The sequence below is a fragment of the Furipterus horrens genome, unplaced genomic scaffold (genome assembly GCF_987537825.1).
Source record: "Furipterus horrens unplaced genomic scaffold, mFurHor1.1.pri manual_scaffold_3, whole genome shotgun sequence".
Lineage (NCBI taxonomy): Eukaryota > Metazoa > Chordata > Mammalia > Chiroptera > Furipteridae > Furipterus > Furipterus horrens.
In genome coordinates, this window is record NW_028327173.1 from 155,721,984 (window position 1) to 155,794,072 (window position 72,089).

Sequence of the window (72,089 nt, forward strand, 5' to 3'; positions counted from 1 at the left end):
AATAGCAATTTATTAAGATTGTTAACATTATAAGATTTTCTAATGAAGGTCCTAAAGTACAAGTTAAGTGTCATTAAAATGAAGTCACTATAAGCATATATGTGTTTATATATATATACTTGCCTCACTATTCTTAAGAGATTTTTCACTTTGTTTCATGAAAATCTCAAAGGGATAACATTCAGGTAGCTAATCTTAACCTAATATGCTTCAAGATCAGAAGAGTCAATTACAGTATACATACATAACACTCTAAGTGAAACTAAAACGTGCAAACATAAAATAACCAAGCAACCAACTATTAATTTGCTCTGTGCTTTGAATATCATTTAAATACAATACAGGTACTTACTATTAAATGATTATAAATGTAAAGCTGAAGAAAAGGGTAAAAACATAAGGAGAGATGAAGATGAAAGGCGATGAGTTAAACACACAGAATTTTGCACACTTGTGAAATACCATGAAACAACAGTTTTCAAAGATATTTAATAAAAAATTTCATACATATACAAAAGTAGAAACAAACACCTGTCACCTATATTTAATGATTATCAAGATTTTACTGCATTTACTTTATCTGCTTTCTTTTTTCTTATTTTCTTAGCTGAAGCTGGTTTATTTAATTTAATTAATTAATTTAAATCCTCACCTGAGGATACATTTATTGATTTGAGAGCGCGAGAGAGAGACATCGATTGGCTGCCTTCCATACATGGCCCTTACCGAGGATCAGACTTGCAATCTAGGTATGTGCCCTGACTGGGAACCAAACCCACGACCTTTTTGGTGAATGGGACAACGTTCCAACCAACTGAGCCACCTGGCCAGGGTAAGCTGATGTATTTTAAAGTAAATCATAAACACCATGTCATTTTGCTCTTCTATATTTCAACATACATATAATGGAGCTGAAAAATACCCATCACCTTGTGACATTACAGCCATCATAAGGGTGGTAATGCAAAGCATTCCTCGGGTGTTCATGATCACGCTGGTGTAAACAAACATACCTACTGCACTGCCAGCCATATAAAACTATAGGACACACAATTATGTGTAGTACATAATACCCGATGATGATGAAACTACAATGTTGCTGGTTTAAAGCTTGTATTCTTTCTACTTCTAAAAAACCCAAGCTTACTGTAAAACATGCAATGTTATGGTGACATTAGCCTCATACATCTCATGTTTACTGGGTCTCTTTATTGCACCATTTTCTTTTGTGCTTGATTTAACCTCATGTTGTTTGGTATACCGATATGCTTTACAGACGTGTAGCCGAGGAGCAATAGGCAATATCATAGAACCTAGGTGTGTAGTAGGCTGTACCATCTAGCTTTGTGTAAGTGCACTCTTTGATGTTCACATTTCCACAAAATGGCTTAACAGCAAATTTATCAGAATTTATTCCATTCTTAAGCAGTGCATGATTGTACATCTGTTTTTTAAAAACAGGCATGATGCCATTATCATATGTAAAAAACCAAACAATAATTATTTGGCATTATCTTAAATCTGGTTCATAACTGAATTTTCTAACAGTTGGCTCACAAATGTCTTGTTTAGTTCATTTGTTGAATTGGGATCCAATGTCCACACAAGGGGTTCGAGTGTCGTACCAAAGAAGTTTCTTTTAATTTAGAGCAGCCCCTCCTTCTTCACTTTCCCCCTATGCTATTGATTTGTTACAAGAACCAATTCAGCTGTACTTTATAATATTGCATATTCTGTATTTCTAAGTTTTCTCCCTTGAAAGTCACTAAACTTGATCCTTCATCCTCCATATATCCCATAGTTAGAAGTTTGTGCTCATGATTTGATTAGATTCAAGGTTATCTTTTTTTTTTTCAAAAACACTTCATGTTAAAAGTGCTTCCACACTGCATCATGTTGAAAGGTCTACAATATTTTGTCCCACTTTTAGTATGCTAAAATTTATCAGGGATTTCAGGGGCTGACAGCTTAAGTCCTCCTGTCATCTAATGGTTTCATATGCCAATGATCATTGCCTAAACCAGTTCTTTCATTTACGATTACAAAATGGTTGTTTTCTTTTTTATTGTATTATTTTCCATTACCATTTATACCCCTTATACAATCTTCCACCTCCATCCACCCAACCCCCACTATCACCACACTATTGCCTATGTCCATGAGTCCTTTTTCTTTTACCTTGATGCCTCCACCCCTCAAAACCCCCAGAGCTGTCCCTCTGCTCTCTATCTATGCATCTGTCTATATTATGCTTGTTAGTTAAGTTTGTTCATTAGATCCATGAAGGAGTGAAATCATATGGTATTTGTCTTTCTCTGACTGGCTTATTTCACTCAGCATAATTTTCTCCAGGTCCATCCATACTGTCACAAAAGGTAAAATTTTCTTCTTTTTTATGGCTAAGTATTGTAGTATCCCATTCTGTAAATGTCCCATAGTTATTTTATCCACTCATCTACTGATGGACACTTGGGTTGCTTCCAAATCTTGGCGATTGTAAATAAATGCTGCAGTGAACATAAGGGTGGTTATATCTTTCAAAATAGTGTTTCAAGTTTCTTTGGATAAATTCCCAAAAATGGAATTGGTGGATCATAGGGAAGTTCCATTTTTAATTTTTGGAGGTAACTCCATACTGCTTTCCACAGTGGCTGCACCAATCGCCATTCCCACCAACAGTGCAAAAGGGTTCCCCTCTCTCCACATTCTCACCAGCACTGTTTGTTGATTTATTTATGATAGACAGCCATTCTGACAGGTGTGAAGTGATATCTCATTGTGATTTTAATTTTCATTTATCTAATGATTAGTGATGTTGAGCAGCTTTTCATATGTCAATTGGCCATCTGTATGTCCTCTTTGGAGAAGTGTCTATTCAGGTCTTTTTTCCATTTTTAAAATTGGATTGTTTATTGGTGTTAAGTTTTAAAAGTTCTTTATAAATTTTGGATATTAACCCCTTATCAGGTGTCAGTGAAATGTTGTCTCATTCAGTGGGTTGTCTTTTTATTTTGCTGATGACTTCCTTTGCTGTGCAAAAACTTTTCAGTTTGATGTAGTCTAACATTTTAAAATATTGCTACAAGCAATGTCTGAGACTTTACTGTCTGTGTTTCCTTCTATGATTTTTATGGTTTGGGTCTTACATTTAAGTCTTTACTCTATTTTGAATTTATTCTTGTGTGTGTTGTAAGAAAGTGGTCTACTTTCATTTTTCTGCATGTATCGGTCCAATTTTCCCAACACCACTTATTGAATAAACTACCTTTAGCCCATTGTATGTGCTTGCTTCCTCTGTCAAATATTAATTAACTATAAAGGTGTAGGTTTATTTCTGGGCTCTCTATTCTGTTCCATTTATCTATATGTTTGTTTTTATGCCAGTATATACTGTTTTGATTATAATGACCTTATAGTATAGTGTCATATTAAATAGCATGATGCCTCCAACTTTGTCTTCTTTCTCAATATTGCTGTTGCTACGTGGGGCCTTTTGTTGTTCCACATAAACGTTTGAAATATTTGTTCTAGTTCTGTGAAATACGTCATTGGTATCTTGATAGGAATTGTGTTGGATCTGTAGATTGCTTTGGGTAGTATGGACATTTTAATCATGAACACGGTATGTGCTTCTACTTATTTGCATCTTCTTCTATTTATTTCTCAGTGTCTTACAATTTTCCAAGTATACGTCTTTTACATCCTTGATTAGGTATATTCCTAGGTATTCTATTCTTTTTGTAGTAGTTGTGAATGGACTGTTTTCTTCATTTTCCTTACTGATAGTTCATTATTTGCATATAAAATGCAACTGATTTATGGATATTAATTTTGTATCCTGCTACTTTGCTGAATTCATCAGTCAGTTCTAGTATTTTCTGGGTGGAATCTTTAAGGTTCTCTATGTACAGTATCATGTCATGTTCAAATAATGACAGTTTTATTTTATTTTTTCCAATTTGGATGTCTTTTATTTCTTCTTCTTGTCTGATTGCTGTGGCTAGGACTTCCAGTACTATGTTGAATCAGAGAGGTTAAAGTGGACATCCCTATCTTGTTCACAATCTTAAGGGGAACACTTGTAGTTTTTGCTTGTTGAGTATGATGCTGGCAGTGGGTTTATCATATATAGCCTTTATTATGTGTAGGTATATTCCTTCTATTCCCACTTTGCTGAGAGTTCTGATCATAAATAGGTGCTGAATTTTATCAAATGCTTTTTCTGCATCTGTTAATATGATCATGTAGCTTTTATCCTTCATTTTGTTTATGTGGTGTATCACATTCATTGGTTTGCAAATGTACCAATTTTGCATCTCCAGAATAAATCCCATTTGATCATGGTGTATGATCTTTTTAATGCATTGCTGTATTCGGTTTGCTAGTATTTTATTAAGGGTTTTAGCATCGATGTTCATCAGAAATATTGGCCTATAATTGTTTGTTTTGTTGTGTCTTTATCTGGTTTTAGAATTAGGATAATGCTGATCTCCTAAAATGAGCTTGGGAGTCTTTCCTCCTCTTGAGTTTTTTGGAATAGTTTGAGAAGGAGAAGTATTAGTTCTTCTCAGAATGTTTGGTAAAATTCGCCTGTGATGCCATTTGGTCCAGGGCTTTTGTTTGTTGGGATCTTTTTGATTACTGCTTCAATTTCATTAGGTGTAATATGTCTATTCAGATGTTCTGATTTTTCCTGATTTAATTTTGGTAGATTGTATGTTTCTAGGAATTTATCCATTTTGTCCAGGTTATCCAGTTTGTTGGCATATAGTTGTTCATAATTCTTTCTTATAATCCTTTGTAATTCTTTGGTGTCAGTTGTTATTTCTCCTCTTTCATTTCTGATTTTATTTATTTGGATTCTCTCTCTCACTCTCTCTTTCTGTTTGATGAGTCTGGTTAAATGTTTGTCAATATTCTTTATATTTTCAGAGAACCAGCTCTTGGACACTTTGATCCTTTGTATTGCTTTTTTAGACTTTATTTTATTTCTGTTCTGATCTTTATTATTTCTTTCTTTTTACTTACTTTGGGTTTCGTTTGTTGTTCTTTTTCAAGTTCCTTTAACTGTAAAGTTGGATTGTGTTTTTGAGCTTTTTCTGGTTTTTTGTTTGTTTGTTTGTTTTTTAGATAGGCCTGTATTGCTATGAATTTCCCTCTTAGGATTGCTTTCCCAGTGTCCCACAAATATGGGGTTGTTGTGTCCTCATTTTCATTTGTTTCAAGGTATCTTCTGAGTTCTTCCTTGATCTCATTGTTGACCCATTCATTGTTTAATAACATGTTATTTAGCTTCCATGTCTCTGTGTATTTTTCAGTATTCTTATTGTGCTTGATTTCTAGTTTTATACCATTATGATCAGAGAAGGTGTTTGATATGATTTCAATCTTCTTAAATTTTCTGAGACTTGCTTGGTGTTCTAAATAATGGTCTATCCTCAAAAACATTGCATGTGCACTTGAAAAGAATGCATATTCTGCTGTTTCAGGATGAAATGCTCTGAAGATATCAATTAAATCTGCTTAATCGAGTGTGTCATTTAAGGCTGCTGCCTCATTGATTTTCTGTCTGGAAGATCCATCCATTGATGTCAATGGGGTGTTAAAATCCCCTTTTATGACTGCATTACTGTCAATCTCTCCCTTTATGACCATCAGAATTTGCTTTACATATTTAGATGCTTTTATATTGGGTACATAATTGTTTATTAGGGTTATATCCTCATGTTGAATTGTTCCCTTTTTCACTCTGTAGTGTCCTTCTGTGTCTCTTACTATAGCCTTGGTTTGAAAGCCTATTTTGTTGCGTAAGTATTGCTATCCCAGCTCTTTTTTTCCTTTCCGTTTGCATGAAATATCTTTTTCTATCCCTTTATATTCAATTTATTGTTTCTTTTGTTCTGAGGTGGATTTCTTGGAAACAGCACACATATGGGTCTTGTTTTCTTATCCATTCAGCTACCCTATGTCTTCTTTTTTTTTAATCATTTAAGCCATTTACATTTAAAGTGATTATGAATAGATACATATTTATTGCCATCTTTTAAACTATTTTCCTCTGTTTTTTTTTCTTTCTTTTTCTTCTATTTCTTAAAACAAGCCATTCACCTTTTAAATATAGGCTTGTTGAGTAAAGTAGCCTTGGTTGTAGATCCTTGCTTTTCATCACCTTGAATATTTCATGCTAATCGCTTTTGGCCTGAAATGTTCTGTTGAGATATCAGATATCAGATGATAGTCTAATGGGAGCTCCCTTGCGGCTTTCAAGATTCTGTCCTTATCTTTAAGTTTTGCCACTTTAATTATGATGTGCCTTGGTGTGGGCCTCTTTGGGTCCATCTTGTTTTGGACTCTGTGCTTCCTGGACTTTTGTGTCTTTTTCCTTCATCAGGTGAGGGAAGTTTTTGGTCATTATTTCTTCAAATAAGTTCTCAGATTTTTGCTCACCCTCTTCTCCTTCTGGTATCCCCATGATGCAGATGTTGTTAAAGAGTTTGTCCCAAACTCTTTAAATGTCCTCATGTCTTTTTGCTGCTCTGCTTGGATGTTTATTCTACCTTGTCTTCCAAATTGCTGATTCAATCCTCTGCTTCATCTAACCTACTGTTTATTTCTCCCAGTGTATTATTTCACATATTACATTCTTTATTTTGACTGGTCTTTTTTTATTGTTTCTATGTCTTTTTTTCATGCCGCTGAGCATCCTTATAACAATTACTTTAAACTCTATATCTGATCAATTGTTTGCCTCCATTTTTCTTAGCTCTTATTCTGGAGAATTCTCTTGTTCATTCATGTGAGGCCTGTTTCTCTGTCTTCACATTTTGACTGCCTCTTTGTGTTTGTTGCCTGTGACTGGCCCTGGGTATCTTGTTCATGAAATGGGAAAAAATCAGCATTTTTTCAGCCTGTCACTACCCGAACCAATAGAGATAAAGATTGAATCTTTACGGGCACTTCATTCAGATCTGGTGATCTGAGAAAATGGTGGGATATGTACCCTCAAAAACTGTCTTAACATCCATCTAATCTTAAGGCAACCTTTTTATAAGGAGAAGAACGGATATGTAAGGGGTTTGGAAAAATAGGTTAATCAGATAAGAGTTTCAGTCTCACAGTGATTTTTCTAGTACTTACTTATCTGTTGATCAACAATTTTGTTATCTGTGTTCCTTCATGGGAACACAATGGCTCAGATGCCATCTCCAATGCTTGTAGATCCCCTGGGGCACAAAGGCTGAATTGTTCGTCCACTTCCTGTCACATAGGTCAAGCCTTCCAGTTCCTAGAATAACAGCTTTCCACATGCATTAATCACTTAAGCCTATCAACTATAGCTAAGTTTAAAATCTTTAACTCTTGATTTTCCCTATCATTTGGAGCTATCAGTGATCACAGCTTGGGGCTCCTTCTGCTGTGCCTAGGTATGTGCAGAAAGAACTAAGGTGCGCATGAAGACTGGCTTTTAACTAGCACTAAGCCTTGGGGAGGGTCAGCTAAATTCAAGCTCCAAAAGATCAGCTCTGCCTGCCCGCCAGCCGCCACCCCACAGGCTTTCTTTTAGTCTTAATCACTGAAAGTGCCTCAAGCTGTACTCAGTAGCTGGTTTAAGCTTCACAGGGTAGGGTGAGAAGGATTTCTGTAGGTGGGGCTACTGCTTGCTGATGCTGCAAGGAGGGAAGTGCTCTGTCTGAGAAAGATGACCTCTGCAGCATGGGGAATGACTCAGCACAGGGATCTTGGGGGATGACCCTTCAGCTCTCTTCCAAGAGCCACCAATCTTCAACTCTCCTCATGTGGCTCTAGTCTGCTCTGCCCTCCCTCCACCAGAGCTTAGGGTAAGTGGCTGCAAATGAAATTTTGTGTGTTGGCCCTGAAAGAGGCTCTCTGTATTGCAAGCCATTTCTCCCTGGTGGACAGAAGCCCTCTGCTTTTCACATCCGGATGTTATTTAGGTTCCTTTCCAGGTTCTGGCAGTCTAGGCTAGAGAGCTCAGCATGGGTTTTAGACCCCACACTTCTCAGGGAGAACCCCCTTGGCTGCTTAAATTTTCCTCCAAGACTTCAGATGCCACCCATGGAGTGCCACCAGTCCTCTCGTGCCTCTGCCCTTCCTATCAGTCTCATAGTGATGCGATTTCTTCCATCTGTTCTTGTTATATAAGGCTTCTCTAGTTAGTGTTCAATTGGTTATTCAGGATTTTTCTATAATTTAGTTGTAATTCCAGTTTGGTCCTGTGAGTAGGTCAATGTAGCTTCTACCTACTCTGCTCTGCCACCATCTTGGATCACCCTAAAATGGTTATTTTCTAATTCTATCATTCGTGAAGAGCCACAGAACCCTCTTGTACTTCATGTAGCTGGGCAAATGTTTCTCCCTGACTCTGACAGAAAACTGGAGGTTTGTTCTCTGGAAAGAGTAAAATGGGGTAGGTGGCCTGGAGGATACCAGTTACAACTGAGGGCATGCACAGGTCACACTGAAAATTCTGAGTATTTGGATGTAGAATGCTGAGACTCTCCACACTTTCCTCAACCACACCACTCCAGGAGATTGTAAGGGAAAATGATACAAATAATTTACTATTTAACCATGTCAGTATGTTTACCTGTTATCATAAAAATAATTCAACAGATTTTTGTAATTTGTATTTTGAATCTTAATAGAAGCATGATAGAAAATGCACACAGTGTGAAAGTATACAGTGGGAAATGTTTCCTCTGTGTCCTAGTCATCATATGCTCCTCTCTTCCTAGAGACAGCCACTCTTTCCAATTGCTTATGCATCTTTCCAGATATATGGGCCTATGGGATGAAATAAGCATCCTCTGCAGCAAGCATGTGGTGAACAGTACTTCAACATGTGGTTAAGACACACTAAAGAAACATATCTGGGCCAATCACACCTGAGTTAAAAAGAAGTACTATGGCAGTAGGGTCTTAGTGACTTGTGGGAACAACATCAGCAAAGTTAAAAATGAAAGGAATGTTCATCACAAGAGGTATGCTCATTTCGCAGTTAAAAAAAAATCTATACATTAATTCAGCTCATTAAATATTTATTAAGGGCTATTGTGTATCAATATAAATCTCCAGTAAATAACACTTAACGGAATCTAGGTTTTAGGGAAAATTATCCAGACTTAAATAACCACACAATTTTGTAAGTAATTATTATCATTTGTACCTTATGTGAACAAGACCTAGTACACTTTTAGTTCATTTTCAACTATTTTTCACCATTCAAAATAAACAAGTTCAAATTTTATTTCAAAATAGAATTTATTGCATACCATAATGAACTCAATACATTAAAAAACTGTCAGTATTGGCACATAATGAAAAGCTTTAAAGCATTGCTAAACTAACACTTCAAAAAATTTTAATCATGTTCCATAAAAAAATAAAGCCTAATAGTATTATAAAGTATTAATTAACACTAATTTACATATCAAAGGGTTGAAGAAAGAATTCCACACTCAAACCAATCATCTAAGAATGAAAAATTCAATCATATGTATTTTTAAAAAGGTTCTTATTTAAACAAAATACAACAGAAGGCATAAAATAGGCAGAAACTACCAAATTTACATTTACTTGTTCTACTGAGAAATGCTGTAAACCAAACAGATAAACTTTGGATATTTTTTGTTTTATAAATCCATGTTCCTAAAGAACATTGTTTATACTTTTTATGCCTAAAGAAACACATGATTACATTAAGTATTCCATATATTTTTGTTGTCCCTTAATTGCCATTAATACAAGACTATTCTAAAATTTTAATTTAAGAAATCATTTTTCCCCAATGATCATTTTTATAGATACAGATGCTGTCCCTAGTACATAAACATTAAACAAGTAAGTTCACATATATGGTCTTTACTACAATATGGCCTGTATATTACTGTCAATCATTTTGTTTACTCTGAAAATTCAGTAATCCAAATCATGGGTACTACACAATCTATTTCAAATTTCAAATGGTTGAGTAATTGGATTCAGATCTCTTGAACTTACAGGATATTTTTCTTTCAGCAAGCATAACATGATTTATACTCAATATTTTGATTTTCTTTGCATTACTCACCCCAATCTGTTTGGAATTATACTCTGGGGTAAACAGATCACTGAAAATAAATTTTTTGAACTGTAGAATTTGTTATTTGTCATCATCTTGAATAAATTCACCTCTTTTCCTTGTTAATGGGAAAATATACAGCCTTTCAAACTAGTATATCACACCATTCTGAAATGCAATATTTTATGTTTTTGAATCTCACTGGTTGAGATCAGGTTAAAATTTTAGAGACCAATCTTAAATAAATTAGTTTAAACATTTTAAAATCATATATAAAAATAATATTTGCTTATACCTAAGGCAAAAATTGAAAGAGTAAAAGAAAACTACAAAGCTCATTTGTATTCACTATACAAATTTGTATTTACTATAAAATGTATCATGGACATTTAAGTTTCATGAAAGCCAACAACAGATGGGTTAAAATTTTCTTCAAAAGAGAAATAAATCATGGATTCTACTAATAAGGTATTGCTAATCTAAAAAAGAAATACAAGCTGGAAGAAATGTACTGTATTAGAATAGCAAGATGTTTTCTCACAAACATCTGTTATCTTTGCTGGAGTAAACTGAAATAAAAATATCTACATTACAATGAGATATTTAGTGATTTCTGTTTCATAAGATACAAAAATGTTCAGAGAATGTCTAAGTAATCACTTTTCAATACATAATAATACAATATATCTTTCTTTTTTCTTTTAAATGTTTTTAAGACATATTTAGGAATGAAACAACTTCTCTTTTCCTTGAAGTTATTGGTGTTGGGAAGGCAAGAGAGGAAGAAATGATACAGCCATTTAAAGCCAAATTTTTCATCTCGCCTTTCCTTTATTTTGATTCCCAAAATAAAACATTTCTGTACTATAATTTCTCTAAGTATATTCAGCTGGATTGGTAGAAGAATTATTTAAGTACAATGTAAAATTGACACCAAGGATGGAGAAACTTAAGGAATTTTACTATTTATTTGTATTTAATCAATAAAGTTTTAATAGCAAACTACAACAAGGTTTTACCTCCTTGATAACTAATGGTTGGATAAAATAGAATGTGTATCAAAGAACCAAAATTTCAGATTTCTAGGTGTAAAATTTTCTTTAACATTCTTCATAAACTGTTGTTGAGGCTTCTGAATATCAGAAAGCTAGGATGAGAATACAGATAATTTTACTACAAAAGCTGTATTTTGGCAAACATTATATTGATATTATAAATGAAAATACAGTTGGATCTTTAAAATGGCACTTAATCTGTTCTTTCTATCACAGTCTGCCAAATAAATTAGATTCTTTGGGAAAAAATTCAAACTTGATCTTAAGGAGACAAAATTAAGATTAACCTTTACTTGTCAGATACTTACTTTTCATTTACCAAAGGATCCATAGTGTATTAAGTGTAAAGAGGGCTGTGAAGGGAGCTTCTCTCTCTACAATCTACTAAGCAAAGGTTAACAATTAAACAAAAGCATCTAACTCCCTCAAATGTTAAATTTAGTTCAAATATGAAAGCTTTGATCCATTTTAAAAGGCAATGAGTAGCTGTATCTTTTAATCAGCTGAACTGGCCTTAGAATGCAAGCATCAAGTTGTTCACACATCCCATATATTACTTATAAGGAATGCAAAATTCTGGTGCCTTTGCAATGATTTGTCATTTGGAAATTTCTTAAGAGAAAGCAAAAGAAAATGAAAAGATAATCTGACCTTTTTCTCCCAGGAGAATGTTCAAGGTCACATATGATATTTAGCAAAGAATGAGAAAGATTTTTTTTCAAGTTGGAAGGTACCAGAGTGATTAATTGATCTAACCCATTGATTTTCAGCCAGCATGCTGCAAGAGACACACTGGTGTGCCACAAGAATTTTTAAAACATACACTACTATTTAGTTAGGGGCACTGACCTCTTTTCCCTTAGATTGCCAAATTTAAAAAATGACAACAGCCATCTCAACAATAGCCATCCTGTGTGAATGAATCAAAATTATACCTATGTTTTCATCAGATGGGCAGCAAATATATTTTTTGGTGTGTGACAAAATTTTAGTAATTAACTTATGTGTGCCGTTAGATGAAAAAGGATGAAACTGCTGGTCTAACCTACTCATTTTGCAGATGAGAAAACTGAGACACCAGTGTCTTATGCTAAGACAATTTACTCACACTCTTGTAATGTAATTTAATTGACACTAACACCCAGTCTCCTGTCTTTTGTCTCCAATATTTCCCTCTGAAGCATACCTGGTATGTCAGTATACCATCATCCACCAAAATATTAAAAGGTTAACAGTGGTTTCCTTTGAAGAAGGCAGTAGGAATCAGGATGGTGGCAGAGAGGGATTGTTGTACCCGAACGAGTCATATGTATTACTATATTAATTTTATACAAAATACTGAGTCTAAACATCAACAGAACCAAACTTCAGAGATCAGAAAGACTAGAGTGAAACTGAATGTTAATACAGAAATTTAAGCTATATCTTCAAGGAAACAACAGACCACTGTAAACTATGGATGTCAGTTTTTGTGTCCTTTTTATGATTAGTTCTATATATTATGTTTCTCTATACCTGGAAAAATATTCTAATATAATACATATCAATCTGAAGCAATTTAGGTTCTCAAATTTAAAAAAGAACTTTAATTTTTTTCAACTTATGCTATAAAAATATGCACTTACATATGTATTCCCAAATTATATTTTTCTAACCTTTGCAGTGATAAAAGTCCAAAATTTCACATTGAACTGCCTTCTTGAATAATATTAAATAATTATTTCTATAGAGGATAAAATTTACATAATTCTTTTCGGTAAAATCTGTTCAGAAACTCGGTTTGACAGAAATATCTTTATCTATCATTAGAGTTGAAGAGAAATTGATTTCAGTAAGAAAAATATAGGGGTGGATCAATACCTTTTTTTTAGAAAAATATACTGTATATAATACATTTTGAAAGTTATATAGCCCATATCCTTTTATTTAGTGTGAAGGCACAACTTTGACATAGTTAAAAGCAAATGTATTTTAATTACTTATGACATAATTATCAGTAACAGCTCTTAAAAATGTATATTTGCAATTATATTATTAAAGATTCTTTCAGATTGTTAATTTAAAAGTCAATTTAATAAGTCAAACTATTTGCAGAAAATCAGTTGACACATGGCAGGTCCACATTATTATTGTGAGACAATCTGTTCACCAGCTGTCACAGGGTTTTCTTCATTTGTTGCATAGTCTGGGTGGTCCATCATCTAGGCATAAGAATACATGTTAGAAAATGCAAATTTTCAACTGCCCTCAATGTGCACTAATCTGGTAAAAGGATTCTCAATTTTTAAAAATGACACAGAGTGCTCTATGGAACTGAGTGCTCCTTTTGGAGCAATGTACTGGTTCAACATCCATGCTCTTGAGGACATGGTCCAAGTGACACTGAACCTTTCAAAAAAACTCATCATTGGACTCAGGGCCAATTTGGTAAGTGTTTTCTCTGGCTCTTCCACTATTTTCATTTCCCTGTATGAATATGGCCCTTCACGGTGTGGGAGCTCCACCACAAAAGGAAGAGACTCCTGATGCTTATTCCAGGCAGTGTCCACCCCTGGATGAGGCAAAACCAAAAGTCACCCCACTTCTCACTGTGAGAATACCTGCTGGTTTGGAAACAGTGTAAACTGGATGACACCTTGAAAGGACCTTAAGATAATTTTAAATTATGTAAAATTTTGGAAACACTATATGACAAAAATGTCTACTAAAGACAAACAGCTTGAAGGGACTTAATAGTCAAATGATATCTGAAAACAAAATCAAATATACATATACTCTAGACTAATTTTAGAGGAATCACCAGTTAAACTTTTCTCAAATAATCACTTCAGCTCTGCCCATATTCCCATGAAAATCTTTTTATATTTGGGAATGAAGAAAGAAGTGCTTAAACGTTTTCAGTGTTTTTTTCTGTTCTTCAGATAAAATTACTTAAAAATAGAAAAAAGTGCTAATGCCTTTGTGAATATTATCAAAGATTTTTAGATAAATGATTAAATTTCAGTATTGTAATGCACTTTGGGCCTCTTCTTTATCAAGAATTAGAAGAAAAGACCAGCAAGATAAATGTTCCAATTTTTGTAAACTGATTCAAAAAGCTTTACTGTTATTTTGGAAGTGGAGGCAGAGAGAGTATAAATTTCCAAATGGGGTTTCCAGACAAAAATACAGTAAACTGGAACTGAGTCTTTCAGCTGACAACTAGTTGTCTCAAGCAATGGAGACGGCTGAACAACTCAAACCTGCTGATACTCTAGAGTCATCACAAGTCCCCAATCAGTTTTGACCCCCTAGATGAAGGTAGTTACTTGTTCATAGCACTTCTACGAGGAAAAAAAAAAAAAAAGCCAAATCAAGAAAGGTAGCATATTTATTATTTCACTACATGAAACATATGATGGAATTGTTGAAGAGTTGATTTTTGTTACAATTTACATCAAGGGGGGAAAGGAGAAGCATGGAAGATATAATTAGCCCCCCTTTCTTCTAGCAATTTAGAAACTCTGGGTGAAAGAGGTCAGAGCAGTCTCAGCAGAATGGATGGTGAAGAAATCCTCTATCTTCACCAAGAACTATTTACCATGGCAACTGTAATCTAATGAAATAATAGCCTACATACTCTCAGTTAGAACATGCTTCTTTCCTAACATTCAGGTACCTCACTGGCAATTTAATCAAATCCATAAACATTAAAATATATTAGTCAAAAACAAAACAAAACACTTTCAGCCCTGGCTGGTGTGGCTCAGTTGGCATCATCTTATAACCAAAAGGTCCAGGGTTCAATTCCTGGTCAGGGCACATGCCTGGGTTGCAGGTTCAGTCCCCAGTCGGGGCGTACTCTGAAAGTCAATTGATGTTTCTCTCACCCCCTTTCCCTTCTAAAATCAATAAGCATGCCCTGGGGTGTAAGAAAAAAAAAAAAAACTCACTTTCAAAAATCAACTTATTGAGAAGTAAACATCTCAACTCTATTTACTTTTCTTTACTGACTTTTATTAAAAATAAAGAAACATATCATTTACTGATCACTCTGCTTATTTATAACTGAACCAATCTCCAGAAAATCTACTAAAACATTCATTAAAGTGGGGTAACTGGAGAGTTGTTGATACTAAAGCAGAGTTGTTGTAAGTGTCTCTACTGTGACTTGTCAGTCACAGCTTGTGACTTCTAAAAATAATTAGAAGCCCTAGTGACATTTAACAGAGACAAATCCATTGTTTACAGAGTATCAATAAACTGAAAACTTATTTCCCACCCACTGGAGGTGGCTGCATAATCTAACTTCACTGATTTAGGATTAGAAAGAAACAAACAAAAATTCCCTAAAATGATGATTTCTCTAAATTGTTTTGTGTACCAAAGTAATTAAGCCATTGCTTGGTTTTTCTTTCTAGAGAAAATACATCTTTATTTACACTAATTAGAACTAAGACTTCGAGTAAAATTAAATAAATGGAACCAAATACTGCATTCTGAAAGCATTTTAGAAAAAAATTTCAAAGGAATAAGAGTGAAATAGCTTCAGGCCACAGAGAAGCCTATACAATAAAGATTTCCAAATTAGTATTATATTAGTGAAATCCTATGGAAATGTTACTTCTTTTGATCAGAGAAATTCATGGAATGGGCTAAAAGACTTCATAAAATGCTACAGTATTATATTTCTATGAAGTGTCTTAAGTTTCAGCAACAAACAGTGTAACTTGACCTCTGAAAACAACATAAAAAAGCTATCAGGGCTCCCCATGACACCTGGAAATCTCCAGTGGAAAGTTTGGCTTTTTGCTGCTTGTCTTCCATTTTAACATCAGGCATTAGAGTGAACCAAATTATTAACAGTATAAATAAACATGCCATCACCTTTGATTCTGACTTTTATATTACATGTTTTATATTTGGTTATTTCAAAACAGTAGCAAAAACTTTTGGCACTTGCAAAAAATGATTATATATAAAGACTGTAGACATATAAGTGTACTTTAATGTTTTAAAAGTGCCTCACTATTACAATACCTTGTAACTATTTTGGTAATTTTATGAGAGCTACTGAAACACAACCAGAAAGCTTGTACACACACACACACACACGCACACACACACACGTAACTAAAGGTCTGGGTTAAGGACTGAATATTACAGCTCTTTTGCATGAAGAATTTCAATAACATTAACTGAGGGTTTACAGTATATAAAATACTGTTGTCAGCACTGTGGGTCCTAACACGTAGGAGCTAATAACTTAATGAGGGAGGCATACATATAAATATCTACACTACAAGGCAAGCGTTAATAAGTGTTTAAAGTACAAAGTCTAAAAAAAAATATGGGGAAAGGTGAAGTTAATTAGATATCTGCTTGGAGAATGCAGATTTTGAATTGGGAGTCATGTAAGGGATATTCTGAAAACAGAGACTGGCAATGCTATAAAAATAATGAAAGCAGGGGGAGAGGAAGAAAGGATCATCATTTCTCTGTTAGCCTAAGAGATGAGCCAGTAACTAACTGCCTGAGGGTGGTCTTCAGGGCTGACCCTCAGCCCTATCCTACATTGGGTCCATACCTAGTCTCCTTCCTGTTTTACCAGGCTTGTTGAGGTTCCCTGTTCTACTTTCTAAGCGTTTGCCTAACCCTATCTGATTTCACCAAGTCTTGGGCTAACTCACCACCATAGATTACACATTCTCCTACCTGCCTGTAGATCCAACTTCATTTTATGAACAAGGAGACAGTGATTGATTAATTTGCCAGAACTGATGCCAAAGCCTATAATATATTGTCTACATCTAGCTTATACCATGAGTGACAGCATTCAAGCTAAATTAATTTTGACTTTAAAGGTTAGACAAAAGCAATGAGAGATTTTCTTTGTTCAAAATCCTTAACCAGGAAACAGTTTTATAGAGGCATTACATTCTGTAACTTTCAAAAATGCTAGTTTTCTAGGAAAATAGACTCTCATCAGCAGTTTATAATATTCTGTCACTAGCTTGATTAAAATATCAGCAAATATTCATTCTTCATATTTAAAAAATCTAGTGTACAGTGGGAAAATGACAGCATTTAACAGGTTTTTCTTTTTCTTCTGAGGTTGTGACAGCTTTCAAATTCTTTTATAAATAAGTTAAAGGAACTAGATTTAACAAAGACCCAAAGTTTTAATACCCAAATCAGGAAAATGTAAATCTAGTAAATGAACTGAAAAGTAACAGCCAACCCCACAAAAAAACCAATACAGAAAACCCCAAATTTTTAGAAATAATAATAGTGAATACCTTTATCATGCTTATGTTGTACCATGCACTATTCTAAGCATTTTGCATATACAGTATTACAACAATCCTTTTAAGTAGGATGATTATTATCCCACTTTACACTGGAGGAAACTGAGACACTAAGAAGCTAAGTAACTTGCCTAAGGTTACATGGCTAATAATTAACAAAATCAGAGTTACAACATAGTCAGTCTGGCAGCAGATTCCACTCCCTTTATTACTGTGTTATTTTATATTCTGAATGTCTTCATCTAATACAATGACACCACACTACAAAGTGAGAAGTGTATAACCAAAGGTAATGGATTTTCCTACAATTAATTGCCTTATTTAGCTACTATGTCATGTGGTCAAAGCCCTGAAGCCTGTCCTTTCAGGGCATTTACTACTGGTTTGTGTCCAGCTGCAATGATCTTTTCCTTTATAGGTAGCTGCTGTGAAGCAAATCATACTTTTTTTTAAGATCATAATTTTTAAGAATGAAACTCAGCCCTGGCTAATGTAGCTCACCGGACTGAGCACTGGCCTGTGAACCGAAAGGTTGCTGGTTTCATTCTGGCCAGGGTACATGCTTGCATTGTGGGCTGGGCCCCCAGTTTGGGGCATGAGAGAAGCAACCAAACAATGTGTCTCTCGCACATTGATGTTTCCTTCCCTTTCTTTCTCCCTCCCTTCTCCTCTCTCTAAAAAGTAAATAAGTAAAGTCTTAAAAAAAAAAAAAAAATGAATGAATGAAACTCAGATAGTTCCAGGCAGAGCATCTTGTTCAATGGTACATGTACATGTACAGGCATTAAAATGATTTTTACAAGGAATTAAAAATGAAATAACACTAACGTGCAGTGGAGAAACAAGATAGAGAACTAGTTAAGAGTATGGTATCATCCAATCACTTATCCATTTATCTAGGAAGGCATACATGGAAACTCACTTAAATCTTAAGAGTGACCTTCTCTAGGTGGTGGGATTTGTGGGCGAACTTAGTTTTACTTTTCTACATTTTTAAGTTTTTCTATAATAAGCACATATTTTTATAATAAAAGAACTTATAAGCAATATAGGGTGGGGCAAAAATAGGTTTACAGTTGTTCAAATGGAAAATAATGCAATAATTAAAAAATAATAAAAATAAACTATTTTTGCATACTCACAACTGTAAACCTATTTTTGCCCTACCCTATGTTAAAGGGAAAGGAAAATTTTATAAATAAAACACTGGTGCTGAAATTAACCAAAAAATATATTTAATTCTATAAGATATCACATGTGCGCTAAGAGTCCCAAATTTAAACTAGCCCAGAATTTAATGCTAACCCTAAACAAAATTTCCCCGTGTTGCCCATCTTCCTTGTCTTGATGTCATACTCAGTCAATCAGATAGGTGACATAACTGTAGAAACCGCTTGCTCACAATTCTCCCTCTATGTTCTCACTCACTGAATATGCTAATGACACTCCCAAATTTCTACCTCTATCTAGTTCTGTCTCCTGAACATCAGGGGGCATTCATTCAACTACCTATTATTTCTCTCTTCCTGGTTGTCCTATAGGTACTTTGAAATGTTCAAAATTGAATTCATAGCCAAAACATTTAGCTTGTCCAACACTGAATTTATCGTCTTCCTCCTCAAACTTGTTACCCTTCTTTATCTCAGTGAATAATATCACCATCCACCCATTTGGTTCCTCAAGCCAGAAACCTTGGACTCCACTTCTCTCTCCTCCCCCTCCACTGAATCTTTCACCACATCCCATTAATCATGCCTCTTAATTTCTCTTGACATTGTCCACATTGTCTCTCTATCTCATGACCTTCCTCATTCTAGCTACTATAGCTTTTCATTGTAACAGCTTCCTCAAGTTTTGCTCCCTCTTTTAGTTATTTTCTAATTTTTTTCAAACTCTTAAAGGGTCCCTAATGTTTTTAAATAGAATTGAAACTCTTTTTAATAAGGCTGACAAGACCCTCCAGGCTCTTACCCTCGCTTCCTTCTCCAGTTTTCATTTCCTACAGCTCCCCTATGCTTACTCAACATTACAGTCATCCTAAAACTCATTGGTTCCTAGAAGGTGCTGTTCTCTCTTCCCTCTAGCCTTTGAAGACGTGGTTCCCTCAACGTGGAACACACGGCTCCATTAAAGTCTCAAGATAAATTTAATAGTCTTTAAAAAGCCTTCCCCAGAGAAACAAGATGGCGGAGGAGTAAGTGGAAGCTACACTAACTTCCTCCTAGAACTAGTCTGGATTTACAATGTAATTTTGGAGAAATCATCTGGAATAACGAACCGAACACCAGCTGGAGAGAAGTCTTATAACCACGGAGAGACAGAAAAGGCCGCTACATCACAACGTGACCGGTAGGGAGTGCGGAGACGTGGAAGGGCTGGCTGGGCTCCCACGGGTGGCAGCTGAAGGGGCTGAGAAACAGCTCAGCAGCCGGGGATTCCCCCTGAGAAGGGCAGGGTCTAAACCCCCAGCTGGGCTTCCCAGCCTACAGCGACAGAGTGGAAAGTAAAATAGTATCAGCTGTGAAAAGCGAAAAGCCACAGGCTTTCTTGCTAGCCGGAGAGAAACAGCAGGAGAAAAAGAGCTCTTAAGTGGATCACATACGAAAATATTTTGGCCACCACTTACCCTGGGCTCAAGCAGAGGGAAGGCAGAGAGGACTGGAGACACTTGGGGAGAGTTTGGCACGGTGGCTTTGAGGGGAGAACTGGAGGAGCAGCTGACTGGGTCCCAGTGCTGACTCATCCCCAGTACTGCGGGTAGACCATTCCCCTCCAAGTGGCGTCAGCCTGAGGGGAAGCAAAAGCCCTGCCTACAGGAATTAAGCTGCCACACCCACAGTCCTTAAGCCTGACAGCTAATCACAGATTGAATAGATTAACAATCAAAGAAGACAGACAACAGCAGTAGATCCCTGGAAGTCTCCAACAGGCTGCCTAGGGCCAGACTGGTACATGATCTGACGCCACCAGAGGCAGATCCAGGAAGTGCAGATCATTCCAAGAAGCACCAACAAACAATAGGAGTCAAAAAAATGGGGAGACAGAGAAACAACCTCCCATCAAAAGGAAAGGTAGAATCCCCAGAAAGAGTGCTAAATGAAATAGAGGGGAGCGAACTATCAGATATGGAATTCAAAACATGGATTATGGAGAAGCTGAATGAGCTCAGCGGAAACTTCAAAGAACTCCAGAAAAACTACAAGGAACTCACAGAAAATTACGTGAGCATGAAAAAGGACATAGAAGCTATCAATAAGAGCCAGGAGGAAATGAAAAATACGATCTCTGAATTGAAGAACACAGTAGAAGGAATTAAAAGCAGGCTAGAGGAAGCAGAAGATCGGATCAGCGAGCTGGAGGACAACCTACACAAAAACTCCCAGACAATGCAACAAAATGAAAAAATACTGAACAAGACTGAAGAGGTTCTAAGACAGCTGCAGGACAACATGAAACGTAATAATATCCGTATCATAGGAATTCCAGAAGGAGAAGAAGAAGAGCAAGGGATAGAAAACCTCTTTGAAAAACTAATGACAGAAAACTTTCCTAACATGACGAGAGAAAGAGTCACGCAAGTCCAGGAAGCACAGAGGGTCCCAATGAAGATGAACCCCAACAGGCCCACTTCAAGACACATCATAATTAAAATGCCAACATTCAAAGACAAAGAGAGAATCCTAAAAGCAGCAAGAGAGAAACAACTAATAACATACAAGGGAGCTCCAATAAGGCTATCATCAGATTTCTCAGCAGAAACACTACAAGCCAGAAGGGAATGGCAAAAAATATTCCAAGCAATGAAAAACAAAGGCCTACAACCAAGAATACTCTACCCAGCAAGGCTTTCATTCAAAATGGAAGGTGAAATAAGGAGTTTCCAAGACAAAAGAAGGCTAAAAGAATACATCTCCACCAAACCAGCATTGCAAGAGATGCTAAAGGGTCTGCTTTAAGAAGATGAAGAAACAGAGAGACAGAGAGGAACACGAGTACAAAGGGGGAAAATGACAATGAATAAGTACTGAAAGAAAGAAGGAACTTCTACCATTTGCAACAACATGATTGGAACTAGAGAGAATTATGCTTAGCGAAATAAGCCAGGCAACAAAAGAAAATTACCTTATGCTGTCACCTGTTACAGGAAACTAATGAACAACACAAACAAATGAGCAAAATTGAACCAGAGGTATGTAAACAAGGAATAAACTAACAGTAACAAAGGGGGAGATGGGAGGGAGAGAAGGGGTAAGAAGGGGAAGGGTCTAGTCAAAGAACATGTATGAATGACCCATGGACATGGACAAATGGGTGGGGACTGACTGTGGGGGGGGGGCAGGGTGCAGGGAAGCAAGAGGGGGAAAAAAAGTGAGACAACTGTAGTGGAAAAACAAACAAACAGAAAATTTTTTAGTGGGGGGGGGAATAAAAATATAAAGAATAGAAATGCAAGTTCAGTGAATATTAGAAGGACAAGGATTTTCCTTCCGATAAGACAGTCCTACAGATTTAGAGACTTGTATGTGGGTTATGTTACATAAATTAACATGTGTTTTCTGTTTTCAAAGGGCATAAGCCTACAATCTCATTACCTGAGTGATTATCTGTATGCATAGGCCTCACTTAATCCTGTCTGCATTGCTGCCTCCTGAGACTCAATGGTTTGGCTGAACTAAGTGGCTGGGTTGGTGAAGAACGGGGTGGTCTGTGGGCTTCACTTTAAAACTGGTTTCTCTTTTCTATCCTAATGGCTTGGACAGAAAAAGCCCAGAGGCCTGAGATGGGAGAAACCTAAAATATTTCCCTCAGTCCAAAATAAGTATAATGGGCAAAAGGGTTTTGGACAGGTGAGATGTACCTGGCACACCTTCCTCCAAAGAAGCCCTTCTTTTCCCTAATGTGGGACATTGAAAAATTAATACCTGTCTTTTGTCATCTAGTGGTTATGGATTAAATGATGTCCTTTAACCCTGTTGCCCCCAGAATACAACAAGGATGCCAGCCTGTCAAACCAAGCATGCCGTTGTCCAGAGACAGCCAACCAACCTGGAGTCTGCACGATCCTTCCCCTTGTGGGAAGGCCACCCTCCCCTCCACATCCCCACTCTTATTAGGGATTTCTTGACCCACGGGTAGGTAAGACGACGACCATGTCCAGCTTGAAGCAGCTAGAGGAGCTCGAGACCTTCATCCATTGTCCTTTATAAGATTGTAAAGGGTCTTAAGTCTGAGAGGGAGGAATTGTTATTTTTTATTGTTAAAATATTTAACTAATTAATTAATTAATTTTAAAAAAAGAAGAAGAAGAATATATGAAAGGGTGAGGCGGGAGAGCTTGTATGTACGACCCATGGGCATGGACTTGGAGAGGGGATTGTTGGGGAAGGGGGGTGCTGGGCGGAGGGGAGCAAAGGGGAAAAAAATTGGAACTATTGTAACAATATAATCAATAAAATATACTTAAAAAAAAAAAAAAAAAAGCCTTCCCCAAATCACCTTTGACTCTGTCATGAATCCACAAGCATTGGGTGTCCCCCCTTCCAGCTTTCATGGCAGCCTACCATCACTAGCACATTTATCACACTTTACTGTTAGTGACTATCTGCATCCCCACTATACTCTTACTATTAAGAGGCCATGAGACCAGACCTGTTTCTAACTTGTTCATATTTTATCACCAGCTCCTAAAATAGTACCTGAGTCATAGAACTGTTCTATAAATATTTGCTAAGTGAAGAAATATAAACCTATTTTTTAGATTATGACACAGAGCAATTTTTGGGATGTAGCCTTCAAAGGCTAGTACATTAGTAGAGTATGTGATGTAGAACATACTTTGTTTTTTTAAATCCATATGAAAAAAACTTTATATGGGAGTCCTCTTAATGGAAAAGCTGCAAATTATCTCACTAGTTTAGTCATGAACCTTATGCACATAAACTAACTCTATGTGTATAAATATACATTGAGACAATGGCATTGTGAGGTAAGCAAGGAAGATAGTTATTTTTATCCAAATCTTAGAGAAATTAGAACAAGATTCACCCCAAAGAATTCTAGACCAGTGCTTTTTCCAGTTATAGTAGTCTAACTAAATGTGTTCATCATCTCTTGTTAAATAAAGATGATACTACAGACCAACCACAAGATGGATATGAACTTTGAACTGTTTATCTACTAACAATTACAGCCATCCACCCAAAGTATCTATGTTGTTCACGTGACCACTGACACGCACGCATGAGGGTGGATGGAGGATGGCAGTTTGTTGTAATAGGGCAAAGCAGGGCTAACTGCCTCACAAAGGGATCAATGCCATGACCCTGACCTCAAAGGCTAGGGTTTCCCAACCCTCTTTAATTTCAGTGCAAACAAACTTTCCTGGAATACCAAGAGCATTCAGAGAAAAAAGGAAAGAGGTTTAACTTTAATGAAGAAACTTGAACATAATAGAATCTGGTATTAAGATTTTCTGTGTTCTGGAATTTAACAGAGAGGTCAATCTTGATCCATTTAAATCTGAAACAAGTGCCCTATTTAATTTATTTATGCTCATTTAGATGCTGAAGAAGTTATACTTTTCATCAGCAAAACCTTAGGACCCTCACTATAAATAGCTAATGTCAGTCTCAAAATTCAATAAACAGAATTTTATATTTCATGAAGTCTACTTCTGTGTGGACTTTGAAAATGCATGTTGAAATGTGTTTTTGCTTTTCCCTGATGCCCTCCCTTCTCCTTCCTGGTAGTTTTATCTTGAGTCACCAGGATTTGGGGATCAGGTTGCAGTGGTGATGAGAACTGATGATGCAGCAGGTGGACAGGAAGGGGGCAGTACTGGAAAAACCTTAAAGGACATCCTGAGAGATCCAAGATAAATTTTTGGCACATAAAAGCTATGAGATATATATAGGCAGCTTCTAGCCAAAGTTAGTCAGTGAATTATTTCATAAGATAACTTGGTAGCTGAAATATAAGCACATACCTGATAACTGTCACCTTTCCAGAACTTTTTCATTTCTTTACGTCTCCAAGCAACAACCGAGGCAGTAATAAGTGTGCAAGGTACTAAATAGAGGAGAGCAGGTTGCCCCTTCTTCATCAGCACCAGAACAACAAACGTTAGTATCATGCCAACAGCATAGGCTGCAAAAAAAAAAAAATACCAAGCAGCAGTCATTTCGGCATGCTTCCAAAGAAATGTTATCCCCTCAGGCCATCTGATCATTTAATCAAGAGCAATAATACCATTTTGTTGACTTATCGATATTTAAGGGCCTGCAAGTATAAAAATACGTTGAAGTACTGGTTTTCAAGTATTTGAGGATGATTCTACCCTATGACTCTTTCATAATTTCATTATTTTCCTAGATAGTAATTAGGAAAGACATTCTACAGAGCTTTTGAAAAATATGGAAACCAGTTAGTATTTCAATTATAATTATCCTAATCATCAACTATAAATAAAGATAATAATTCAAGAAAGTCTCATGTATCTGTTACCATTAAGAATTTTGAGTTGTCCCACATTTGAGATAAGAAAAAACTTGTACCTGTAGTTACTAATGGTTGCCTTGAAAAATCTTCCTAATATTGATTATGTACTTACTTCATGGACTTTTTCAGCAAAAGCATACCAAATATCATCTGATCTTTTCTTAATGACTCATGGTCTCATTATGAACAATTTAGTCAGCCTTCTCATTTTACAGATGACGCAATGGAGGACCAGGGAAGCTGAGTGAGTTGTCCAAAGTGACACAGCAGAAATGACAGATAGTCCTACTGTATGCCTTTTCACTGAGTATTCTTTTATTGATCCACACTAACTGCTGCTAGACTCCTAATATGTTAATGCCCTTAGAAAGTAAATACTGAATGGCTTCAGATTGTTTTACTTTTTTATCTCTTCATTCACTTAGCTGTTCTTTTTTTTTTTTAAATTACAGTTGTCCCATTTTTCCCCCATTGCTACCCCCCATCCTGCCCACCCCTTCTCCCACAGTCATTCCCTACCGTGTTGTCCGTGTCCATGTGTCATTTATACATGTTCTTTGACTAGACCCTTCCTCTACTTATCCCACTTCTCTCCCTCTCCCCTCCCCTCTGATAACTGTTATTCTGTTCCTTGTTCAATTTTGTTCATTTGTTTGTGTTGTTCATTAGTCTCCTGTATCAGGTGATATCATATGGTATTTTCCTTTTATTGCCTGGCTTATTTCGCTAACCATAATTCTCTCTAGTTCCATCCATGTTGCTATTTCTCTACTGCTAACCTACACTGTTAATTTACTAGATTTAATTCTACTGTGGAATTGAAAACTTTGTTAGAACAGTATCTAAATGGTTCTGGTGCAGCTTATTTACCTACAAGAACTCTGGTGTAAGGACTTTGAGATATCTATTTGATATGTCCAGAAGTAGTATTTATTGGCTTCCTTCCTGTTCTTATCTATTCTCAATAACAGAAACAGAGGGATAAATTAACTACTCTACCTTTATGTTATTGTGCCATAAATTCATTTATAGATAGTTATCCATACAATATATATTTTTAAATCTAGCGTGATAGCCCTGCCTGGTGTGGCTTAGTGGATTGAGCACCAGCCTGTGAACCAAAAGGTTGCCAGTTCGATTCCCAGTCAGGGCACATGCCTGGGTGACAGGCTAGGTTCGGGGCATGTGAGAGGCAACCTATGTTTCTCTCACACAATCATATTTCTCTCCCTCTCTGTCTTCTTCCCTTCCCTCTCTCTAAAAATAAAATAAATATTTTTAAAAAATCTAACATTATATAATTTACTAATTACTTGGTGTGCCAGGTGCTCTAACAAGCATTTTACATACAGAACCTAATGATTTTCTTTGACATATAATTTCCTTTTTAAATTTCAAAAACTTTGTGAGGTAGGTAGTAAAGTATAATTATTCCTTTTTGATGGAAAAAATTGTCTTTTTATTTAATGACGAAGAACTAGAATTCAGGACTCCTTATTTTTAGACCTGCACCCTTTCCTATAGATAATACAATTCAACATAATGGAAAGAAAAAAACAAAAATTTACCAATTATGGAGGAGACATAGTATATAGAAGAAGAACTAGTCTGCTCATCAAATCTTCTACAGTATGCAATCAACAGGCCTTAAAAGAAAAAAACACTCCATGTTATTTTCTTAAAACCACAAGAGCAACTAGCTATGGCAACAGTAAACATTGTATTGTATTTAACCTTCATTTTTGCATCATAAGAACATTCAAGTACCTCAAATTCTGGACAAGATTCTATACACTAATTTTTTTACTTATTGCCACATTTTAAACATTTTCCCAAGCCACTAAACGGTTCTTACCAACATGATTTTTACTAGCTGCTTACTATTTCATGTTATGACCAATTTTTAATATTTCTGTAGTATTAGTTGTAATATCTCCTCTTTTATTTATAGTTTTATTGATTTGGGTCCTGCCTCTTTTTTCTTGGTTAGTTTAGCTAATGGTTTTTCAATTTCATATTTTTAAAGAACCAACTCTGGCTAATTTTTCTACTGTTTTCATGTTCTCTTTATTTCTGCTCTAATTTTTATTATTTCCTGCCTTCTGTTAACTTTATAGTTCTTCTTTTTCTAGTTTATGTGTAAAATTAAGTCATTTATCTATGATCTCTCTATTTTCTTGATGTAAGAGCTTATCGCTGTAAACCTCCCTCCTAGAACTATTTTTATAGCATCCCATAAGTTTTGGAATGCTGTGGTTCTCCTCTTGTCTCAAGATACTTTTTAATTTCCCTTTGATCCATTGGTTGTTTAGGTGTGTACTGTTTAATTTCCACGCACTTATGAATATTCCAATTTATTTTCTTTTATTGATTTCCAGTTTCACACCATTATGGTCAGAAAATATTTTTGACATGATTTCAATTCTTCTTAAATTTGGTAAGATATAGCTAACATATATCCTAGAAAATGTTCCGTGTATGCTTGAGAAGTAAGTATATGTGTTCTGCTGTTACTGGTTGTAATGTTCTGTATATGTCTGTTAGATAAATTTAATATATGGTGTTAAGAAAAAAATTTCAATGTAGCATTTAAAATATGTATTCAAAGAACACCAGGAAGGCAATTTAAAATTGTGACCAAAGTCTCCCTTCCTAGTAGAATAAAATTATTTAGAGTTTTAAAACAAAGAGTACAAATAAAAATTAAATATAAGCTCTCATTTGTAAACATGCAAGTATGCAAAAATAATCCTTTTTATTACCTATTTCTTTTAAAAACTTTGTTGACCTCCCCAGAGAAGTTTCAGATTGTATTTACTAAGCAAACACTGTTATGAAACAGTAAGAATGACATTTAACTATTTAAGTATCATAAAATAATGTTACTACTTTTATTGGTTGTTTGAATTAATTTACTATTTTTATTGGTAGTTTTGGTCCTTACATAATTACTCAGATAAATTCCTTGTTATTTTTACTATATTTGCTGTTTAATCACATTTCCATGTGTTTAAAAAATGTTACTCCTTCTCCCCAAATTATAATTTAGCTTTTAGAATTAAGTCATGTATTGTCAAAACTTTGCTCTTTGGAGAAATATTTGCTTGAGAACTTTGACATTTACTTCAAGAATGTAATATTTATATAGTTGTGCCCCCCCCCCCATTCAATGCTAAGTGCTATATGTAAGATTTTATATAGTACTTGGTCTGAAACTGGTAAAATCATGGGTAAATTTAAATGTATTTAAGAAACTGTAAGGTTACTCATTAGAATGCTCTCCCTACTTTCTCAGTTATGTGAATGGAGACTCACTGAACTAGGACCATTGCTACACTGGACTTTGCCACACTGACTCATAAGACAACATTGTTAAATTCCCTGTCTACCTGGCTTTCCTATGTAAATGATAGATTTTTTTTTTCTTTTTTCAGAAGAGCCAGTACTCTTTACTCATCCACAGGCAGGTAATGCACCCAGGGAGATAGTAAGTGAGGAGTGACAAAGTGTCAGCTGATTGAGAAATATTAAGTACCATATTTTTCATTCCATAAGACACACTTCCCCCCCCCCCAAAAGTGGGGAGAAATGTCTGTGTGTCTTATGGAGCAAATATTGTGTCACCGACTGTGATGTGTATTACCTGATCTGTCAGTGAAGGATGAAACCATTGTATAATCATTCAAAAAATGCCTTAGATGGAACTGAAGATAGTATCATATATGAAGATAGTGAGGAAAGTGATATCAGTGATTGTGAGCAACTGAGCTTCATAAATTCTGACACTAGCAATGATGAGTTCTTAGGGTTCCCAGAAAACTAGAAGAGTACCTGAACCTTAAAGTCTATCCTCATTTGTTAATGCCAGTGATGATGGTTCTTAATATCACTGTTGACTGCTGTTCACTTTACATGGTTGAAATATTATTCTGTTATATTTTATTAAATATTTTAGTATACCATTTGGTTTAGAGTATTTTTTTTTTTTCTTGTTTTCCTCCTCTAAACCTAGGTGCATCTTATGGTCAGGTGCATCTTATAGTGCGAAAAATACGGAACTTCTAAACTATATTATTAAATGGCTAGGATTAAGTTTAATCTACAGGTAGCCCAGTGAGGAAAAGAATGCAGAACTGCAGTAACTGTCAGAGAAGACATGTTAGGAGGAGCGGATCGACTCTACCACATGCTGTATTGTTTTGTATTATAGTGCTCTATCAGGTAGTGTTTACAATGATTCCCCTCTAAATCACTTTCCCTAAAACATAACTATTATTTTAAAACAGAAGTAACAAGAAACTGTAATACATTTATTATTATTAAATTCAACTTTTAAAAGGGGTTTTGAGATATATTATACTTTCTTAAGGAAGAAGGTCAAACTGATCTTAGTTGCTTCCTCTAAGACACATTTTGAGCTATGGAAGATATATTTTGGTTGTACCAAATTGGGCTTTGTCTCTAATAAGCAAAGTGCTTTTTCCTTTCTTTGTCACTAATCCCAGCTTTAGCAATAGCCAGAAATACTTCATACAGAGTAGGTGACTTTTAACAGATATTATACATTTGGCAAATTTAAATGATCAGTATACTTTTACTGAAATTATTACACACAATGGCTTACCTGGCACAATAATGTCTCCAAAACCCAGTATGGAAACTGGCATGGGGCATACACTCATTACTGAAAAATAGGCCAGCTTTGGTACTTTGATGACTACTGGTAACTGTAAATATTAAAAAAAAGAGGGGGTGCACCAATAAACCTCATAGGAATCTTTACACATATCTTTTAAAAAGGGAAGGATTAATATTAAAATAATTGTTTCAACATTTAAAAATTGACATTTAGAAGAACCTGAAATTAGAGAACATAAAATAGACACATATATACTCCGAATATACAGAAAACTTGAAAGAAACAGTTTCAGAAAAATAAAACACGTGTAGGGTTAACTATTAATTCTAGTATCCCCACATCTAAACGCTTTTCCTTTTTTAGCTAAAATAGGACTCAGTCCTTGAAACAGATTTTTTGGGGCGGGGGCAATCTGGAATTTTTTTTTTTTCCCCAAAGAAGAGTCTTGTCTCATAGGGTATAATTTAAAGTCCAATGAACATATCTGAAATACAATCCTTACTTTCTCATGGGGAGCTGAGGGTTGAGCAGTGGCTTCCACCAAGTTTCCATCATTCTAGGATGAAACCCAAGTCAATAGGTATTTAATAATTTAGAATAACTATGAAAAGGGCTATATTTTGTGAGAAATAAAGCTTTACAATACCTTAACATGCACTACATGACCAATGAATTACACAGGAAGGCAAATTATTAAGTGGACACACATACATACATTGGCAGCCATTTCTGGTTAATTGCCATTGCTACCTTTTCATTATTTCCAAAAGGTCCAGCTGCAAGTTCAACCATGATACTCTCGCCGTTCTAAAATTAAGAAGGAAGATGAAAGAAATTGTCCAATCAATTAAAGAGAACAAATTTGCCTGGATTTTAAGAATGATTTGGCCTACTATAAAACAATAAAAAACGTGCTGTGAACTGCTTTTTTCTTAAAAGTCTGTATAGATAGCAAAAATTGGAGTCATCTAAAACAAAATCCACTTAGCACACTGCTCCACTTTATAAGCTCAGCAATTTTCAGAAACGAACAGATAAACCATACACAGCTTATTCAAGTGAAGCTCTGAGCACTGACATTTGTTTCGACAATATCTAGCATTTCTAATGGGCTATCAATTTTTGAGCTTTTAGTTATATTATGTCATATACTGTGTGACCTTAGTCACTTTCAGCAATAACATTTAATAAGGACACAAAATATACTAAATTTTTTATATTTAGATTTGCTGGTAATTTTATTTGAATAAATATACATCTAACCTCTGGCTACTCACCACAATAACAAAGCAAAGAGGTTGAATTTGAGGAGGCCCAGCCCCAAGGAACTTGAGAAGCTTCTATAGCCTAACTCCTGTCCAATGTCAGCTCTGCCTGCTGTTACAGCCCAACCAAAACATTAACCTTAGCTGAATTTCCTCCCTGGTGTCTGGCTCAGGCCTTTTTATGTGGGCTGTGAGGAGTTCATTAGAAGGTTCTTTCCTGACAGCCAAGTCTGTTGTGGAGAGGGGAAACATTTTGAGGAAGCAAGCTTCACATCATGATAAATATAGCACCAAAACAGGTAGTGTGAAGATAAATGCTGGATTTTAGGGAAATTTGATTTACTAACTGTAATATTTTACATGTGGGTGGGGTGCACAGGAGAAATCGCTGAAGTATTTTTGACATCACTGATACCTGAGCTAAATAGAAAGAAGGATAAAATCCCTAGCTACAGAAATTTTTTCCCCTTGTTGAGCTTCGGGTTACTTAAGGGTTAAGTTACAGAAGTTTAGGAAAATAAACTAATATTGAACACAGTTCCTTACAGAGAACTCCCATCATGTGATTCAATTTTCAGATCAAGAGTTTGGTTTGTTTTCTAATTGCTATTTAAAACATTTAACTAAAGACCCTCATTGATAGTCTTTCATACAGTCAAAGACATCTGAGTAACTATTTGCAAAATACTACACCAAAAACTATAGCAGATGAAATAAAAATGAAGACAGGCTCTTACTGCCTGTATTCATAGCCACCGGCACAGCCAACTCTAAAAGTTTACTTATACCACAGTTAAGAACATGTTTAGAATGTCCAATTTTTTAGAAATTTTATTTTAGAGAAATGGAAGGGAGGGAGAAAGAGAGGGAGAGAAACTGTGATGTGAGAAACATCAACTGACTGCATTCTACAAGCACCCCAACAGGGAATTGAACCAGCGACTTTTTAGTTTGCAGGACAACACACAACCAAATGAGCCATGCCAGCCAGGACAAGAATGTCTAATATTTAAACCTTGAAAATTTCAGTGAGAACCACAAAAATCAGAAATTAGGGATCTGATTTTCATTTTGAGTTACCCCCTAAAAGTAAGGTCTATAACATTGAATAAAGAGCACTTCAATCTTTTCTACCTGATCAGATTACTAGAAGTGGAAACTAAGGTAGAAAAAAAGAAGATGAAAAATTCCCTAAGCATAAAAGAAAGAGGGCTCCAAGTCATCTTAACCCTTTGAGTGCCAACATCGCTGTGAGTGACGCTGACAAATATTCCCAAAAGTGCCAGTGTTGCTCCTAGTGCCTCTTTTTTTGATGGCTATAAATGTAAATTACAATGGAATAATTCATAATTTATATTTTGTTCTCTTTTTTTGTACCTCAGGTTATATATTGATATAATTTTTTCTCATGTTGATCCAAATTTCGAATTACACATGGCACTCAAAGGGTTAATTATTACCCTATATCTTTAAAATTTAAAAACTTTTAATATGTAGAGATTGGAAGTAGTTTGCTGGCAGACACATTTGACATTTAAAAAGTGAACCTAGTGTTAAAACAATGGAAAAATTATTTTAAAACAACAATTTAGTTATAGTTTATAGCTATAACCCCAGTAAACTCTACGTGTCATATGCCATGACGATCTGTTGACCTGTGACAATGGTTTTGTAGAGAGAATGCTTTACTTTGAGATCTCTGATGGAGTAACTTACAGAAATATTTTATTGAACCAATATAAATTGATACAACCTAGGACATTAGTTAGAACTTTAAAAACTGCTTAATAAGTTAACAATTTTTGCTATAATCTAATATTTTGTTATAATGTCATATTAATTCTATGCTTTTGTAAAGTTCTACTGCAAATGAAGTCAATGAGTCAAATGACTCATCATCAAGGCACAAAAAAACGATTGGGTAGCTGTGATTTGGGGCAGTTAACCACATTTGTTACTTAGTTGCAATTTTAGCTCCCTAATGGGGCACTGCTTACTTGACACTATTATATTGTAGCAAGTATCAGAAGTAAAGGGTTTTACAGTGATTACACAGATGGCAGGAGCTAAAGAATGGATAAAGAACTAACAGGGGAAAAAAAGGTGGTGATTATAGTATCAAATGTTAAATGTGTGAGTGACAAAAGATAAAGAGATGATAGAAGTTACAAAGACTCAAAATAAAATGAGGATTGAAACTATTGTAACAACATATTCAATAAAATATACTTTAAAAAAACAAAATGAGGAAAGTGAGAATTAGCAATAATTAATAATATATTTATGAGGAATAGGGACAAGGTAGAAAAACTACATACACAATGAAAGACTACCACACTCACCCAACACTTCCTTATTCTGAGAACAGCACCTTCATTTTATTGAGGAGCTAGTGGCAGACCTGCAAATAGATGACCTAGGAGCTGCCAGGTGCTATGACTCTAACCTCATAGTCTGAGACAATGAACAAATGAACAGAAGCAGAAAGGGATCATATGTGGCCCTACACCTAGTTTCTGCTGAGGCCAGTCCCATCCTGGCCTCTACACACAGCCTGGATGGATGGGACCTTTTTCAGTATATAAAAAATAGGTTGGGTTCTGACAGTTGCAATCAAAAGACTTTTACTGATGGAAGAGGGAGGATGAAATGCTAGTAAAACTCCTTCACACAATGGATTAGGTACTATTGATTTGTCCAGGGTGAAAGGTTACAGAGCTGCACTTTAGGTCTTCGGATTTCCACTGTGGTGCTCTTCCTTACTCTCAGAGGAGGAATACAGAAATGAAAGTAGCAATGACATATTTTCATTATTTGTGCTGTCTATAATACCTACAGCAAACATCTACTGTTTCACAAAGTAAGAGAACTTACTTTAAAAAGGGCAGGAAGCAAATTTATAGACAGTCTCACATTCACATCAGTCAAGAGACATTTTTTATTTAGCAGAATGGCTTAAAGGCTTGAAAACATCCTCTATTAAAAGGCTAATTTCAACGACTATTTTCTTAAGAGGATTAGAACTCACTTGGGGATCAACATCTTCCAAACCAATAATCTAAGAGCAGGTTTAAGATTCTCATGTTTTAGCATGTTTCTCTTGGATCTCAAAAATATCATACCTTTGTGATGAATGGTGTTATGAAAACAAAAAATACATCATAGAGGAGGAGAAGGCCTAGAAGTATCACACAGGACTGTTGAAAGAAACAAATTTAAAGGTCAAACTTCCCATATCTAAATTAAGAGAATGTTTTTCAAGTTATAAACATGTGAACATATATTTGAACACTATTTTTTAAAAGTATTAACAATTATTACTATTTGTAGTTTTATTCTATAAATCACATTAAAACTTTTATCTTCTTTATCCCCTTCTCTTTAAAAAAAGAAGCACTGAATCAAAGAAATGTTCCACCCTGGTATTTAGTTCTATAAGAATTTTATGAATTAGGCATATTATATAAAAGATTAAAAATATTTTAGCTAGCAAATCAGTGGTTACCTGGGGCTCGGGTCTAGGATTGATTGCAAAAGTTACACATTTGTAAAATTTCAAAAAACTTCACAATTAAAATGGGTGCATTTTATTATATATAAATTTCTACCTTAAAAAGTTGTTTTAAAAAGAAAAAAATTGTTTTAGCTAGCAGAGTAGTATACCTTACCTTGAAGTTGGGTAACTTCAGTGTTTTAATTAAATTCAGACAGAAAGCAATCCCCAAGATATCCTGTAAAATCCAAGCCCACCTAAAATCAAAAGAAGTTACTGTACTGTTTTATCCAGTTATTTTTAGATGGAAAGTTAAAAGAATAGATCATTAAAGTAATCCTGTTCAATTATTATGAATTGACTACTCAATAATGAAGCACCAATTATAATAACAAGAAAACCCTCTCATATTATCCACATTTAAGTAATTTACTATCCCAGTAGAATAATGAATACTACTCTATTAAGAAAAAGTTGAAAGGCTACCTCAGAAACATGAATGTATACCAGATATAAGTGCATATTTTCCTTCAATCTTTGAATTTTTACATGTCTTTCTAGAAAGGCAGGTTATAACAAAGGACATTGGTGTTACTATAGACCCAGAGAGCTAGAACATAACAGAAACAAGAGTTATGCAATCAACTCTTATCAGAAACTGATATGCATAATTATCCATTGGTTTACCACACCTGAGACTGCCTAAAAGTGTATGAACTTTGCTCCCAAATTTTAGGCCATTAAATCCATTGGGCTTTAGTAATTTCATTAATAAACCATTAAATAAACTTAAATATACTTTTTTTTCTGGTTATCCTTCCTGCAAATGGGTGGATGAATAGCTGTATGTTTACTTATATCTCCTTTATTAAATGAGAGGTATCATATTTTAGCATATTCATATTCTTTTGCACTTTGTTTTTTTTTCACTTCAAAATACATTCTGGAAATCACTGCACATCAATTTAGAGATCTTCATCATTCTTTATAGCTGCGGTGTACTCCATTGTTTGTCTATACCATAATTAAGTACGTTGTAATGTACTAATTAAATGCTTAAGCCCATTTCAGCTTAGATGTTTAAATCATGATTCAATGTATTCCTCTATAGGACCTCAAACCCATTAGCACAAGATCCACTTATTTAACTAGTAACTTTTTTTAAGATTATGGTGTCCTAGGATACAAGCAAAAAATTTCCACAATAATCATAAAAATTAACTATCAAGGCAAGACATAAAATAATCCATTCATAATCTAAAAGTAAATATAGCAAGTACTTATTATACCTATCTTCATTTCTAAACACGGCCCAAACAGCAGATGTTGCTATGCACAGTGCAGAGAGAAAAACAAGTCTCACTTCAATGCTTTTGTCACGACACACAATCCTAAAGTAATAAAAACAAACAACGACAAAAATATGAAATAGTTTATACTGCCGATGAAATATTCACTTAATATGAGAAATGACAACTGTCAACCACAGTAACAACAAAGCGATCAAAATACTAATTTAAAAGTCTTGATTTTAAGTAGAACATAATAAAATGAAATAATAAAATGTTTATCAGTTCAACAGAACTTTCTGTGACGCTGGAACTGCCCCACATTGGTGCTGTTCAATACAGTAGGCACTGGCTACATGTGGCTATTTAGCACTTGAAATGTGCCTAATGAAACTGAGGAACTGAGTTTTATTTTAATTCAATTTAAATTTAAATAGCCACATGTACAGTGAACTGCACAGGGTTCAAATAAGACTCCTACTTTTTCTTGTATTGTTTTAAATTACAAATACCAACATGACAGGGATTCCTCCTAAGAGATACATACTGGCATTGTCCACATGGTATCTGACGAATTAGTGCGGCAAGACAGTTGTATAGACTCATTGCTGATGCTATGCAGAAAATTGCTATCATAACGTAAACTAGAAAAAAAAGAGACCCTAAATTATATGAGAACAGAAGAAAATGTAACAAGAAAATATTTACACAAGCAATATTATTTAGCTTTCTCATTGAGTCATGATACTTTCAATTCTCTGACTATATTATAATCTGAATTGGTTACTAAACTGAAAATATTTAGATCTTGAGTTAAGTGTATTTTATGTTGTTTTACTTCCATCAGACATAGGTAGGATTGCTTAAGGGGCTGTAGCTGGCTCTACATTTACTATCATTCAATGATTCAAACTGACATGTTTGTTAAAACTTCTATGAAGTGAGGTACAGACCTTCATGAATATTTAATTCTAATGTAAGTAATGGAAAAATCAATAAACCATTGCGAGCACTTTTTAAAATGCAGCTTAGGGATGAGAACTGACACCTTAGACATTAGCCATGCTATCTATATTTTCCAAAGGTAAAATTTATCTATAACTTAACCTGCGATAAACCCAAATCCATTTAAACAAACCTCTTTGTTATGATCCAATACTAAGGCAGTTAAAATTGACAAGTGTTTTTCTATAGTAGCTATACTTATTTGAGAATTCTCTAAAATTAAAATCATTTGACCTCTTTGTTGTTAACACATTGCGTACTGGGGAATTTAAATGCCTTTTAGACATGACGAGAATTCTCGCCACCACACACAATGTGTTAAAATGGAAGAAATTATTGTATACTAAAATAAAATTAAAATATTAATTTTTCTGAACTTTACTAAAATTTCACAATGAAAATAGAAATTTTACGTGAATTTTTCAAATTCCACTAAATTGCAGAAAACTATAAATTGTAAGAAAGAGAAAGTAATCTAGAGACAGTAAATCAGAAAGTAATCTAGAGAAACTAATCTATGGGCACTTTATAATTGGTGATCTTGGAGAAATTACTTCTCTATCCCTTTAAAATGTGAAATGTAATAATATCAATGTCAAGGTTATTGTTGGGATTTAGGTAAGTTAATACTGAATATATATAAAATGCTTAGAAGAGTATATGGCACATAATATTTTTTATATAAAACTGTTATTTTATGTTATTTTTTTAAATAAAAATTTAAAAATTAATTTAAGAGAGAGGGGAAGGGAGGGAGAAGAGGGAGAGAAACATTAATGTGAGAGAAACATCTATCGGTTGCTACTCACACATGCCCCAACCAGGGACTGAACCCATAACCTAGGCATGTACCCTAACCAAGAATTGAACTGGTGACCTTTTGTTTTGCAAAACTATGCCCAACCAACTGAGCCACATCAGTCAGGGCTGATGTTATTTTAATTACTGGTTATACAGGTATTATAAAGAGTAAGATAGAGAGTCAACGATTGTCAAGTTAAGTTGGTAAGTCATTCACCAAAGGTCTCCAACCCAAGTTTTAAATCAGGTTCTTGAGGCCCTAACAGATTTCAGGTTATCTCATTTAGTGTTATACTATAGCTAAGAAAATGATTGGGCATAAAGAAGAATATGGTTAATATAACTGTCTTTAGTTACTTCCTTGAGCATGACAATCATAACATGATAAGCAGAATCCTAGCAATTTATATAGTCCCATTATGTAATGTATTACGAAAAGGCAGCATATTTAGCCATAAGAAACCTTCTGGAGGTGAATTAAATCTTGCAATATCACATAAGATATTCTCAGAGTTATGGCCCTGGCCAGGTAGCTCAGTTGGTTTAGAGCATCATCCCAAATGGCAAGGTTGCAGCTTTGATCTCTGGTCACGGCACATACAAGAAGCAACCAATGAATGCATCAATAAGTGGAACAACAAATCAAAGTTTCTCTCTCTCTAAGAAAATAACTAAATAAAAAGGTATTCTCAAGAGTTATAATTAAATCCCATGTCCTGGAATAACCTTGAGGTTTAATAATTTTTTTCCTACATCAAAAATTACATTTATAAACAGGGTCTACTTTTATAATAGCAGTCAGTTTAAGGAAATATCACACCAAAAATTAAAACATGCTTTAGGATAGGGTACAAGAATCTCTTTTTTTCTATCAAAGACCACTAATATATTGACTGACGGTTACACAAAAACAATTGAAGGCTAGTAGACCAGAAAAATTACTCAATGACAACATAATACAAATAACACCCTAAAACCCACTTCCTAGCAACAGATTGAAATATAAGTGATACTCAAACTCAAAGAATGATTTTTTTCCTAACTAGAAATATATGTCATAGGTCATATTTTTAAATTGCTGCCACAGACAGGACAGGAGAAATTGAATAAACTGAAACTAACCTTAGGACCTCAGTTTTCTAGTCCAGAAAATTACACTGACGTCCTTCAAATAAGCATTGTAGCCTTTGGTGGTTTTTACAAAGGGTTTTTGCTAGTTCTCATCAGCATACTCTCCTTTTCTGTGGTCTTACCACCTCTTCTTTGTGCTGTATATTGGCCAGGGATGGCAAATTTCCATCCTATATGACAATTAAGAAGACTGCCCAGGGGATGGACAAGCCATTATAGTTCCTACCCCTACCTACTTAAAGGAAAAAGTATCAGTTATTCTCTAGACCACAGGCATGTACCTATGTGTCTTTAGATGCATTGCTAATGTGATCCTGTTTATAGAACTAAAACAAAATTCAAGGAATACAACTGACAAAAGAATTAACTTCATTTTGCGGGTAAGCAAAGGCAGTAAGTCAGTAATCTGAATAGCCTTCTACTTCATGTAACTAAATACAGCCCCCAAGAAGTCCTCAGCCTGCTCTTTAGATATTAGGATTTCATGCTTTATCTGCAGAGAGGGAAATTTAGGGACCATAGCAATTCTTTCAAGTCATCTGTGAAGAAGTGTTCTTGTCTCAAGACTATACATACATACATACATTTATTTGTTTCCTCACTTGAGGATATGTTTATTGATTTTAGAGAGAGAGGAAGGGAAGAGAGAGAGGAAAAAAACATTGCCCCCTACACGCACCACAACTGGAAATCAAACCTGTAACATTTTTGGGTTCAGGGTGACGCTCCAACCAACTGAGCCACATGACCAGGGCTCAGGACAGTATATATTTAATCTGAATATTTTTTAATTTCAGAGTAATGGGGACCTAATACTTCTAACAATTTAAAAAGTTAGTGTCACTTTTTAATTATTCACTTAAGTTTTTTAGGTAGAATGCCTTAAAGGAAAAAGAAATATGGCAAAGTGAAAGACTGTATACTAAAAATACCAAATACAAAACATGACTTCTTACCCAACCATTTGTAGAAGAAATAAAGTAAGACCATCATAACACAGCATATGACCACAAATATGACAACTGTTAGAGGACTAAAAGTTAAATAGTCTTCCTTCTTTCTCCTCATTTCTCTGTCTTCATTGTTTGTCATTGCCTTCATGTGTTCCCTAAATAAACATACACAGGAACTTCAGCAAATCTCTTCCAAGTACAATTATTTTTACAATCTATCTTTAACATCAACTTAAATTTGTTATTGATTATCAGGTAAAACACACACACACAAAAAAAAACACAATGAAAAGAAATATTTAATCCAGAAGTAAAAACTCTATTATTCTACCCTCCAGAGATAATGCTATTAACCATTATCTTTTGAAATAGCCTTTTTTTTTTCTAGAGGCAAGATTGTTAAGATAGATGATATATATTATATAAATAAATTAATGTTTGTGATGTTTATGTTATCTAATTTAGAAACTATATGGATGGAATAAGTGATAACTAATTCTCCTTTCACACTTAGAATTATCCATTTACACACAGTACTTCTAAAATTAGCTTCTTTTATATGGAAACACTAAATTCTTCTATCCACCAACTCAGTGTTTACCATATGCTCATCAGTGTAGCATGAACTCACAGGAACTTTAGGACACAGCTTTGTCCTACACCTTGATTTAAGAGAGCAAAATATTGTTTCTAATTCCTCCAAGAATTCTTGCTAGGTCATACAGCTAACAAAAGGGAGATACCAAAGTTGAAGAGGAACAAGCCACAAGTGTCCCTTGTTGAGCAGTCTCTGTTCCATCACCTACTATCTCCACTCAGTTATATGGAAGCCACTGTATAATTTGCCAGCTCCAATCCCATCGACGCTGGTCTACTAAACTCTGTTCCCTGTGTGCTCTCCCTGATGTTTCTCATCAGGTCTCAGCTCAATACAAAGTTTAAGCTAAAAATTGCACATTTGCCAAACTGCTTAATTATCAAGATGCCATTTCCTTATTAGAATACTCTTGACTGGGATGGCCACTATACTAAGCACCTGTGACTATAGGAAGGCTATTTGGGATTAGAGAAGGGAGAGTTTGGGGTTAAGACACACCAACCAGCACCTCCCTGAAACAGTAGAGCTACAGGGCTATTAACATAAGTTTTAATAGAAGCGATACCCAAGTGGGTAAACATGTCTGTCACTACAAACAATCCATTTAAAGATATTTTTATCAGTACACATGCAAACCATAATAATTAAAGATTTATATATTTGTATTCAGTGTGATAGAAAGCACCATGCAATTTCTTGAAGGGAAAACATATACTAGATTTATATCACATTAAAATACTAAAAAAAAAAAAAAAAAAACCCAAAACTGTACTCTTAAAGTGCTCAAGAGCCACATGCAATGGGGGGTGAGAAGCTAAGCTTCTTCCATGTCATCTTGAGTTTATAAAGCTTGAGGACCAGTGATCTCATTATAAAAAGAACTGAAGTCTCTACTGAAAAGTCTTTATATGGAACCAAGTCATCTTTCCCTTTTGCAGAAGGTGTACCTTGCGTTTGGCAGGGTAACTCTGGGTTATGAGGTCGTGTTCTGGCAAAATTTCCTTTCCCTAAGCCTTATTCTCTTCCCCCTTCTCTTTCAGTCTTACTCTTTACTTGCTAAATGATAATCCTTATGTTCTTAATAACTCTACTTTTCATGGAAATTTTCCCTTTTTATCACTGATTCATATTCTCCTTCTACCCTACACCAAACATACATACACTTACTTCTTTCTTTCTCTTACTCTTAGACTCTGCCATTGCAATTTTAAAATCCACAATCTTATTGGTAAAGGACATCTCTCTCAACCTGGCTATTGAAGGTAACAAATTCTCTGTCTCTGCCTATCATGTTTTATGAATAAAATAACATGTTCTTCTCTCCCATCTCTAATTTTCTTGAGGAGGAGCCTGCCCTGACATGTATATAAAGCTTGTCTTGCTAACTCCAAGTGTTGCCCATGGGCCAGCAAAAACACTTGGGAGCTTGTTAGAAATGCAGAATCTTGGTCCCCATCCCAAGACCCCTAAATCTGAACTTATATTTTAATGAGATCTCAAGACAGTTTGTATGCACATCACAGTTCGAGAAGCAGTACTCTAAAGAAACAATTTACATAGTAATGGTAGTATAGGGTGAATCTATTATATATTAAATGAGGAAAGATTTTTAATGAATCCTAGCTTTTGGGAAATTATAAAGTTTCAACAAATAATCTAGAGGACAACTGGAGATCTTCTTATATTCTATGCTTTATAAAGATTAATATTAATGGAGAAAAAACAATGTTTACATGAAAACATATGACTGATAAATGTTGAAACATGTTTTCCAAACACGTAAAATATCTAAAGCTCAATACTCCAGGAATCTACACTTGTTAAAGCCTAAGATTTTTCTCTTGATGTAAGCAATCAAATTATAGTATTTTAAGAAATTACAAGTAAGCTTATGAGCTTCATTATTTGCAAATAAGCCCCTTTTAATGAAATCTAGAAACCAATTTACAAGGTAAATACATTATCCTTTATGGATGAAATAATATGCTCTGTGAACATTTTTTTAATTCAGAATTATAAACTGATCTTTCTCTGCTATATTGCCTGCTTTAATCTAGAGCCAAAATATACAACTGTAAGAAGATAGGGTTTAGGTTTTTATTAAGTAGGGAAATCCAAATTTTATGTTCATTTGAAATTTCTACATTTAAATTAAAATATAAGCATGTTTAATATCCTTTGAATTCCTAATGCATTGAACAGAATAATAAGGTCACACTGTAATGACTCAACTCAAAAGGAGCTGAAAAACTCCCCACCTTCTCTTGCTTATTTTCATCCAATCAAAGAGTCAAATGAACCAGTGACTCCCTTCTCAGTGCAAAGTTAAATGACCTGTATGAGGACAAACTGCAATCTGATCTTAATGGCACTATATTCTCAGGTCAGGTAGAATTTCAAATGTTGTTGCATGATTAAAATGATTTAAAACAATAATTTTTAACCATTTGTTACAAAAAAAAACACTGAATTTTAACTCAACTTACAATTCAATTAGTCCACTCCAGTATCCTCCTAATGCCACAGTGAACACAGCAATTGCAAAAATAACCACCATAGTATAGTCAAAGTTAGGCCATGATGGAGAATACATTTGCACAGTAATGTTATCTCCAAGAGTCTGAAAGGCAAAAGATGAGAGTTAAAACACTGGAATTAGTTTTCTTTCCACTACAGTGTATGGCAGAAATACTCTAATTTCATTCTGGAATGACGGTCAAGAATACCAGAAGTAGTTTTGACAACATGATATATTCTCCTGTCAAAATTATGAGGCTATATACTTTGGTTTATTAAATCTTGAAAGTACAGTGTTCCACACAATCAGAAATTTTTAAAAAGTCAAAACAAATAAATGGCCTTTCTAATGTCAGGGCTCTGAAATGCACTGAGCTAAATGGGAGATGAATACTTCCCAAGTAAAGACTTGAGAGCCTTTATAGCTTCTTGTTAACAAGTAGAGCATGTATAATAATTTAAATTAAATATCAGTAATTAAAAATAAAGTTATACTATTTATGAACTTTGTCTAATATATAATTACTAATTTACCTCCTTCATATCCTTAAAGTCTTTGTGCTTTATAAATGCAATCAGTATTTTCACATCATGAAATTCAGATTTGTTCCCTGAGGGAGGAAACTAAAAGAAAAACACATTATGAAAACATACGAACTACTAATATATTTACAGAATGAAAATCAAATTATTCCATTAAATATAATACTACATCTTTAAAAGCTATAAAACAAAGTTTCATGTGTTCTTAATATTATAGCAGGAGTTCTCAAACTTTTATATACAGGTATATCATATACATGTAACACACACCCATATCCACACACATATATTTGTTCCTAACAAAGTCTTGTCTACTTTAGGAATAGAAAAGAAACTACTAATTTGCCCATTAGATGCCTATGAAAGCCAGAATATTTATTTTAAAAGAAGCCTACCAATGAGATTAGTTAAAACTCAGCCCCTAAACTACACCCAAAGAAGATATAGTTCAACCTGTGAAATTTGACATCATGAGCTCAAAAGAAGTTATTATAGTTTTCTAACTTACTTGGACACTGTTATTGGCAACCAACAATGCTTTAGCACCTCCTGTTTGTGCAATTCTGGCCTTTTCAAGAAAATGGCACGTTCCCCACTCAACCACAACGGCTCCATTCTTTATTCCATCAGGGGGAATATCAGAAATGTTGCACAGTGGTGTGGAAGTCAGATTCATCAAACTAATAGAAGTCTGAAAAGAAGAAATGTCTTTAACATGATACATGTATTTCATCCTAAATGTATTTAGTGACAAAGTGACAAAGTGTTTTGTTTTGTTTTTCTAATACAGTTGTCCCATTTTTTCCCCCATTGCGCTCTCCTGCACTGCCCACCTCCCCCTCTCCCATAGTCAATCCCTGCCCTGCTGTTCATGTCCATGGGTCATTTATACTAGTTACTTCACTAGGCCCTCCCTCTTCTTTCCCCTATTACCCCCTCTCCCCTCCCCTCTGGTCACTGTCAGTCTGTTCCTTGTTTACATGCCTTGGTTCTATTTTGCTCATTGTTTGTTTTGTTTATTAAGTACAATGTTCTTTTAAATTAAAAATACTTTATGATGAACAGGCTTTGAGGTATTTTAAAATTCCCTATCTTGTTTTTCCCAGAGGAAAAAACACTTAAGCTAAAGCAATTAAATAATCATCATTTATTAGACTTAGATTACAACTAGTTCATAAACTAAAACATAATGAACACTCTTTTTCACCTTTCAGTATTTTTATGTTTATAAAGAAGTAGCAACTGTGATTTACAATACTTACTGCGTTTTCTAGGGTACTTGGAAGAGCTGTCCAGTGAGGGTTATAGAGCATGCAGTAGTCCTTAGACGGTGAAGTTGCGCCATTTCCAGATGCATGCAGGATTGCTTCCTGAGCAGCTGTCTAGGACACAAACAATAATTTTTACACTGGTGATAATTTGGCTTGCCAACAACGAAGGATTTTAATCAAGCTATTTATATACAGATTTGAATAGAGGAAAGGTCTTCCAATGAATTTATTTTTTCTTGTTTGAGAAATACTGAAACTAGACACATTTACTTAGAACACATTTTTTTTCTGGAAGTCCCATTGATGTGGAAATACAGTATGGTCCTTGTAATAGGAGCCATATCCCAGGGAGGATTCTTGCTATGATGTGACAATTTTAGTACTTCCTTCACAGCCTGAAACTTTCCTTCCCAATCCCTTAGGAGTTGTTACTTCATTGCTTATGTTCTATAAAAGAAAATCCACTTGAAATCACTTAACCTGTTGTACCTTCCATATTCTATGAGTAAGTAGGGTTTTTTGTTTTTTGTTTTTTTTTTTTAAGTACATTATTATTTCTAAATACTCTCTTTGGAAAAGAATCAGAAACCTCTCAAGTTTTGAAGATTCTGCAACTGCCTATTCTAAAAGACTAATCCAGAGTTTAAAGTGAGGAAGAAGAAGATCTAAAAGAATGTCCTTTCTTTTGCCTCATTTCCTACTACCTGCAAAAAAAAGAGACAAGAGGTCAGAAGGAACTGAAAAGAGCAACTACTGTACATGGGGCAGGGAGTGAAGTGTATGAAAGGATGAAACATCCTAAGATAATTAGAATACCACTCCATGTCATGATTCCCTTCAAACTTGGATAAATTCAAATCCTTCCTCCCTCCTCCTCTGAGCAAATCTTTCTCTAAGACAAAAGGGAGAAAAGACTGTTTGGCAACAGAAGATGATGGACCAAGCCTCTACCACTAAAGCATGGATTAGGTTGAGCCACATCAGATTGCTGATATTTGACTAATTTAATCTATAAAATTGGTAATTTCATATAAGACTATATAAATTTTTAATTAGTACAAAAAATGCTCTAATCCATGCTCTTCTATCTAAAAATTCCCTTGAGCATTTGGGATTTATAAGGCTTTCTGGCTTAGTAGGAGCTTCATTAGCTTACAGATCTAAGCAAGCGTAGAAATATTTTTTCAAATGCCTTCAAATTACATAGAATAATTAGATAAAGATATTATCTGTGAAAAAAGGAAGAGTAGCTTTCATTCAGTTATATACTTGGTAGCCATGAATGGATTCTGACAGCAGATAAATCAATGTTAAATTCCTACTATTCACCAAATTATTAAGTTATAAACAAACTATACAAATTAAACAAAGTATATTTAGGTTATTTTTCATGAATGTCTGATTCAATATCGCTGTTTTACAAATGAGGGCTCTGAGACTCAGGAGAAATTACTAATACAGCCTAACTAAAGTCATACAGTAGAATCATCTAGAATTCTAACTACAGAGGGTAACCTGTGGATAATTATGAGGGTTGATTAGGTCTACATTAAATATTTGTGAAAAGAATACTCTATAAGTGAGTTGGGTACTTCTTACTGCACCCAGTAAAGTAGCACATGATGTCAGGATGTCCCCCTATTAATGATCCCAAGTTTGATCATTTAAATTTTATAAATTAATTTTTCATATTGATACACTATTTCCTTTCACACAACTGTATAATATTCAGCATTACTTCTATAATTAAGAGATTAAGGAAACCTTAAGTGTCCAAGGAAGTAAGATATCCAAATACAAGATTTATTGCTATAAAGGAATTACAATATTTCCTATAATAGTAGAAAATTCATCACTGAGAAAATAAAAGTAAAATTCTTTGATATGAGAATTACTAAGGCAAAACACACATTTTAAAGGAAGGTGATTATAAAAGAGGAAAGTATAAACCACACATACTGTGAGCTAGTTAGATTGAATGTGGGACATGCAGCAAATTTCATAAGCAAGCTAACAAAACTAAACAACTTAAGTATTTCTACTACATTTTAAAGTATCTTAGTAAAATTTCTCATAGAGATTGTATAGAGTCAAAAATTTAGTTTACTAACAATATATATCATGAGTTTTAGAATGAAAGACCTGGAATAGAATGACAGTTCACCATTTACTGGCTACATTACAAGTCATGCAACCTGCCTTAAGCTTCAACGTCCTTGGTTTAAAGATGACAATAAATGTCAACCTCATAGAGCTGTCAGGAAGATTAAGTTAGATAATGTAATTCTTTGTACACATTAGGATCTTAATAAATGGTAATTATTATTAATAATATATCTAGCTCCTTGCTAAATACTTGTACCATGCAGAAGAAATGCAAGGTAATTAGTGGTTGCTTAGGTCTGGTGGGATGTGGGTCTGGGGGTGATAGCTAAAGGGTATGGGGTTTCTTTTGTCTTTAAAAAACTGACTTTAATTTTTAGATCAGCTTCAGGGTCATAGCAAAACTGAGCAGGAAGTACAGAATGTCCACAAACCCCCTTACCATATACATGCATAGCCTCCCCCATTAACAACATGTGCAGTAGAGTGGTACATTTGTCACAGTCAATGAACCTACACTGATACATCATTACCGCCCAAAGTCCATAGCTTACATTAGAGTTCACTTCTCTGTTGTACCTTCTGTAGGTTTTGACAAATTTGTAATGACATGTATCCATCATTACTTTATCATATGAAATACGGAATAGTTACACTATTCTAAAATTCCACTGTGCTCCATCTATTTGGCTTCATTTTGAGGTGATGTAAATGTTTAAAATTGACTATGGCAATGATTGTACATATCTATGAGTATACTAAATGCCACTGAATTGTACACGTCTAATAGGTGAACTGTATGGGTATGTGAATTATATATAATAAAGCTGCCCTCTCAAAAGAAACATTAAACAAGAAATTACAGTCTTAACAGGAAAATTGAAAATAAATCTGAAGATGAAAGGATGAAGAAGTATAAACTGCCAGTTATAAAAATAGTCACAGGCCCTGGCCAGGTAGCTCAGTTGGTTAAGAGTGTCATCCTGCTATGCCAAGGTTGCAGGTTCGATCTCCAGTCAGGGCACATACAAGAAGCAACCAATGATGCATATATGTGTGGAACAGCAAACTGTTGTTTCTCTCTCTCTCTCGAATTATCAGGGTAATCACTTTGTAAGATATAATACGTCTAATCACAGTGTTGTACTCCTGCAAGTAATATAATATTGTATGTTGACTATAATTTAAAAATTAAAAAATGAAACAAAACAGAAACAGACAATCACAAACGAAATGTGATTAAAGTCAGAGTGTGTAGTAAAAGTTCCAGTGATGATGAGGGTGTTAACAATGCAAGTTCTTGGCCCTTATTCCAGACCTACTGAATCAGAAACACTGGGCAGTTTATTTTTAACAAGCCCTTCTGGAGATTCTGCTCTTTAAAATCTAAGAACCACAGCCATAGGAGCAGTGCTTCTCAGGGCTTACCGTGCAAACAAATCATTTAGTGATCACATTAAAGAGCAGACTGTGATTCAGCAGGTCAACAGGAGTAAGAGATTCTGCACGTCTAACAAGCTCCTGGGTGATGCTGATGCTGCTGGTCCAGGAACTGCACCTTGAGTAGCATGGCTGCAAGAGAACAGCAGTGAAGACCACATTGCACTGGGCCAGTTACACCGGGAGGCACAACAAAACTGGCTTGAAATTCAGTGTCCCTTCAAACATTACAAGTATAAAATTAAGTGAGATTTGTGGTCCAGCCCTGCTAGTGTTAGATCAGCGGACAAAGACCCTATGGTGGGAGGGCAGGATACCTTCCTTTACATCTTCCGAGTTAGAGACATGCTCCAAAACATCCAAATTGTCCCCTGTGATGAACTGTGGTCTGGTCTTCTATGACTTTATTCGACTTCGAAAAAATGATTACATTTTCAATCAGTAATAACAATATTCTTAGTAAAAAGCTCAGTATCAAGGGCAAAACAGAATTTAGAGCTAATATAATTAAGTCCCTTCATTTTCTGATTCAAACAGTTCCAAAATGATTAAAATGAAGTCATCTCAGGGGCCAGGATTAGAATTGAGCTCTCCAGAACCCAGACAAGCAGCCTTTTGACTCTATCACTTCAAGTTCCTTCATGCAGCCAGATCCCTGAGCAGCTCTCAGTGCCCAAACATCACCCTCCAGTTTCAGTACTGCTTGCCTGTATCTCTGTAATAGCTGGTAACTCCCACCTTCACAACACTGGCATGGGTCTCCCATCACCACTCAAATTCTTCTAATACCCATTTAGTTCCTTCCACATCCTACATAGCCCAAACTCTAAGTCTTTTCCCTATACTCTTCCAATTACCCCCAATTCTAGGGCTCCAGAGCTTCATGGAATTTCTTTCCCTATGTCAACTGCTCCTTCCTGCTTGCCCCAAATCCTCCCTCTTTCACACCAGCTCTTACAACCGCTGGTCGTGGAACCAAGTGTTCTCCAGGGCCATCAGATCATCGATCTTACACCAGTGCCTTGATCTTCTGCATTTTACTTGAGCCTCACATGCAAGTAAGTTCACTAGCCCACACTGTAAAGTAGTACTTTCTTTTTTTAACTCAAACACACCTCACATAAAAATTAATGAGATGCCTATTGTTCATGAACTATTCCTAATTGACTTTATCCAGATCACCTGACTTCAATCATACTCCATCATTTTTTCAAATCAAAGAGTACTGATATTTAAGTCTACCTTAATGTTAAGCTGCCTATTCCTTTGACCATTTTTCTCCTAAATAGTAGTCAAATGATTATCAAAAGTCTAAAAAAGAATTGTAATGGTGTATAATATACTCACATCCTTGCAGATATACTATCTCACTTTCCCAGAACAATGAGACCTTAAAGAGAGACATGTGTAAGGACTTTTATTTTATAAGCATACACCAAGTCAGTCTTGTTCTGACCTTCAAATCCCTGCCTCTTGGTGTTGCATTCACGCCTTACACTCCAGTCACTTGGTAGTTCCAACTACGGGCATTTAAATTCCTGGCTTCTGTTCCAACAGCCTCCTGATGCTGACTCACTAGCCCAATATTAACTTACTGGAAACAGGCTTTTTCTACTCCTGTCCAAGCTAACAGCACAGTTTGAGGATTCTTCTTTGACCTTGGCTCACAGGTTTGGCTTATGTGTCTTATACTCTTCTTTCTAGTTTCTAAATTTAAGTCTTCACATATTTCTTTTGAAAATAATGACTCTCTAGTTAAAAATTTACCTAACATACTACCCCCTACCCTGCATTCATGCCATCTTTTGGGTCTGCCAGGACTCTGTATCTTGGCCCATTTTCATCTGATCAAGATTAAGCTCTGAATAATGCAGTGTTAACTTTTATTCATGTATATATTTAATTCCCTTAAAAAAAGGGGGAATTAGTCAAGCATAGTTCTTTTTCTTCTTTCCTGGAGTTTATGCTTAGTAATCTGTGCAGCAATTTCTTACTCTTTATTACAGACCAGTGCTTCCTGGACTTGAACGTTCTTGTTTAAATGCAGATTCTGATCCAGTAAGTCTTAGATGGGGCTTATGATTATGCATTTATAACAAGCTTCCAGGTGATGCTCTGATATTGGTCCACAGAATATATGGTGACAGACTTCCGGCCAAGATGGAGGCCTAAATAGACACACTGCATCTTACTCCACAATTAAGAAGGAACACAACTATCTCAAAAAGAGACAACCAGAAGTTCCAGAAAATCAAGCTGCATGGAAGTCCAACAAACAAAGATATAAAGAAGAAATACTCATCCAGACAGGTAGGAAGGGCAGAGCCGGGGTGGAAAGGATGTGGTGTGGTGGTGGTGGCTGCAGGGGCACCTGCAAAAAGCTCAATCACACATTTTAAAAAGTAGGGAGGGACACCTGGGAAGTACTCCCAGCACCAGACCAGACTCCACAGTGGGAGAACTAAGCAACGAGGACATAGCCAACCTAACAGACGTAGACTTCAAAACACTGGTGATAAAGATGCTCACAGACTTGACAGATATGCTTGAGTACGGCAAATGCATAAGGGAAGAAGTGAAGGATATGCTAAGTGAAACGATGGAAAATCCACACAAAACCAATAGCGAAGGGAAGGAAACCAGGGTTCCAATCAATGATTTGGAATATAATGAGGAAAAAAACAGTCAACCAGTGCAGAATGAGGAAACAAGAGTTGAAAAAAATGAGGCGAGGCTTAGGAACCTCTGGGACAACTTTAAATGCACCAACATCCGAATCACAGGGGTGCCAGAAGGAGAAGAGGAAGAGCAAAAAATTGAAAGCTTATTTAAAAAAATAATGAAAGAAACCTCCAAATTTGGCAAAGGAAATAGACGTGCAAGTCCAGGAAGCAGAGAGAGTCCCAAACAAGTTGCACCCAAAGAAGACCACACCAGGACACATCATAATTAAAGTGCCAAAGGTTCAAGATAAAGAGAGAATCTTAAAACCAGCAAGAAAAAAGCAGAAGGTTACCTACAAAGGGGTGCCTATAAGACTATCAGCTGATTTCTCAAAAGAAACTTTGCAGGCAAGAAGGGACTGGCAAGAAGTACAGTAGTCCCTCTCTATATTGCGGTTTACTTGTCACGGCCTTAACTGTATCGTGGGATTTTTAAAAATATTAAATTATTTATTGCGGATTTTTCACTATATCATGGGATTTTGAGGTACTGTACAGTAAATACTAAAATAAATGTAAGGTTCCTACTTTGCAGATTTTCACCTATCACGGGGGGCGGGGGGGTAGGGGAGGTCTAGAATGTAATACCCACGATAAGTGAGGGATCACTGTATTCAATGTGATGAAAACAAGGACCTACAACGAAGACTACTCTATCCAGCAAAGCTATCATTTAGAATGGAAGGGCAGATGAAGTGCTTCCCAGACAAGGTAAAGCTAAAAGAGTTCATCATCACCAAGCCCTTATTTAATGAAATGTTAAAGGGACTTAAGAAAAAGATCAAAACTATGAACACAAAAATGACAACAAACTCACAACTATCAACAATTGAATCTAAAAAATAAAAACAAAATCCAGCTAAGCAAACCAGAATAGGAACAGAATGAAGCATAGGTATGGGGATCATTTGGAGGGTCATCAGCTGGGAGGGGGAAGGGGGAGAAATGGGGAAATGGTGCAGGGATTAAGAAGCATAATTGGTTGGTACAAAACAGACAGGGGAAAGTTAAGAATAATATAGGAAAAGGTGAAGCCAAAGAACTTATATGCACAACCCATGGACATGAACTAAGGGGGCAGTGGGATTGTTAGAGGGAAGGGGGGTACTGGGCAGAGGGGAGCAAAGGGAAAAGAAATTGGGACAACTGTAAAACATAATGAATAAAATATACTTTAAAAAAAGAATACATAATTAGAGACTTCATCATGAATGGAATCGAAACTCGTCTATTTTCTAGACATCATTGGGGTCCTCTCAGGAATTTTCTCAAGAGGTAAGATTCACACTGTACTTGTAGTCTGCTGGTATAGCCAATGTACATGTTTTGGCTAGCAGTTTCCCCATTTCACCTAGTAGTTCCTTCAAGTATATTACTGGGTCCCAGCCTTCTCAACTCCACCTCCTACAATCTGTCTGTTAAATCAGTTTATGTTATTTGTATAGTTAGTTATCCATTAGATGTACTTAATCTTTTCAGTTTCAAGGGGCAGTATGTCAACATGACTGTAACTCTCTCCAATTAACCACCTACAATTTTTCTTCATAAAATTTACAAATTAAACTATGTATTCTATTTTTAGACACCAAATATGAGGGCTGGGACTTTGAGGGAAATCCGATTAATAGATTTTATTTATAATGAGAACTAGTAATTTTTAAAAAATACTATATTCCTAAACCAGAGGATACAAAGTTGCAATATAATCACTGAATGGTACAGTCACCTACATTACCCTTACATCATGCCAATGTAGGAGGTGTCCCTTTACAAACATCTTTCTCTTTACATAGGTATTAATTTTTAAGTCAACAGTAATACAGCAAAAGTAAGGAGCCTCTACAGGTGAGGCAAAGTTGAGGTATGTGTCTGAATGACACATGTTCATGTCAGCCAGACCTAATAACTTTCTGATCATTACTACGTATTTTCTATGCTTCTTTCCTCCCTAATAACATATAATCAAGATAATCTACATTGTTTCTACTCCTACTTCCAGTATTCAAGGTTTATGGAAATAATGCACTAGAAATGACTAGACCCAGACCCACAGAGATTAAGTGTAATCTTATTAATTAGTGGTTCAGCAGGAGCTAGGGCCTCAAACAGGGATTTACAGGGTCTGTGGCCCAGGGGAAAAGTAGAGCCAGGATCATTTCTTGCACTTGGAGAATCTGGGGACATGCAATGTACAGACTAAGAGGTACTAGGTTTTGGGGAGGAGACAGGGCATTCATTCAACACTCTGCAGTCTATAAGGTAGTAGGGGAAACAGTAGATAATGAGTCAGATAGGGTTTCCCCTTAATGGACACTTATATTCTACTTGCTGCCTAGATCCAGCTTTCTTCCTGGTTTTCCCTAAGTAACCTTACTACTTAATGATGTACCTTGGCTATTAGAGAATTTATGATTTACACTAGAATTCACAAACTCAAATGCTTACAAGGCCAAGCAGGTAATATAAATGTACAAATCAGTTGATTTAAGACCCTAGAGCATGGTAAAATTTGGCAAATTCTGTCCTAAGGTAATCAAACTTAAAAAAAAAATTGGTGTCTTGGGTTAAAGTCCTATACCTGGAGATTTTAAGGTCTAGATTTTTGTAAACAGACCGAATTTCAGGTGATTTTTAACAAAAAATTTATCAAATGTATAATAAATACAGCCTGGCTGGGTGGGTCAGTTGGTTGGAGCATCATCCCATATACCAAAAGGTTGTAGGTTTGATCCCTGGTCAGGGCACATACCTAAGTCGCGGGTTCAGTCCCCCGTTGGGGCACATACAGGAGGCAACCGATCAATGTTTCTTTCTCTGTCTCTCCCCGTTCCTCTCTCTCTTAAAAAAAAAAAAATCAGTAAACATATCCTCATGTGAAGATTTAAAAAATATATATATAAAATAAATATGACTTCTCCTATCTTTAAACCTTTTCTTATGACTAAATTCAGAAATTTATCTGGTCTTGTGATCTATTTGTCATTCATTAAAAAATATCATTATTACAGAATTTAGTAAAAAAAAAATCAGGAAACTTGTCCTCTTTTTCATGAGTTCCTCTATGATTTAGGATTTCATAATCTTCCTGAACCTTCTGAGGATTGAGTTTCAAAGATGTATATGTAGAAGTTGCATTTTGGGAAGAAGATACACAGCTATGAGTAACTTAGAAAGCTGACAATGAGATGCAGATTTCACAGAGACAGCTCAGAAGAGAGAAGGTAAAAGAAAAATTACCAAGAATCTCAAAGTTAAAGGAGGGATGTAACAAAACCAACATGTCTAATTCTCAGGCTACCATAACACAGTACTATTAACTGAGTGCCTTAATCAACAGAAATGTATTTTCTCACAGTCTGAAGCCTAAAAATCCAAGATCAAGATGCTAGCACGGGTGACCTCTGAAAAGAGCTCCCTTTCTGGCTTGTAGATGGCTGCCTTCTCTCTGTGTCCTCACATGACAGGGAGACAGAGACAAAGGGGGGCAATCTCATGATAAGGGCCCCACCCAGATGACCTCATTCCAAAGGTCTAATCTCCAAATACCACCACATTGGGGTTAAGGCTTCAACACAAGGATTTGGGAGCACACAAAACAGTCCACAGCATTCTGCCTCTGGCCACCCCAAATTCATATCCTTCTCACATGCAAAACACATTCATAATACCCCAAAAACCCCTAAAGTCCTAACTCATTCCATCCAGTATCAACTCCAAATTCCAAAGTCTTTTCTAAATATCATCTAAATCAGGTATGGGTGAGACTCAAGCTATAATTTATCTTGAAGCAAAACTCCTCTCTGGCTGTGAACCTGTGAAACCAGACAAGTTATATGCTTTCAAAATACAATGGATTTCAGGCATTGGATAGACATTCCCATTACAAAAGGAAGAAATTGGAAGGAAGAAATGGGTGACAGGATACATGTAAGTCCAAAACCCAGCAATACAAATTTCTTTAGATTTTAAGGTTCAAGAATAATCCTTTTTGGCTCACTAGCCCACCTCCCAGGCCCAATAGGGTGGCAGCATCATCCCCAAGGCTCTGTGGGGTGGCCCCACCACTTTGGTTCTGTGTAGTCCCACCCTGAAGGCTCCCAGCAGGTGCCTAAGGCTTACTGAAACTGAGGCAGTAGCCCTGACGATCTCTGAATTGCCTTTGGGGCCATTCCTCCCTCTTCTTGAAGAATAACACATGTGCACAGCCGCACAGCTCCATCATCCCATCCTGTCAAATCCAAGAAGTCCAACAACCTTTCTTCATTTTGCCCCATCTCTATCTTCTTCGGTTCAAACTGGCAGTGTTTCTGCTCATATAATCCCATAAATTTATGAAATGGTTGTCTAGCCACACCCTTAGTGTTCTTTTCAGAAGAAGCGTTCTCATATTTTGCAATAAGGATAGACTGAGAATTTTCAAATTCTTCAATTTCTGGTTTGTTTTTGCTTAACAATTCCTTCTTCAATTTCTTTCACTCCTTTTGCAGTCAGGAGGAGCCAAGCTGCTCCATGAACACTTTGCTTAGAAATCTCCTCAGCTAATATCCAGTTTCACTGCTCACAATTCTTCCTTCCACAAAACACGAGAACACAGGTCAGCCAAGTTCTTTGCCACTTTATAACACGGATTACCTTTCCTACAGTTTCCAATGACATGTTCCTCATTTCTGTCTCATAGCTCACTAGAATTACCCTTCATGTCTATATTTCTATTTCAACATCTTCTAGCCTCGACTCATAACCCAGTTATAAAGCTGCTTCCACATGTTTAGGTATTTGTTATAGCAGCAGCTCACTCCTGGTGCCAAAATCTGTCTTAGCTTGGGCTGCCATAACAAAATACCAAAGAGCGGGTAGCTTAAACAGAAATTTTCTCATGGTTCTAGAGGCTAGAAGTCCAAGATAAAGGTGCCAGCACAGTTGGTTTCTGTTGAGTTTTCCTTCTGGCGTAGAGATTGCCACCCGCACACTGTGTCTTCACATGGTTGGGGGGTGGGGAGGAACAGACAGCAAGCTTTCTGGTGCCTTTTCTTATAAGGCCACCAATCCCATCACAAGGAACCTACCCTCTAACCTCATCTAAACCTAATTATCTCCAAAGACTATCACATTGAGGGTTAGGGCTCTAACATGAACTGGGGCACAATTCAGTCCATAGCACAGCAGCTCAGATAGCCTGGGTAGCAGAATGTACTTTCTTTCCCCAGGAGATTGAGAGAAGAGGGCAGAAGAGAAGGAATTAAAGAAGATTCTTTGAGGTGGGATAACCTACCAAAGAACTGCAAATTTCAGCAAGAGATTTTTTTCTGCTGGAAATCCTGATTATCATTCCATTGTAATAAGTTCAAGATGTGGCTTTATAACACTTCAAATTCTTTTAAGTCATGAAAAAATGTACAGAACTTTTGTAAAAACATTATGAAAAAAAATCAGGATTCTTCAGGGAACTTTGAAGCAATTTTAGGAAACTGTTCCAGGCTAAACTTCATTCATTCACTTTGAAACAGAACTCTGTGACTATGTCCAAATAACACTGTGAAATAAAGGTCTAACAGTTGGGGCCTGAGTTGGGGGGGTTGCACTGGGGAAAGATGAGTGTGAAATGGATAATGGCAAGCCCAAGACAGAATTAACCACCTGCCAGGCACTCCTTTTAAATCTAGACTTAATGTTTACTAGGTTTAGAATTCATTAAAATGGCCAGAAATGCAGTAGCTTGATTTCAATATACACAGTGAGATTACTGATGTGAGGAAGACAAGATGAAGAGGGTAGGCTACATGATGTGAAGGGCCTTTCCAATACTGAGGCCCCTGCATGTTCTATAAGAATGTGGTAGAGGTTTCTGGAGATTCCGCACTGCCTCTAGATAAGGATGTTGGCCCTGTTCTTACATGACTAAGGAGAAAGATGCCAAGCAGTGCCAGCTTCAAGTGCCCAGAAAGGAGAAATGAAATGATTAAGCTGATATCATTAATTCAAATGAACTCAAAGGGCCATGTAGAGCTGTATATTTAGGGAAGAGGAATAAGCAAGGGCTTCAGGGAGAAAATGGTAAAAAATAAAACAAACAAACAAACAAACCACCACCACCAGATAATGTTGTAGGCAAGGAACTAGGTATCCAGTAAGTAACAGAAGGGGGAAAGCTCCTGCTGAGGAAAAGGATATCAGATTTATTTGAATTCCTCCAAAAAAGGAAAGGAATAAGAAATAGGTCATTTCAGGAAATTAAAGGAAGGAAGAGACAAGAGGAAAACCATTGAGAAAGCAACAAGAAATAGAAAATGAAAAATACTAGTTAGCACTGAAAAATATTATTACAATTTAAAAAGATCTTGTCAGTTTACTCAGTCACTAGCAGCACGGTGCCTGGCATATAACAGATAGCACACTAAATATTCATGGAGTGAAAGAATATTACTGAGCCCTGGCTGGCCAGCTCAGTTGGTTGAAGCGTTGTCCCATACACCAAACTGTTGTGGTTTCGACTCCTGGTCAGAGCACATACCTCAATTGCAGGTTCGAAAATCCCAATCAGGGCAAATATGAGAGGCAACCAACCAATGTTTCTCTCTCTCGTTGATGTTTGTCTCCCTCTCTCTGTCTCTCCCCCACCCCCATCTCCCTTTCTCTAAAATTAACAAACATATCCCCAAGCGAGGGAAAAAAAGAAAGAATATTACTAAGTCCTGTGGGGGTTCAGAGCTAGTCACCCCAAGATTGCCTGTGTATGTGGATTGTTTTGAGGTAAGGGCAATTTTACTCGTAGGCCAGGAGAAACTTCGACCCCTTTCTTGACTACCTGGAAGAACTTGAATCAGGGGCCTTGTTCTTAATGGGAGATATTACAGATAACCTCTTTTGACCTGTCTGTAGGGCAGGACAACTGTCTACTTGCTAAACATCTCCCTTTATCATTCTGCAATGACTATTTGAAGCCCTCAAGTGACCACACCTCATCCCTAACTCAGAATGTCTTCTATGCCCAATTTCCTTTTCTGTCTCTGAACTTCTCATGTATATGCGTTCCCATACAGACTCATCTATTAAATTTGGTTATTTTCTCTTGCAAATCTGTCTTATGCCTCTTTGAGTATTAGACCAGCCAAAAGAACCTTGAAGAGAGTCATCCTTCCACAGAACTCACAACCCTGGGACTGAGGAGTACAGAAACCAAGATTAACACAGTAAAATAAAACAAAATAGACATGTGCAATATAAAAAGAATAAAATCTAGAATGCAGGAGCAATAAGCTAGCTATAATTTAGAACAAGGACAGCCTTTAGATTTGTTAAGTCCTTGAAATTATATGAAAATTCTGCTTTTTCTATTGAAAGGGTTCAGCGCTTTTGTAAGAATTTCAATGTGAATTTATGAGCAACTACTGTATTGTTAATTATCAATTTGTATAGAGAAAGGATTAATAGGAATGTGTCAAAGAAGATACATTCCTACAATTTGTTTAAGTTGAAATGAAAAAAGAGTGCAAAAACACTCAGACAACTTAAATGTAGGTTATAGTTTTTATGTCTATTTACATACTATCTGAATTGTTATCTGACAGCCTTGGTTCCCATCCCCATCCCACCCCCCGCAGCTGTCTGGGAGTTTCTCATGATAGTGGGGAGTGTCAGGAGGAGCTCCCTTCAGCCTTGATCAGCCCCAGACTCGCAGCTTTACGATAACGACTGAATTCAATAGTTTTTTTCTTCTTCCCCTTATAAAACAGAACCCTCCTTCCCTAGGACCACAGCTTCCTCCCGGCTTGCTAATTTCCCTCAATAAACTTCTTTCCTCTGCTCGCTGAGACCTCATGGTTCCCTGAGCAACACCGTTCTTACATTATCTTTTGGACAGATCTGGTTATATAACACCTCAAAGATTCAGTCTAACACTGCTATTTTGTTATTTTCTTTATATTGTACTCCCCCCATAAGCAATTTTTAGATTCATTACCTCATTCACGTTCCTAATGTTGCCTAGCAAATTATGAATACATCAAAGGCACTTCTCCATTTTAGGCTTTGATTTTGTTTCTTAATAAATGTTGAAGACTCTTTCATACTGAATATATTCACTAATAATAATCCTTTTATTAATAATCCTTAACTGGAGAGTGTGCAAAATATACTTTCAGAGAAGTTACACATCCCAATGGTAAGAACTAAACAGGCATACATCCTACCAATTTTGTGTAAATCTCCTAAGTTTCCAACCTGAAATTCTCTCGTGAAATAGACAAGAAACAAAAACTGAACCACTGAACCACTGAACACTGACTCCTGAACACCCACCGAAAGTCCAGTTGTTTGATGTTAATTTTAAAACATTACAACTTTCGTGTAATTATGAAAACAAACTTGTAAACACATCTGTTACTCTTCTCCCCTTTAAAGTAGGCATAGAACTAGAAACTAAAGGCATTACACTTTTGTGTGTTCCTTTAAAAGTTATTTTTAATTATTACTATTACCAAAACCCCCTAGAATGGACTCAAAGAAGCCCTAAGGTGAAGCAGGAACAACGGAGGAAGAAAAAGAATCTGTGTCAGAGCAATTAAACTCAAGTGCAGTCCTTGAACAACCGCCGACCTTCCCGGGACCATGTACTTTTTTATTTTCTTCTTCCCGAGGAGGAAAGAGTTTAAGAAGCTATTAAAAAAAAAAAAAAAAAGGCTAGACGATAAATCTCAGAGATCATTTAAAAATGCCCAGAAAAGCACAGGAGCACCAAGGTCAAAGTAGCATGAGGGGCTCCGCAGAGAGCTTTCTTGGGGGTAAGTACTTCGGAGACTTCCAAGAACAGGCGTGAGGGTGGTGGAGGAAGGCTGGAAGGAAAGGGAGTAATGGGAAGGGGAGGGGAATGAAAAGAAAAAAAACGCGAGCTGGCCGCTGAGCTGCGGGCAGAGAGGTCGGGCAGGAGGGGAGGGGGGCCCCAACTCCAGCCTCAGCCCCGCCCCAGGGAGGACCAAGCGCCCGCTCGCCCCCCTTACCAGCCGGAGCAGGAAGCCCCAGAGCAGGGCGGTCGCGGCGGAGGGCACCGGCCGCTGTGGCCCCATCAGACTGCTGGCGCCCGGCGCTGCTCGGTGCGGGCAGGCTCAGGGCCCCGCTGCTGCGCTGCGTCCGTGGCCGTGGCCGAGCGGGACAGGGGCGGGTGGCCGGTGCCGCTGCTGTTGCCGGGGAGGCCACTGCAGCGCCGACTTCCTTTTCCGGCCACGCCCGGAGGACGCGGAAACCCCCACACGGAGCACGCGGAGGCCCGAGTCCCAGTGCGTCCCGTGCGGGCAGGCCACCGGCGGCGGGTCTGGGTGTGTCTCTTCCCAGCTGCCTGACCTATATTCTCCCTGGAGTCCGGTGAGGCACGGACTCGGTCAAACCTCCGCCCAGAAGTGGCGCGGTGCTGCTCAGTCCCCCAGTAACTACCCAAGCGCTCCGAGCCTGAATCTGTCGGCTCACCAGCCACTATCGCGTAGCTATTCCAAGTCCGTGCACATCTTCCAAAAAGGCTGCGACCACCCTATCCCGTGCGCTCCATCTGTCTCCTCCAAGGTGGTCTCTCTGTTCCCACTCCTGAGAGCTCATTCTCTCTATAGCAGTCCTAGAGAGACCTTTTGTAAAAGTGTTAATCAGTTCATGTCACTTCCCATCACACTTGGAACAAAATCAAACTTCTGGTCTGGCCTACAGAGCGGACGTAATAGGCCCCCGCCTTCTCGGGCCTCATCCTCACTGCTTTCCCACCTCGCCATCCCTCGCCTTTGGGTCCTTGCCCTGGGTACTGCAGCCCTCCCTGCGGCAGTGCTCTTCTCCGAACACCCGGGGCGTTGGCATTCACTTGTCAGCCGTTGTCCCTTCCCCAGGAGGAACTTCCTCACATAACTAATCTAACACAGCCACTCACTCACTTTCATGGCATATGATTTATTTTAATTCTCTACATAGTACTTTCATATCCTCTTGTTTGTTCATTTATTTTTTATGTCACCTCTCTCTTGATAGCAGTGAGTATCTGCGTTCTTCACTGCCCTATCCCTTACACTTAAAACATTTCGCATGGAGGAAGTCCTCATATATTTTGGGGATGAATATTCAGTACCTAACACTGAATAGGATGCTCTCCCTGCCGTCCCACAGCTCAGTTTAGGGAGGGACGCAGACATGTGAGCAAACAGTTCAGGGTGAATAGGGACTCCTTCGTTTGCACAAGATGATTTGAGAGTATCAAAGGGACATATGAAAGAAGTGCCAGGAAAAATTCCAACTTAGGCGGAGTCTAGAAGGGTGAGTTAATTTTAGCCAGGCAATGGGCAGGGGAAGGGGGAGACTTCCAGGAAGAAGGGAACCATTAGTGTCAAAGTCAAAGGTGACAGTGGAGGAACTGCAAAACTTGAGCTTGACTGAAGTTATGAGTGGTGAAAGATTAAGTGAGAGAAGAAGGCAGAGACCAAATCAGAAATAGGTTGGACGGTTTGCTTGGAACTTTAGATTTCACCGAGTTTGTAGTGGAGAGCAAATGAATAATAACTAGAGCATGACAGATGATTTCAGCTCTCTGTGGTGGCAGGTGAGGTGGCAGATGTTCGGGAGCAGAGCAAAGTAGAAGGAAGCGAGATCTTTTACACAAGTGCAGTAACCTAACCCAGGCCAGGGATCGTGAGGGCCTGAACTGAGACTGTGGATCTGAAAGATCTGGAGCAGAGTTTTGAAACTGAGAGGGCGTGGAGGTGAAGGAGGGCAGGGACGAGTCCCAGGATCTTGCCCTCAGCCTATTATTGAGATGATCACCCTAAGAGGTGGGAGTGGTGGTAGAATGGGTGAGGGAGGGGAAATACTTTGGGGCATGAGTTTGGAATGCTTGTGGGACATCTACATGTAAATGTCTGTAAGTTGCTGGCTAAGTGGGTTGGTCCAAAGCTTACTGGCACAATGAGTCCAGAACTCAGGTCTCCTGCCTGTCAGTCCTGCCCTCTTTCACACTTTCTAGCTGCCTACGGCAAGCCACGTTCCCCTTTTGTAAAATGCCTAGATGACTTTAAATATTCTTCTCTGCCCATAGTAGTCCTTTGCCTAGTGAATCTCCAAAGTGGCTCCTGAGGCTGTCTGAAATCTGTGTTTTCTTTCTACATCTGTGCACATTTTTTCTTCTCCTCAGTTTGAGAAAATTTTGTGCCTGCAGCCAAAGAACCAGTGTTATACTCTTGTTCCTTATGGCTAAAGTTATGAGTGGCAAAAGGTTAAGTGAGAGAAGAAGGCAGAGGCCAAATCAGAAATAAACTGAAATTGTCTTTGCCTGCTTTCGTTGTCTCAGCTGAAGAATGTGGATAGCGATACCTGTTCTGCCTGTCTCACACAATTACCCTAAAAATTACATAATCTATAGTTCGGGTAAAATTACTCTGAAATTTTTTTTTTTACATTTTGAAAGGAGGAGGCATAGGGGGAAGGAAAAGGAGAAGAAAAATAGAAGGCTGTGTTATTGCTGTAGTCCGAAGTGTCAGCACTGTTTGTCATCATTCTTCTGCCAGCATGGTTTCTCCTTGGTCAAAGTCCCTGTGCAGGATAAAGTGAAGGAAAATAGGAGGGTTAATGGAAGATTAAAAGATTCCTGATTAATGACTTTACTAACGGAACAGCTGTTAAAGTTTATTTGGAATATACCTCTGTTACGTGTGAATTTCCCTACAAGTATTAGATAGGATAAAGGGCACCTGGATAATTTTTAGTTAATATTTTTCTTCTCTAAATAAACTATAGATAAAATCTAACTATGAAAAATAAGTATCATTAAAGATTTTTTAATTTCTAAATATATTGAGTTAATGGAATTTTTTTAAACCAGTGTTAAAAGATAGATGTCACTGGTTGTCGGAACCTTTGTAATTGTGAGAAGTGGCCAGGAAATACTGGCTCCGTTTTACAAAAGGGGAACCTGCTAGGTTGACAGCAGAAAGGGAGGAACTAAAACCCAATTCCCTACCCCAGCACGCTAGATCATTCATGCAGCCTGTGTGTGCTGCTACTGCACAGTGTTTTTTTCACTCAGGGGACACTGGTGAAGTGTTGGTAATGAGCCCCAAAGACCTTCTTGGGCACTCCGGACAATTCCTTTAGTATAGAGCAGTGATTCTCAATCTTAACTGTTTATTAGAATCACATAGAAGAGCTTTAAAGGATACCAATGCCTGGGTCCCACTACTCCCCCTTTCCCCGTGCAGATTCTAAATTTACTCAGTCTGTTCATAGTCTGTGTGTTATAGTTTTTAAAGCTCCTCAGGTAATTCTACTATGCAACCAAGGTTGAGAAACTTTGGCTTAGTCAGTGATTCTTTTTTAAAATAATTTTTATTTTCTAATTATATTATATTAGTTTCAGGTGCACTTGAAAAAAATCTGAGTCTTCTCACTGGTAACAAGGAGGAAGAAATTTAAACTGAAGATTTAATATTAAGATAATTTTTTTTGGCCATAGGAATCATTAAACCCCAGAAATTTTTTAAAAGTTATGTAACTTTCTCAACTGTTTAAATTTACCAAGTGAATCCCTCATAATAGCATAATTTTTTTTCCTTCCAGGACATGTGTCCATATCAAAAATGCATAAGATAACCTGAAACATACATAGGAAACCTTAAAGATAGATTGTATACATCTATCATTTGTATGAATGAATGATTTTATAATAAAATTTCTAAAAGAGATAGACTATTATAAACTAGAGCTATATTGTTCTGGGTGTTGAGACCTCCCAAGAAATGCTATTGTCTGTACAAATCCATGTGACTGTGAAGAGCAGTGGTTGATTTTAGACGTAGCTGGGAAAAGCAAAACCTAGCTCACTGCCAAGCTTCCCAGGCATAGCAGATTGACTCACACATTACTAAAATCCCCCTCTGGCTCCAGATGAATTAATTAATTGACATAGTTTTCTTGCTTGAGCACTACAGTATTATGTATTGGCATGTTGAAACTACTCTGGGCTTTTCACTATTTCTATCTGACTTATTTCGCTTAGCATGACATTCTCAATAACCAATGTTGCTTATTTATAGGAGCCTCCAGGTTAGTAAACTATCACCCACAGCAAGTAAATGCAATCAGATATTTTTCATGCACAAGACACTTTCAAGCTTCTAAGATGCCATTCACTCACTATACAATAGATTATATTCCACAAGACCTCTCAGGCTCTGTTTTGCTATGATTTTATGAACTATTAACTGCTTAGGGGAAAACAGACTCAGAATTTTTGACTAATAGTGCAATTCAACAAAACTATATTGAGCCCTTAATATGTGCAAGATGAATAAAGGATTTTTTTGGTGATAATCAGCACCTTTCCTCCCCTCAGATCAATGATGACACCAATTCAGAAAAAGAAATTAACATTTTAAGTCAATATTTTATTCACTGTCTGATTTGGCAGGAATGTGAGTTACATTCATAGCCATATGTTGGCTAATCCTGTGAGTTCTTTGCTAAAAATACAAAGTATATTATATTTTCTCATTAACAAGCCTTGGCAGGATTAAACTCCCCTCCCTCGTTTTTCATTAACCCACACCTGGCATTCTGTGTCAGGTGTACATACCAGAGATCATGGTGATAGGGCCACACAATATTGCTGCCCAGTCTAGGCATTAGTGTGTGACCCAGTCAGCAAGTGCAGCCAGTCATTTCCAGCCACTTGGATCAGCTGAGATGGGAACATCAATTTAAATGAAAGTGTATTTAGGGTGGTGACCCACTGTCACAAGATACAGACTTAAGACCATGTGTTTAAAATTCAGTCATGAAAGCATGAACATGGGAAATAAGAGTGAGAGAAGTATTTTACAGTTTATGAAACTAAAAGAGCAATATATGTCTTCAAATTAACTTTTTTTTGAAGTATAATACACAGACAGGAAAGGGAACAAATTGGAAGTATAAACCTCGATCCCAAACATCTGTGTATCCAGCACCTAATCAAGAAACTGAACGTTACTAGCTCCTTGAAGTCCCTCTGCATTTTCTTCTAGCTAGTATTGGCTAGTAACTACTTTTGACTTCTTTTTTTCCCCAGTGTTAGCTAAATACAATTGACACATAACATTGTGTATGTTAAGGTGTACAATGTGATGACCTTGATATACATATATAGTGAAATGATTACCAAAATAAAGTTAACACATACATACATTACCTCACATAGTTACCTTAGGTTTCTTAAAGATCTCTCTTATCAAATTTCAAGTGTAAATACAGTCTTCTTAACTATAGTCATTATGCTGAATATTAGATCCCCAGAACTTGTTCATTTCATAACTGTAAATTTGTACCCTTTGACCAACATCTCCCCATTTCTCCCATCCCCCAGCCTCTGGCAACCACCAATCTACTCTCTGTTTCTATGAATTTTGCATTTTTAGATTCCACATATAAGTGAGATCATCCAGTATTTATCTTTTTTTGCCTGACTTATTTCTCTTACCATAATACCTTCAAGAGTCATCATTATTGTCACAAATAACAAGATTTCTTTTTATATGGTTAAATAATATTCCATTGTGTATATTTGCCATATTTTCTTTATTCATTTATCTGTTCATGGATACATTGTTTACATCTTGGCTATTGTGAATAGTGCTACAATGAACATGGGAGTACAGATATCTCTTTAAGATCCTGGTTTTATTTCCTTCAGATATATACCAAAAAGAGGGATTACTAGATCATATGGTAGTTTTTAATTTTTTAAAGAACCTCTATACCATATTCCATAATGTCTGTACCAATTTACATTCCCACCAACAGTGTACAAATGTTCCCTTTCTCCACGTCCTCACGAACACTTGCTAACTTTTGGGTTGTTTGATAACAGCCATTCTGATAGGCAGTTTTGATTTGCATTTCCCAAATGATTAGTGATGTTGTACACCTTTTCATAACCTGTTGGTATTGCTTTCTGACTTCTATCACCAAAACTAGTTTTGTCTCTTCTTAAATTTCAAATGATAAGAATCATTGTGTCTTGCTTTTCTCTCAACATTATACTTGTGCAATTTAGACATATTGTTGCGTATGGTTGTATACCTGTCATTTTTCATTGCTGTATAGTGTTCCATTGTCTGAATGTACTACAGTTCAGTATCCATTCTTTGTTTCCGAGCATTTTGAGTAGTTCTGTACTTTTAGTTAATACAAAAAGGAAGAGCACATATTTTAAGCAGTAAAATAAATAAATAAATAAATAACTTGGTTTTTATAAGACCCTCATGGCCTGACACAAACTTGTTCTTCTAGTCTCAAGTCATTCCCTGGATTTCACTGAATGTTCCTGTCTTACTGAACTTTCTCTTGTAGAATCCAGCTGTGTAACTCTTACACTCTTTCTGTCCTTTGAACATTCTGTTTTCTCTTCCTAGAATGCCTATTTCCCACCACTTTTGCCTTAATATGAATAATACCCACTCCTCTTTTGAACTTCAGTTTGGATGCCCCTTCCTGCAGAAAGCAATCCTCTTGGCCTTAAACTACTAATACAGGTTATCCTTCTGCATTGCCCACTTGTTTGAATGTGCTCCCAGAAGACTGTGGGCATAGTCTGTGTCTTACTATGTATACCCTCCTTAGTGCTTAGTGCAGAGTAGGCACAGGTTTGGTTGAATGCATTTGTTTTTTACAATCTGATAAGTATTAGTCCCGCAATAGATAGATAAATCCATTTACTCATCATTGTGAGACTGAGTAAATTTTCATAGAAATAGGACACAATTTGGTCATTTTATTATTCCTCCTCAGTTTTAATGAACATAGAAATTGAATTGTGAACATTTTCAAAAGGGAATTATACTTCTTTTTTAATATTCTTGAAACTCCTCCTTCTACATATCCTGCTTTACAGTGGTATTTTATATTTCATGGATTAGAGAATGGGGAGCATTGAGTAAGGCCAGCTTCAAAACATGCCTGCCGTTCTCTCACGTTTCCATGTCCTCTGGGAAGAGAAGCCAAAGAGATGTGTAGAGAGTGGTCAGGAGTTTTCCCCCCTGAGCCTCTCTACCTTTGTTCGGATGATAGGCTGGTTTCTCCATTTCCTCTGGACCAAGGATGCTTTCCAGGTTTGGAGGGCTAACGCCAGTTGGAAGGTGAATATGGGCTGGACTATGGTGATAGTAAGAAGCACTTAGAGTATTAGTTAAAAGTATCAATTAATTCCCAGTCCTCATCCCAGTTCCTCTTAATCAGAATCCCCAGGCAAGATTTCCTAAGTTTTAGCCTGGTTAAGTTTTAAGACCCAGAGGGGATTCCTATCAAGAGCAAAGCAGGGGAAATGTTGTTTGAGAAATCTTAAGTGTTTTAGAAGCTGGAGTATGTATAGCTAGAGGTGTGCCAGAGCTGCCTTGAATTGCAAACTCATTGTACATATTTCTTCCCAGCTCCATTGTTTCATAACTTGTTGGTAACTTGAAATTGGCCATAGGAGGGGTATTTAGACCACAGAAATGAGCTAATGGTACAAAACAGGGCATTCCACCCCACTGCAAAACCCCCTCACCCCTTGGAGAACTGGTTGCTAAATATTTATGAGCGCACCACTGAACAAATAAATGAAATTCCTTGCCTTCACGCAACTCACAGTCTAATTGGGTAGACAGACAAAATAAGTAAGTGAATTTTTTAGAAGTGTATTAGAAGGGGATAAACACACACACACAAAAAAAGAAAGCTGGGGAAAGAGATAAGGAGTATGGGTGACAGTCAGCATTGCAATTCTAAATAAAGTGGTCCAAAAAGGGCTCACTGAAAACATAGTATTTGAGCAATGCATTTGAAGCAGAGGAAGAAGCAAGCGCAAAGGCCCCAAGACAGGAATGCGGCAAGGGGGCCAGTTGGGCTGGAGCTAAGGAAGAAGGGGGTAGTATAGCAGGAGATGAGATCCCAGGGGTAATGGGTGAAGTGGCAGTGCGTCTGGTCCTGAAAGGCTGAGGCCATTGTGAAGACTTAGGAGAACTTAATAGGGACAGTTGCTTTTTTTATTTACAGAGTTAAAATATAAGTTATCCAATGTTAACGTCTCGGATTCTCTGCTGAATTCAAAGGTGACTCTGCATAGCTTTCTTTAGGTGAGTTTAACCTCTAGACTTACATTGGTAGCCTCTAGCCAAAGAGGGCAATTTAAATTTAAATTTAAATTAATTTAAACTTAAATTATTGATTTAAATTAATGAAAATAAAGTAAAATTAAGACTTCAGTTTCTGAGTTACAGTGGCCACACTTGAAGTGTTTAAAGCCTTATGTGGCTAATAGCTACATGTTGGACACTGCAAATATAGAACATGCCCATCATCGCAGGAGGTTCTATTGGCTAGGGCTGCTCTAGGCAGTAAACCTTGCTGAGGTTAATTAGCTGTAGGCTGGGCCGTGGTTTTTAGCCTTCTTATGGATGGTGCATTTGCCATACCAGGCCTTTTGGCAAGGACACCTTGGTACAGGCATCCTGGGGCCATTTGATTTCTGCGCAGATTGTAAGTTTCTATTTCAGGACCTTATTTCTGAAAGTAGCTTTAAATAAAACCTGTAATCTTCTCCAGAGACATCCTGCAGTTCATTTATACATTCACAAAAAGTGAGTGATCACTGACTATTACCTTGCTTGTATAACCTGTTGTTGTGAAAAGAAAAGATGGGGTTGATCCAAATTACTGGTCAACATGGCCCAAATTACAGCCCAGAGACTTTAATTTATTCATTTATTTATTTTGTGGTTGTTTTCAATACTAAGGATTCACATTAAATAGTGATTAAGTCTGAAGTATCAATTGCCCAGAGCCAAGAAATACAAAACAATCCCTTAATATTTTCTGTAGGAAAGGATGTTCTGTAGGGTTAATTCAGGGTTAATCCAGGTGCTCCCACTCAGAGTGGGGTGTGGGACCTTCAAAACCTGGTGGTCTGACCAGGGAATTTTCTCCAAGTGGTTCTGTGTGGTGAAGGGAAAGCAGTCTCTGTACTCCATAAAAATGACAATTATCCTGTAAGTTTCTAAGCAGGCTTACTCCAGCAGGATGATTCTTGAGCAACTGGCAGCTCATTCTTTATACTTCGCTAGATAGGATCTTCGGGGGAACATGGGCCCCCCTGGGCCTAGGTGAGCATCGATCCTTCAGGCCAAGGTGGCGTGGCTGGCAATTGTGGTTCCTTGTGGTCATTTCTCTGGGTTGAGGCTGGGTCTTACAGCCAGAGCCATCCTCAGAACACTCCAGCTTCCCTCTTCCCTCAGCCAAACACAGTCTGGAGTTCCACAGACTGGCTTTTCTTCTCCCTTCAAACTTCTCCGTGGGAGCAATCTGAAAGTGTATTCATGTTAAAACATAAGTTATTTCTCCCAAAAGTAATTTTATGGAAACTGAGCCAATCCTCTTGTTTAAAACAAAAGGATAAAGTTCTAATTGTGGAATTTCAGATATCAGCTAAGTATCTTTCTAGTCCCTCTGAAATAACAATATTCACAGTTAAGGGAACCAGACATTCAGTTTGCTTGGAACAATCCAGGTTTATACCTATTGCACTTGCATATTTATTAACAGTGTTCCCTTTCACTCTCCAAATATATGAATGATAAATAATCGCCTTATTTATAGCCTCTTTTCTGCCTAAATCCTGGAGAACAGGTGCAAGATAGAACCTTCTCAAAACTGCTTCCTGGAGTTGGCTTCCCCTAATAATCTCTATGCCTTTCCCTCCTTTTTCAAATTTCACCCTCAAATTGGAAAGCACCAGGAGACAAATGACTGTGCATGGAGTATTATATTTTCCTGCAATTGGTTAAATAATGTCATACATCTTAGTCCTTAATAAAATTCCAAAGGTGCACATCTTTACCAGGCTACTCCTTGTCAACTGAGTAATCCTGATTTCAAATATTTCCCTTTCTGTGTCTAGGAAAACAAGCTTCCTCTTTGAACTTCTTTATTGAATTATTTCCTCATATTGGCATCTTGATTAGATTGATTCCACTTCCTATTTCTAGAAGTGCAGTGACTTTGTTCACAGATTGTTGCCCAGAGGGTATGCAATTAGAATTTGTTATGGTCTTGCCTTTGGGTTCTACATCTTACCTGAAATAAGAGCCTGCAGTGTCTTGCATCTGCAAGAGTCATTCCCCGACAGAGTAGCCTCGAGGCAGACTGGAACACCAGTCAATTCCTGTAGCAGCAGTTACACCAGCACGCATATAAATGACATTTTAAGAAGAAAACAGCATAAAGCCATAAAGCCATAAAGTGACTTTAGAGCCAGGCTGGAGCTATAAAAAGCACAGCATGCAGGCACTAACATTTTTAGATGTTCCAAGTCTCTATTGGTTAGTATGAAAGTATATGTATATTCATTTGGATTTTTGTGTCAAGGAGGTATTTTAATAGTTCTCTTCACTTGTACAGCTGTTTTCCTTAAATATATTGGTTATATACCTTACAACTTACCTTTATAAATAGCCAAGCCAAAAAGAATTCTCCTTGACATTTTACATAGCACATTAGATTATAGAGTTTACAAATTCAGGCATTACTTAAGTATTTGCCTAATTTGCCCCTATAATCCTTTGGTTCCAATTGGTTAGAAATTAACCTGTTTAATGTCCTTGGGAGCAAAGGGTTAAATCCTAGCATCAAGGTTAATTTAAAACAACAGTTGGCCTCCTGTGCAAGCATTCTCTTCCACTTAAGGACACACTCCATTTTTCCCTCATTCCATTTCATGCCAGTTTACAATTCAGTGAACTAGCTTTCTATTTATAGTGTCTTCACCTTAAATGTTATTCCTCAAATATCAGGAGTTATTTCTAAAACACAAGAAAAGCTATCTATCTTCATACCAAAAAAAGTACACTCACCAAGGTGATTATTTACAGTAATAATAACTATGATAATATGAAAACTATTGGTGCAGATGGGAAGCTATTAACAACCTAACTTCAATAACTGAAGAACTTAATTAGAAAGAGAAACAGTAACTGAGGAGAAATAAAAATGAACATGTATAACTTCCTGTCTGAAGGAAAGGAAGGATGCGTTCTAACTAGACAGAAAAATGATATCCAACTTTAATAAAAATATCCCAAATTTATGTTTGTAATTAGAGATAAATTGATCGTGGACTTGGATGGTGGATTATTCAGAGAAGCTGACTTTGGTGGGTCTTCAGGCCTAGGCTTTGACTCAGCTTAGCAGTCCTGAGACTCATTTATGTCAGGACATCTACTAGAAATCAAAAGAAGACTAACAGAACCCACGGCAGCCCTGAATGAAACAGGACCCACAGGCTGTTTAGTTATTAGGGGCCCGATTGCCCGCCGCCAGAATTATAACTCTTAATACCAGAGTTTAGTGAAAAGAAAAAGAATTATTTAATAGTTATATAGATTTATATTTGCGGATTTCTGCCGTTAAGTCTTATTTTCTTTAAAACACCCACAAACACATAGTTCTGCCTCCCCTTACCAAACCAGGCTAGTTTGAGAAAAGTCAGAGATACAGTCTTCCTACTTCCCAGACAGAGTTCAGCTTTATCAGCAGCTCCCAATCATTCGATCCTGATTGGGGAGGTTTTGCCTGTGTTGCGGTGCCCTCCAGCTCTTAATACAGAACCGCGTGGAGTTTCCAGCCTCCTTGTAAACTACATGGAGTTCTCCCTTTCCTTTCTAAGCCGCATGGAGCTCTCCCTTTCCTTTCAAAGCCCCATGGTGTTCTCCTCTGCCCTCCTTGCAAACCACATGGATCAGCTCTCTTCCTCTTCTCAAAATGGTTGCTGCCTATTTTTAAATCCCTAACTGCGTCCTGTGATGCAGTGGGCATGGTAACCAGTTCTGACCATACACAGAACCTTGCACATGCTCTGTATGTTCTTTCCACCCCATTCCATGGTCAAAACCCCTCCCATTTTCTTGGGGCCTTGGAAGAACCAAAGCCATTTACGTAACTAAGACACTAGTTACTAGCCATAATCATGCAAAGGTATCTTAAAAGTTGTTCCCTTTTCCCCTATCCCCCAACCCACAGGCTCTGGGGATTTTTGGAGATCCCCACTCTGTAACAAAACTACTGGATAAATAAGAATCTTCATGTATTCATTTTTAACTTTTAAAAAATGGTGTCTATTTGTATATATGGAGCTCTGGCTGGTGTGGCTTAGTTGGTTGGAATGTTTTACCATAATTGAAAGGCTGTGGGTTCAATTCCTAGTCAGGGCACACAACTAGGTGACAGGTTTGATCCACATAGGGAGGCAACCAGGCAACCAATAAGTGCTTTTCTCTCACATTGATGTTCCTCTCTCTCCTTTCCTCACTCTGTAAAAGCAAGGAAGAAAAAAATGTCCTCAGGTGAGGATTAAAAAATATATATGTATATAT

At 36.7% G+C, this 72,089-nt stretch overlaps 1 protein-coding gene across 4 annotated transcripts; it reads right to left on the minus strand.

Moving 5' to 3' along the window:
• Positions 1–13,187: 13,187 nt before the first annotated feature.
• Positions 13,188–59,787, minus strand: SPPL2A (signal peptide peptidase like 2A). Of its 4 annotated transcripts, none has more exons than XM_090270597.1 (16): positions 59,688–59,787; positions 44,417–44,536; positions 43,663–43,845; positions 43,146–43,235; positions 42,581–42,714; positions 39,500–39,651; positions 36,154–36,250; positions 35,607–35,708; positions 34,493–34,574; positions 33,947–34,021; positions 30,310–30,366; positions 30,062–30,115; positions 29,545–29,647; positions 26,489–26,566; positions 24,409–24,569; positions 13,188–13,337 (listed from the first exon to the last, which is right to left on the minus strand). In XM_090270597.1, exons 1-16 carry the CDS (start codon positions 59,751–59,753, stop codon positions 13,263–13,265), a joined length of 1,629 nt encoding a protein of 542 aa, XP_090126723.1. In that variant the 5' UTR covers positions 59,754–59,787; the 3' UTR covers positions 13,188–13,262. The 4 variants fall into 4 exon arrangements, with proteins under 4 accessions (XP_090126723.1, XP_090126722.1, XP_090126720.1 ...); XM_090270596.1 differs by lacking the exon at positions 59,688–59,787 and adding an exon at positions 53,441–53,508; XM_090270594.1 differs by lacking the exon at positions 59,688–59,787 and adding an exon at positions 47,957–47,987 and having other exon boundaries at positions 44,417–44,532.
• Between the last annotated feature and the right edge of the window lie 12,302 nt (positions 59,788–72,089).

Coding starts and splice junctions, on each gene's coding strand:
- SPPL2A (XM_090270597.1), bottom strand. CDS start 59,753: ATGGGGCCACAGCGGCCGGTGCCCTCCGCCGCGACCGCCCTGCTCTGG. Junction 35,709..36,153: donor ATACCATGTGGACAATGCCA/GTATGTATCTCT, acceptor TTATTACTTTAG/GATTGTGTGTCGTGACAAAA. Junction 24,570..26,488: donor CTATGTCTCCTCCATAATTG/GTAAATTTTTGT, acceptor TTTTTTTTGCAG/CCTATGCTGTTGGCATGATA.